General features: G+C 38.8%; 2 protein-coding genes across 2 annotated transcripts; both read right to left on the reverse strand.

The window, feature by feature from the left end:
* Positions 1-18,326: 18,326 nt before the first annotated feature.
* On the reverse strand, positions 18,327-22,095 carry LOC113350057 (ER membrane protein complex subunit 2-A-like). The gene is made up of 9 exons (XM_026594128.1): positions 21,718-22,095; positions 20,629-20,693; positions 19,939-19,987; positions 19,686-19,780; positions 19,469-19,554; positions 19,306-19,365; positions 19,110-19,191; positions 18,881-18,994; positions 18,327-18,788 (listed from the first exon to the last, which is right to left on the reverse strand). Exons 1-9 carry the CDS (start codon positions 21,902-21,904, stop codon positions 18,624-18,626), a joined length of 903 nt encoding a protein of 300 aa, XP_026449913.1. The 5' UTR covers positions 21,905-22,095; the 3' UTR covers positions 18,327-18,623.
* Positions 22,096-22,326: 231 nt separating this feature from the next.
* On the reverse strand, positions 22,327-27,862 carry LOC113350058 (multisubstrate pseudouridine synthase 7-like). Its single transcript, XM_026594129.1, has 19 exons — positions 27,537-27,862; positions 27,238-27,456; positions 26,936-27,147; positions 26,610-26,682; positions 26,303-26,359; positions 26,070-26,149; positions 25,897-25,959; positions 25,692-25,779; positions 25,197-25,299; positions 24,966-25,069; positions 24,736-24,809; positions 24,475-24,539; positions 24,010-24,188; positions 23,646-23,713; positions 23,494-23,554; positions 23,357-23,394; positions 23,193-23,261; positions 22,736-23,066; positions 22,327-22,640 (listed from the first exon to the last, which is right to left on the reverse strand). Exons 1-19 carry the CDS (start codon positions 27,849-27,851, stop codon positions 22,611-22,613), a joined length of 2,229 nt encoding a protein of 742 aa, XP_026449914.1. The 5' UTR covers positions 27,852-27,862; the 3' UTR covers positions 22,327-22,610.
* Positions 27,863-72,089: the final 44,227 nt, after the last annotated feature.

Consider the following 72,089-nt stretch of genomic DNA (forward strand, 5'->3'; position numbering starts at 1 on the left):
AGACTAGGTTCGCGGACTTAAGTTACTGGGCAGAGTTTACAAAGTCCAGTAGAAATTCTCGGGTATGAGAACTTCGCCGGTTCACGGACTGAGTTCCCGGACTTAGCTTCACGCAAGTAGTTTGTCAACTCTAGCAGAAATTCTCGGGTTTGAGAATTTCGGCAGTTCGCGGACTTAGTTCGCGGACTTGGCTCACGCCATTCTTCCGGTTCTCTTGATCAACAAATTTCGCTAACTTTAGTTCAAGAAATAGGACTTATACATAAATGTGTTTCTACAACAGTGCTTATGTCCACCATGGTTATGTAATCTAAACTCTCATTTCAATCATTAAAACATTCTTAGAGGACGTTATATAGTTGCTACACCATTTCTCGTCAAATTAATTTTCAAGATGATTGAAACATATCATGACTTTCGTCACATGGTAAAGATAAACTTGATCGAAGCGAAAAGCTTACCAATACATATTTCGAGAAATAGTTAGGCGAGGTATACTCTGCTCGAAATACAAAATGTATATAATCCAAGTCTATATATATATCATACGACTTCTTGTCTCAAAGAGTAGGAGATAGAGTAGATATACTTTTGAGTGATAGATAAGTTCAACTCTTCACATACCTTTTTGTCGAGAAAGTCCACCGGTTCCTTGAGTAATTATTCTTCTTGTATGATGAGTCGCTATGAATTCCTTGATCTCAACTACACTTTCTATCCTAGTCCGAGACTTAGCTATAATAGACTAGAATTCAAGACATATAATTTTGATCACTAACATTGACAAACATGCTTGAGATAGAAACGCATGCGAGTTCGACCGAGCAATGCTCTAACACCTTTAGTACTTAATGGAGAAGTAAATGGTGTAATGATTCCATTTTGTGGTCATACTGAGAACAATGCAGCAAATACATATGGTTTTACTGGTGCTTTAGATTCTACTCAAGATTTTCCTGGTTTGTCTGTTGAGAAATTGTTGGAAGTGGGTAATAGCATTCCTTCTATACACCCTGTAACTCCAATCACAATTGAAGAATCAGTTGAGGTAATTACTGCTCGAGTGTTATCAAATATTAATGATATCAAGGATAATGGTGAATGGAAAAATGTATCTCGTAAAGCTTCTAAGGCAAGGAAACTTAATACTCATACAGCAGAAACATCTGGGAGTAAGAATTTTGTCTCTCCAAGTAAATTTAATGCTTTAATAGAAGTAGTTGGAAAACAGGAACAAGATTTCTTTAAAGTTGTTGGTAAACCCCGAAAAGGAAAAAAACAGAAAGTTGCTCCAAATGTTGTAACTAGAAAACAAGCAAATAATTCAGTTAACAATAATATTGATGTGCGATGGTCTAATACTTCTCAGCCTTCACATTCTTTATAAGAGTACGCTACTGGAATGTCAGAGTTGCTACGACCCAAAATCGCAGGCTTTGACAATAAACAAATCTGTCTCACACAGACAAGTCTATCAAAGGATCAATCTGTCTCCCATAGATAAACCCTAAAGGTTTTTTTCCGTCTTTTGATAATAATCAAGGTGAACATGAACTAATTGATAATCCGGTCTTATATTCCCGAAGAACATCCAAAAGTTATCAATCACCTCACAACAATCTTAATCGTATGGTAGCGAAACAAGATGTTGTGGAATCACAAACAATGAGACGAAGATGTTTGTGACTACTTTTTATATCTTTCCTATCGGAGATATCAATCTCAAGCCAATCAATCTGATTGTACACGTACGATAGAAGATGCAAGATCAGATCACACAACTACGATAAAAGTAGTATCGGTTTGGCTTCACAATCCCAATGAAGTCGTTAACCTGGTTTTAGAAGAATAAAACCAAAGGTTAAAGGAGAATCGACTCTAGCACACAAACTAGTATCACACATAAGTTGTGGGGATTAGTTTTGCACAATACTATATGTCTCCTTTATATAGTCTTTCAAATCAGGGTTTGCAATCAATATTAGATTAATAACAAAGCATTCAATATTCACCGTTACATGAAAACCTGATTTAGATTCAAGCTAATATTTCTCAACCGTTAGATCGAAAACTTAGCTTGTTACACACACTTGATAATGCACGCTTCTAGGTTTGTTAACCGTACCCAAACGTATGCACTTGTTGGTTCAACAATAGTTAACCAAATGGTTAGCCATATGAGCATTTCATATCAACCATATCCTTCTTCACCACAACTATTTCAAATGACTTCGAATGAACTAGTTAGAGAGTTGTTCAATTGCAAGGAAATCTTATGTACTACACAAGACACAATTGAAGCAAAGATGATTTGATTCACTTGAATCGGTTCATGAACTTTTATAGCCATGGTTTGCAAACTGCATTCCTTAGTCTTTTTAAGTTTAAGTTCAGAAATCATCTTCAGATATATAACCTTCTCAAGTTCGCAGACTAGGTTCGCGGATTTAAGTTACCGGGCAGAGTTTACAAACTCCATTAGAAATCTCGGGTATGAGAACTTCGCCGGTTCGCAGACTGAGTTCGCGGACTTAGCTTCACGCAAGTAGTTTGTCAACTCCAGCAGAAATTCTCGGGTTTGAGAACTTCGGCAGTTCGCGGACTTGGCTCACGCCATTCTTCCGGTTCTCTTGATCAACAAATGTCGCAAACTTTGGTTCAAGGAATAAGACTTATGCATAAATGTGTTTCCACAACAATGCTTATGTCCACCATTGGTTATGTAATCTAAACTCTCATTTCAATCATTGAAATATTCTTAGAGGACGTTATATAGTTGTTACACCATTTCTCGTCAAAGCAATTTTTAAGATGAATAAAACATATCATGACTTTCGTCACATGGTAAAGGTAAACTTGATCGAAGCGAAAAGCTTACCAACACATATTTCGAGAAATAGATAGGCGAGGTATACTCTGCTCGAAATACCAAATGTGTATAATCCACGTCTATATATATAGCATACGACTTCTTGTCTCAAAGAGTAGGAGATAGAGTAGATAGACTTTTGAGTGATAGATAAGTTCAAGTCTTCACATACCTTTTTGTCTAGAAGTTCCACCGGTTCCTTGAGTAATTCTTCTTCTTGTATGATGAGTCCCCATGAAGTCCTTGAGCTCAACTACACTTTCTATCCTAGTCCGAGACTCAGCTATAATAGACTAGAAATCAAGACTTAAAGTTTTGATCACTAACATTGACAAACATGCTTGAGATAGCAACGCATGCGAGTTCGACCGAGCAATGCTCTAACAATCTCCCCCTTTGTCAATTTTAGTGACAAAACTATCAATACATATAGAATAAAAAAGAAGATAAAGAAACTTTAGTAGCTCCTATTCCACATGTCTAATCTTCAACATTCCTCGAAATCTTCGTCACTTCCAAGTACTCCAATGATCCCAAAGGTTGTAAGTTAAGAATCACCGTTATTGAAGGTCCGTAGCTATAACAATGAGAAAACATAGTTCTCGATCATTGTTACACAATGTCACAGTATTATTACACAGCGTCAAAGTTCAATTGTATCATAACTTCAACAATAATACTATGGTGATATGTATCACTCCCCCTTAGTCAATACTCCATCTCACATGGAAACCACTCCCCCTTACACAATGATCCGAAAACCATATGTATTTGTAGTGTGAACTACATATTAATTCTCCCCCTTTTTGTCAATAAAATTGGCAAAGGTACAAGAACGGGATCATAATGAAATTTTTGAGAGAGACATTTCATAACAAAAGGAAAAATACATACCAACTAATTTAGATGCAATCATAAAGCCGAAGCTAAATGCATTCATCAAGGAGTTTAAAGATACAAGATAACCCCTCTAAAATTCTACAGCCGCACACCCCTCAAGATATGACCATTAAGCACAAGTTCAAAAGAACTCTCCCCGATAAAATGTCATTCCCAAAACAACAACAAGAGCGACCTTAATTTCAAAAAGAAGAGAAGGATTTCTTTGGACATAACAAATCACATACACGTATGATATTGAATCCAAAATATTAAATTAATCATAAGAGAACCCATGATTAACTTAATCGGAAATGCTCTACACAAGTAAACTTATGCAGACTTAAAAAAACTCAATTAGATTAATCACAAGAAAACCCATAATTAATATAATCAAAATACACAACCAAACTAATCACAAAAGTAATCAATTTAATTGATCACGCCCAACACAAAGTATCTCATGGAACAATGACTAAGTTAATCATAAGAAAATAATCAACCCAGTCAAAAGTGCTCAAACATAAGAAAACTTACGGAGCCATAACTAAATAACCAAACAAGATGATTAATTTAGTTAATTATGCTCGACATAAAGTACCTTACGGAACAACAACAAAGCTAATCATGAAATAATCAACTTGGTTGTTTAGTGCTCAATATAAGACACATTGCGGAGTCTCACAGTAATACATAAAATATGGATAAGGAAAGATCAATTACTGCGGAATACACAAGGATTCATTCTATTTTCCATCACTATCCGCATAACGATGTTCAATAGACATAATCCTTGAAAACAAAAGATTTTAACCTATCTTTCATCAATAATTGACAATATAGGCTTAACTTTTGTATTTTTCAAAAGTCCATTCATTCTTTTATCAATACATGCATATCGACATACGGAAGACTTTACTTTTGACAAAGTATGGGACAATCATAGTTCACGGACGCAAACACACATATCCCATAGCACAATTGCAATATATAAAACCATAAAGATTAATACTGCAAAAATCATCTTCCAAACAAATTTAGAATTTAAACAAATAAACCTAAAAACATGAAGTGAAAAACGTTGGACATAGCTATGTGTAATCATAATAATTGCTATTCCAAACTCTAGTAATCCTTCTCAAAAACAAGAATAAATTATCATAAGAAGTTTTCTAGGCATCAAGACAAACTCGTAATGCACATATAAGATGATTTGTCCTTAGATGGTAGAATCAATCTTTTTCGCCTGGATTTACACCAAGAATAGTTATCAAAGGTGTATAAAAATATTTTCTTAAGAAAGAATAACATACAAAGTCATTAACGACCATGCACCACAGTTCACATAAGATGGTTGTGAACATTCAATAATCCCATAGTAATGCATACTACTGCCCATTCTTGAACTTCCTTATTTGTGATTCACCAACAACATTCTTGTAAAAGCTACAATGAGCTTAGAAGAGTAGTACTCCAAGAATACAAGTGCCCAAGTCCAAGAGAAGTGAAACAAATGCAACGAAACGGAGAAAAACACTCAAAAACGAGAGACATGACAAATACCAATCTTAACTCATCCAAATACAAGAATTATCGTATCCATTTTTAATATAATTGAAATAGGAAGATAATTCAAAAAGAATGAGGTCATTCCGAGTTCGTACGAAGCAGTTACAGCCAAAACAAGTTTACCGAATATCGACTTCAGATAATACGGGTTTGCAAACGAAATTTTCAAGTCCGCGAACTTAAACCCCTGGATTTTGATTTTAAAAGATGTTATGCATACCTGGTAGGTGTACCATGAAGTCCAAACATCCCGAACTACTATTTTCAAACCTAAACGTTTAAGAACCTTAAACATAGATCAAGTTAGGTAGAAATGAATGATAAGCAAGGTACATGGATCGTTACTCTAAGAAAACACAAAACTTGCTCAAGTTTATAGACATACCTTTTTAGAAGAATCCAATTGAATTCTACAGCCTTACCGAACATGATCTATGCGCACCAATTCTTGTGCTTCCCTCACCGTATACATAGCAGGACATTTCTTGGTGAGGATGCAATTACAACACAATCAAGTTGTGTTGGGGTGAAAAATGTCTTGCTCACCACAAGTGACCTTTGGATTATCATGAAAGAGATCGCTTTTAGAACCTTTCACATCCAATTCCATTTTTCCAAAAAACTTGTTAAGTTCCAACATTATGGATACTGCCTTCTCCATAGTCATGGAATTTTCTGGAAGATCATTCCTTTTCACACTCAAAGAATCATTGGATTTCTTTGGTACCCACTTCTGAGTGCGTTTAGGAACAAACAAAACCTTCTTCCCATTACTCTCTTCAAGATTTCTCAGAAGATAATTGGATTGACTATTCTTTTGCAAGTTAGTCTTTCTCCAATTGGGAGCATCAGATCTTGTCTTAGTCTTTACGAAGTTATCCTTTTGATAACCATTACGATTGTGAAAAGGATTCATATGACGTTTATAGGCAAATCTAGATTTATCACAGCACTGATCATTCGTTTTCCTAAAGGTTGGGCAATTACAACCTGTAGCGTTAATGGGATTAGTCTTAACATATGATCTTGGTTTCACAACTTCTTGTGATGACCAAACAAGAACATCATGAAGTTTTTCGTTCCTTATACGGAAACAACATCTTCTTTCTAGGTGACCTTTATTTCCGCAATAGTGGCAAACATAAGGAATGTTCTTACCTCGATTAGTGTGTGCTGACTTTGGAGGTTGATAAACTTTGCTCTTTTGAACGTTAACTGCAGGTGAAGGTATTTCACTTTTTCCATCAGTGGAAACCTTTTGTTGAGAAGAATCACTAGCCTTGACAAATTTTACCTCTTTTCTAATACTTGGAACATCTATTCCCTTATAGCCCAATCCTCGTGTATCACGATGATTTTTACTTGCTCCTAGCATAGTGGTTAATTTGCTTGAACTAGTATTGAACTTTTTCAAGTCATCTTCCAACATCTTGATTTTATCAAGAGCAGCAGTTAAATCAGCCTCAAGGCGTTTTTTTCGAATGATACAAGCACTTTCTCTGTCATCAAAACTAATTTGTTGAGAATTAAACTTTGCTTCAGATTCTGCAAGTTTCTCTTCCAACAAAAAGTACTTTTGATAAATATTATCACATTCAAGTGACTTCATACGCAGGTTTTCCTCAGAATCCTTGAGGATTGATTCGTTAGAACGATTCGAAAAATAAACACCTGCATAACATCTTCTCAATTTCTTGTTTTCTCGACAGAGAGGAGTCAAAAGAGGTGTGTCATGAGAAGTTGTAATCTTCTTCATATTCCAAGAATCCAAAAACTTAACATACTCTGAGAATTCTTCATCAACATCTCTATCAATATCTGAATCACCTTCATCAGAAAGTTCATCCAACTGTTCTTCTAGGAGAGTTTCCCAATCAACAGTTTTTACATCAAGAGAATGTTTATATATTGACTTAGGTGTGACATTTCTCTCAGGTGAATCCAAGTTTTTAGAATCATCTGGTAATTTCTGAACTGGTACGTTATCAGAGATAACACCTCTGTCCATAGAGTCAGATCGCTACAAACACAGACTTGTAAGGTCTTAAACGATTTTATCACACAAACCATGTAAGATGTTACTCGGCAATTTTCTCATGATATAAGATGAACTTGGTCGAAGCGAAAGCTTACCAACACATATTTCGAGAAATATGTAAGTGAGATATACTGAGCTCGAAATCTCAAATGTGTATAGAGAAAACTATATCGTAACACGACTTATGTCTCAATATATGAGATAGAGTAGAAATAGACTTTCCAAGTGATAGATGAGTTTAAGTATCCACATACCTTTTGTGAAGTTCCATAAGCTCTCCTTAGTAGTTCTTCATCTTCAAGTGATAAGCGCCGTGAAGTCTAAGCTCAACTATACAAACTATGTCCTAGTCCGAGACATCTATAAATAGGCTAGAAATCAAGACTTATAGTTTTGATCACTAACATTGACAAACATGCTTGAGATAGAAACGCATGCGAGTTCGACCGAGCAGTGCTCTAACAATATTGACATATTTTCACTGTAAATCCTTATTCATATTTACATGGATAGGTTATACCACACTTCCAAACAAGTTTAAAATTGGTTCACCTGTATTCCAAGACTACTATGTTATTGATCAAAAATCAAGTCACGTACATGGGTTCAATCGGTTTTACCAATCACTTGGATCGGTTATACCTCAATATGGAAATACTTTTGATCGGTCATACAAGTTACCAGGACCGGTTACATCAGTTACCAGGATCAGTTAGATCAATTACCAGAACCGGTTACCATATACTCATGGTATTGCTTGTGATCGGTCACACCAGTTACCAGGATCGGTTACACCAATTATCAGGACCGGTTACACCAATTATAAGGATCGATTACACAACACTCTTTGATCGGTCACACCAGTTACTATGATCGGTCACACCAATTACAAATATCGATCATACCATCTCATGGTGCTTACTTAGGATCGGTTACACTAATTAATAAAAACTAGTCATACCAAATCATAAGTCAGTCATTGTGATTAGTTATACCAAAATACATAAAAAAGTTGTGATCGGTTCTACCATCTCATACATATTGGTAATCCAAAGATTTGCAATGAATAGCCGTACAAATAAGCCTAGTGATTTCCCTCTCGATTCACAAAACAAGTTCATGAATGTACTTCCTTTAAACGAATGTAAAACATTGTTTCCTAGGATGAAATCTTCATCATAACCCATTCACATAATCATAACAGTATATATACAAGATTATGTCGATGTCATATATATGAAGTTCAAAAGATAAGCGTTATACTTCGTAGTCTAATTCCCTATTACTATGATATACAAATATGACCATGTCACATCACTAGAGTATCATACAATATGTACAGTGTATATAACTTTGCAGTTATGTTTTCAATATAGCACGACTTGAAAGATACGTTAGGAATGAAATAGTTCAAGTCAATATTACTAACCTCAAGAGGAATGATGATGTTGTCGTTGTGGTTCGCTTCTTCTTCACATTCTTCAGGTCTTCGTAGTAATACTTGTATGTCTCAACATTCCTATGCTTTCTAGTATAACCTAAACGAAGTTGACTCTAGTATATAATCAAGCGACTTTAGATGAGTCTTGAGTCACTAAAATATGACAACCAAACTTGACATACCAATGCTTGGTGGGTTCAACCGAGCTATGCTCTAACCTATGTATTCGTATACGTAACGGAGTAGCTATATATCGACTTTCAGATTTGTTTGGTAAGCATACTCGTTCGTATGCATATAATAGAAAATCTAATTGTTTTGTGATCCGTATAGGTATGTATATTCATATACAAACCAATTTTGGAACTTTGGTAAGGGAACAAATTTATTACCCAAACCGGTACGCAAACTTAAATGTTCTGTGAACTCCGAAACCGGTAAAAGTCTTTAGTTTGCAAACCGGTACGTGAACTGAAAAGTTCTGTAGACTCCGGAACTTTGAGTTGATTCAAAGTTTGCAAATCTGTCGTGAACTGAGAAGTTCTGTAGACTCCGGAACTCGGTAATTGATTAAAATTTGCAAACCGTTCCGTGTACTGTGACTCAGACGACTCACGAATGGTTCAAGTATTTGTGCCTTGTATATTATTTCTATGAGATTAAAATAATATGAGATGATTTAACTATGTTTAAACTATGTCGATTAAACTATGTTTAAACTCAGACGACTCACGAATGGTTCAAGTACTGTGACTCAGACGACTCACGAATGATTAAACTATGTCGATTTTGAGTCAACTGAGATTAAAATTATTTCTATGAGATGATTTGCATTTGATCGATTCTCTAATTAAAACTAAACTCATTTGATCAAATAATTGTGACTCAAGATTAATGTCTTTGTGAAGATGAAAATAAGTGTTAAGCTTTTAAGGTCAAATCGGCTAGTTTCAGCTAATCATGTAGAACATAGTCTTTATACACGGTTAGGTTACGGTTTACCTAACCATAGTGTATATCTTGTATATGTGAATAATATTTAAAGCTTTCATCTAACGGTGAATATTGTTTTCTTGGTTCCAAAGATATCTTAGCTTAAATCTAAAGAAACCTAGGCTTTGAAGTCTATATAAGGGGAACTCTTGGCAACTGGGATCTTTGAATCCTGACACTACTTTTTGGTGTATCCTATTTGTATCTAGAGTGGGTTATTTGGTTTTTGGTACTCAAATTTTGACCTAAACCCGGTTTGGTCTAACATTTGTCCAGTCTTTGCGTTTGGTCTAAAGACCAACGTTGACCCCTATTGACTCTGTCTGTTTAACTTTTGACTTAAGTTATTTTTGTTTGCAGCCCTTATATAATTATATATTCACTAAAGGAACCCCGAAAAATAAGTTATTACCCCTTTTCTCTCTTCTCCTTCTCTGCTGCTGCACAAACTCAAACCCATCCGAAAAAATGTTCTTGGCCATTTCAACTCCGACAACAACATCCGTCAAACCCCCTGTCCTATTGTATACTTAAATCCATTATGTTTATATTCTTCTAAACCAAGTTCCAGACCCTAGTCCATGCCGTTTCTGCCAAGATCTCTCCACGCCGGAAAGTTCAGGTGGGTGGACTGGTTCAATGGGTTTAGAGAGATGTTGCCGTTAAATAGAGAGATGAAGATTAATAATGGGTATTTGCAAGATGGGCTCTGAATTGAAGTGAATTCGATATGCATTTGGAATTGATTTATTGATGCTGAGAAGAATTGAGATGCTACTGTTTATTGTTGATGATATAGAGCGAGAAGAAAAATAACTGCTGGTAGATGAATCAGATCGATAATCAAATTCAAACCAAGGAACGATAAGATGATGATTAAATGGCTGATTTTCATGGGTTTTGGGAGAAGATTGAAAGTGGAGAGATGGATCTGAGTTGATGGTTGCTACTTTGTTGTGATGCAGATGCATATTTGAGATGGGTTTACTTGAATTGAATTTGTTACCGAAAGCTAGTGTTTGAGAGAGATTTGATGCGAGAAACGGTATGAAAGTGAGGGTTCAAGACTAATGCAGTTGATATTCTTGGAGTTATCTAGGATTTTGATTGAGAAAATGTCTTGGGTTTCTAGGATTTTAGGCTCTGGTTAATGAAAATTAGGATTTTGAAAATCGTCATCATCAATAGATATTAATGGATTTAGAGTATGTAATTTGCACGATTTGAGGTTTAATTTCTGGTTTGGAGGCATGATTTTGCTTAAGAACCTAGAATCTGAAAAAGCAATTAGGTGAGAATGAATTGGGGTGGAATAAGAAAATGGTTTATAATTCGAGGGCTACAAAAAAAATAATTCAAGTCAAAATTTAAACACATCATCACTTGACGGAGTCAACACAGGTCAACGTCGGTCTTTAGACCAAACTCAAAGGATGGACAAATGTTAGACCAAACCCAACTTTAGGTCAATATCTTAGTACCAAAAACCAAATAACCCATACAGAGTCGTCCTCTCCAGACACCCTTTTAGGGTTTAGCGACTACAAATACTTCATTGGGATTCGTGAAGTCAGGTCCAGTTATCTTTTATCTTGATAACTCGAGTATCCTGATCTTGATTGTTTGTAGAGCCTTGCTCCATCAATCAAGATGATAGTAATCACAAAGTTCTCTTCGTCTCAGACTTTGTGATTCCACAAGTTTTATACTTATGAGGTGAATAATAATCTAGGTTGCACTTCGGGTTACATAAGTCCAGATTTTGAGGATAGCCGGACTTCTGTCTAAGTTGCTATCAATTTCCATCACCTGGATCTTTCGTTTGATTTTATCATCCGTTTAGATCGTAAATCAGGAAATCAATTATAGGCTTAATGTGTGGGAGGCATATTTGGTTTAAAGTTTTCAATTGAGTTGAAGCAATTCTTAGTTGGTAGGACTCCTTCTAAGGGAATCAATTACGCGGAGTCTTGCTGGGATTGAAGAGGCGCAAGGAGCGCGAATGTACCTGAATCAGTGGAAGACTGAGTTCGGGCTCAACTACATTCCAGACCGAAGTTAATTGGTAACAGGATAGTGTTTGTAATGACTTATTACAGTTTGGTGTTCAATCTGGACTAGGTCCCGGGGGTTTTCTGCATTTGCGGTTTCCTCGTTAACAAAATTTCTGGTGTCTGTGTTATTTCTTTTTCCATATTATATTGTTTATCTTTATAATTTAAATATCACAGGTTGTGCGTTGATCAATCAAAGTAGATACGTCCGACCTAGTTTGTTGGATAATACTTGATTGGTCCTTGGACATTGGTCTTTAGGACCGTCCAAGAACTCTCTTTGTAGTTAGGTTCACGGATTCAATTTTGTAAACTTTCTAACAACAGGAGAGAGAGAGAGATATAACTCTAGGCACTTTCCTTGATTGAGTTTTTACTCTCGGAGTTGTGTTGAGTTTGTCCATACAGATTTCCTAAGAAAAAAGTTGGTGGTGTATTTTGGTACCCCCGATACATTCTGAAAGATGGCAGCGTAGAATCGCAAAGCCCGTAAAAAAATTCCAAACCACTTTATATAAAGATTCGGTGTTATGCTGGAGAAAAGCGGTAGCTATCAATCTACTACGGCTATTTGCAATTTGAATTCCAACATACGACTTTCATAGCAGTTTGGTATCTTCACAGTTTGTATACAACTAAATTTGTGAATAACATGAAAGGATCAGTTTGTTGAAAATGAGTTAATTTTGCGCCAAACACATCCTATATATTAGTTGGAATGTCCATAACCTAGAACCTCACTAAACAAATTAAAGAATATTTTTCTTAAAACATTATGACACTCTAAATACAAAATTATCAGAGTTCTTTTCTTTTGGAAAATTCTTGCAAGACGAAGATACAGGGGTACATTAAGCAAACAACCTCTAACAAATATTTTTTATATTTATACTTTTCAAAAAATATATATATATATATATATACAAAAACAAATGTTTTTTTTTTGCCAATCTCACGGTTCTACATGTGTCTTTTAAATCCATCATCGGCTCCTATTGTTCCCAAAATGCAAAAACGTGCACGAGATAAATCATGGCTTAAAATGCTTCTCACTTGTATGCTTTGATCCAACATTCGAAATTCACGGATTTATGGTTTTCCTTCAGCTAATTCTATAACTCAACACTCTAATTTAACTCTGTTGAAATTATTATTCCGTTACACCCGACGAAAAATCCTAATCAAAGTCATTTACTTAAGAAGAGTATGTCTTACCACTTCCTTACTTAAGAAGAGTATGTATTTTTTTTCTTCTTCTGATATTCTCCATTTTCCTCCTTTTATTTTTCTTCTGATGAGCTGTTAATCTTTCCCTTGCTGTTCTCGAGAAAAAGGTAATGATCCGGAAGTAATTCTAAATAATCATGTGAATGATGATTCTTATGTATCAATCATTTGTCAATATTTCCATATCGTTTTATTTGTTAATCTAATAATCATTTACTATATTTCTTCTGTTTCTGATAATCTCAGCTTTACTATCTTTAACGGTTTTCTGACAATTAACCTAACACTATATCTTCTTAAATTTATCTCCATATTCATGTCATGCCATAAAGTAGGAGGATCCATTTTCCCTTTCATCTCACTACCAGAGGATAAAGCAGAAATAATAGATTTCCAATATGAAAATCATTGTAAAACTACTTCTCCTAGCCATTAGATTGACCTGGTATAATCGTTAACAAGCATTAGCTCCAAAAGTCTTTCCACTAGCAACTTAAACGAAATAAAAAAATCCATCAACAAGGAAATGCTTGTCAGTTTGAAAGGATGTCGACAGAATAATAAAGAAATATGAAAGAGACTAGAATCAACTCATCGAAAGGTATACCATCAAAAACAGTTTGGTTAATAATTAACATACACCAAAAATGAAAACAAAACATAATAACAACTCAAAGCAATTGAAGGAAAATTGCACAAAAATTAAAAAATGAGAGCTCATAAAGGAAGAGATTAATAATATATATATATATAAAGACAATGAAAGATAAAAGACTTGCAGAGTTTGCATTAGAAGAAGAAGATGGGGAGTATTGTAATAATCAAATTGACATGTAAAGCAGAAGGGCAGCTAGCCAAGTGACCGATTTAACACCTATTTATTCGCAGAGCCTCTTTATCCTCCCTTAATTTGATGGAAATATAATGATTTCCATGAAAGTTTAGAGGTAATGGGAAGCATTGTTGAAAGTGAGAAGGGGGTGGGACACGGGTCCGGGGTCGTTTGTCAGCCAAGCAAAGTAATTTAGAGTAACAAAAACAATCCCTACACTCTCTTACACTCCCTCAAAATCCCTAAGGTTCAAAATACACTCAACTCCCCCCGACTCACCCGAGGACTAACCCCCTGTTAGAGTAACAAAAACAAGTTCGATCCACAGGGAGGGGTATGGGTTATTAATTATATTTGAAATCTTATGTAACATGGGGTTTTTGTTGTTGTTTGAAAATAAATTAAACTCAAAACTAAAGTTGAAAGTGTTTAAGAAAATATCATAGGAGAAGCTGGTTAAGAAATTTATCGTCCGTAGATACATAATAAAACACCAGTATCATCATCACTCTCTCATGTTACCAATAACCTAAAGTATCCCCAACCGATGTAATACTTCGTTACGCCTCCACATGTCAACACGTATTGCAATCACAATGTACGAATTATTTTCCACCAAGTAAGCAAGTGCTCGCTGCTAAGAGATTCAACTTGAAAAAAGCATTACTATATGTGGGACGAGTTATTCATAGGCAATAATACAAACACAATCATGTCATATTTAACCTATGCCAAGTTTTGATTGTAACTTCCTTCACGATTCGCACCATCAGTGATCACAAAATACTACTAGTTATTAGGTTTCTTGATAGAATGACCTAAGACTCCTAATTAACTATACACAAGTTATTGAGATATTAAATTTGTAACTTAAATATATGAATCAGCTAATCATATTATACAAACACAATCAAACAATTATTGTGCATGGTGAAACTTGAACAATAGGAGAGAGAGTGAATAACGATATTAATGCACCAGTAGAATAACATGTTCATAACTTAGGATCATAAGAAAGTCATAGTTCATCATGGATTTCTTAAAATCCATGAACATATATATAAGAAAGCAAACCCCGGTAATCGTGATGATCAATCGGAATTCCAAGCCCTAACTTCTTGTCCTCCTTGTTGTATGTATTTTAAGCTCCCTTATAAGTGTTTAAATTTTTTCTTATTTAGTGCTCATGAAACTAGGTCTTTAGAATCCTTTTGGGCCCTCAAAGTAGAGGCAAAATGCGTCAAAGGTATCCCAGGAAGTTGTCAGGTTCGGCTGACATGTACACGAACTTCCTTAGCCAAACTTGATAAGTGCTTTTTGCTCCAAGTAAGTGTCATGTTCGGTTCACATGATGTGAGGAGTTTTCAACCGAAATTTTTCCTAAACCCACTTCGTTTTTCGTCGAAATTTTTACTCCAAGTTTGGCTTACTTCATTGTTTTAATTATTAGTCGAACATCTCTATGTAACTTTTATCCAAAACTTGTTCTTAAGTTCGACTAGGAACATTGAATCATCTCCTAGCCGAACATGTCTCTGTAACTTTTTGGAAAACTTGATTTTTAGGCTCCAGGTTCGACTGACTTGAGGTGATGAGTTTCCAACCGAACATCTCTTTGTAGATCCAAGTTTTTCAAGATTGTTTTGCCCATAACTTCTTCATACGAACTCGGAGTAACCCCATTCCTTTTGCGTTGGCTTCATATCTCAATTCTATACAAGATGATGAGAAGAAATTTTATATTTGAATGAGTTCATTCGGTCCTTTTCATTGTCTTTACTTATAATGTTGTACTTCTTTGTTCATTTCATGTCGTAATGAACTCTTTTCTTCTTATTTGGTTGAGATAACTCCAAAACACCAAAGAAACTCAATAACAAACAAAACCAAAGCATATTGATATGAAAACTAACAAGAAAATAATGAATTAGAGTACCAAACTAGTGCAAATAATGCACCCATCAGGTGGCTTGGGGTGCCTCAGCTAATCCCAAATTTCTAAAACCTACCCATATATTTCAATTGTACTTTTTAAGAAAAAATTTGGATCTCCCGATTTAACACTTAGAAAAGAAAAGAAAAAACCAAAAAACCCTTCAATAGCCTCCATTTCTTTGCTCAGATTTAGTCCGTTTTGGATTAGATATGAGCAAAGAATTTGTTTTATTTTCATTGTTACTAGTTTTTGATGTTGTTTGATATTTTTCTTCGCTTTTGGTGCAATTATGTCGTCATCTTTATGGTGATTCTATCTTTTTTTCCAAGGTGATTATTTCTAGGTATTTTGGTTGGTATGTGGTTTGTTATTTTGGATTATTCAAGAACATCGATGATTCAACTCGGCGGCGCTACGATTTCACCTTCAACCCAAGAGATTTAGGGCATCCGGGTGCGTCTCAAACAATGGTTAGAGAAAATTACTTCTTTATTTCAGAAGCATCTCTTTTTGAAGAAGACAACTATCTTAAATGGTCGGATTTTATTGCGGTTTATATCATCCTTACTCCTCCCTACAATAATTGGATACTATCGCAGTTCATCGATCGTTCTCTTCGCGATTTATTCGTAATTTGTATTTTGATTTCATTTTTCTTGTTTAATGATGTTCTTGATTATCTTGTAAACATCCATGTAATCTCTTTTTTACCATGAACTAAAATGTTACATGATATCAAAAATAAAAATAAAATAATAATAATGTGTTTTCAATCATGCCATGCTTCCGCCTAATCAACTTTAATCATACACACCATAAGCGGACGAACAGAATTATGGGAAAATAAGTGCTGGGTATGGGTGTGCAAAAAATTCGGAACCACGAATTTCATCCGTATCCGTCCGTAAAATTGCGGATAAAACCTAGTCCGCAAGATCTATGGATCGGACACGGGTGAGATTCTCAAATCCGTACTTTTAGTGGTTTGGTTGCGGTTGGACTTTCAAATCCGCGGATTCACCCGCATCGTGGGGCTTAGGACTCGGACTGCCATTACATTCATCAAAACTTGGTACACCATTTTTGGTAACACCATTTTAATGTCTTCTGTGTCCTCGGCACCAAGTGAACAAGAAGGGACCTCATCATGGGCTCCAAGAATCTACAGCCTCATGACTTTAACCAGTTGTACTGTAGACGAGCAAACCTCCCCACATGCATATTTGATAAGCTGATGTAAGAACTTGTTTGTTTGCAGCTGACTCGGCGTCTGAATCTGAGTCAACCCCTGACTCGGACCGAGACAGCAGTCAGACCGTTTGTTTTCCATTTTGAGTCAGATCTGACTCGATCTATGACTCAGACATAACCCCTGACTCGGACTCATTTGAGTCAGGTAACAAAATACCCCTGACTCATGGGACCAAACCACTGACTCACTTATTTCCGAGTCAGATGAGTCAGATCTGACTCAAAACAAACATATCGACTCAGATCCAGATGAGTCAGGTGATTTCACTCAGATCCAGATGATTCAGATCCAGACGACTCAGATGAGTCAGGAGTAAACAAACATGGTGTAAGTCTTCATGGACATCTGGACCAAATTAAGTACTCAAAGTCCATATTTGGAATGATAGGTTTTTTTGTTCCCCGCGGCAATAGCAAGAAGTACGTCGTCTTCCTTATACTTCTTCTCATTATATTTTTTCTTTTTGTTTTCTTTTCTTTTTTCGACGAAATCCGCGGTTAATTCTCATCCGGTCCATATCACCTGCTAATCCGTGGATGTCAAATCCGCGAGTAATTGGGTCGGATACGGTTGGATTTTCCAAATCCGCAACTTTGACGAATTGAACGCGGGTGACCCCTAATCCGCATTCGTCCGTCCGTTGCACACCCATAGTGCTGGGAACAAAAGTTGCCTAATGACAAGGATTCAGAACAACTTCAGGTTGAAATTTGTCATTATTTAACTTCCTGAACTTTCGAATAATCAATCAAAAGAAAAGACAGACCGACATTCCTTGTTGTTTATTTTTCATGGATTTCGCATTAATATATTTTATGGATTTTAGGAACGGTCCCCGAGTTATAACCCAAAAGGTGTCACTATCCATTCCCAAAAAATCCGTCAAAACAAAAATAACACAAAAACCCCAAAAAACGAAATTTTGATGAAATTAGATGAAACCTCGTAGAATCCGATCTGCGAAACCTCATAGATTTGACGAAAACCCCAAATTTTAAAAACTTGATACAAAAACCCCAAATTTCAAAATTGGTATCATCAAATTTTATGATGAAACCAAAAATTGGTTTCGTCAAATTCTATGAGGTTTCATCAAATTTTATGATGAAACCAACATCTATGAGGTTTAATGAATCCCAACATTTAAATGGGATTTTTGTACCACAAGTTTGGTCACCTTGAGTTTTTATGACTAGTTTTGTTTTAGGAATTAAAAATTGATAGAATCCGATCAAATGGACTTTCAATTCACCACTTTCTCATTTAAAAATGTCAAATAATCTATTCTTTCACAGAGGAAATTGAAAGGGAAAAAAGATTAAGCTGGAAAAGAACCTTCCATAGTTATCCTAAAATACTATCTGAAAAATTACAGCACAAACTGATATGAATTAGAAGAGAATAAAAGAAAAGAGTAGAATACTCGAAAATTGGTTTCAGTTGATCTACAACCAATTTGGACAACTGCGTGCAGTTTCGCAGATGTTGGTTTACCAAATTATAAATCTGGAAGATGTAACACAATCAAGATGATTAAAGCTTCAAATTTTTTAGGGTGGCAGTAAGCAGAGGAAGCTTGTTGGAAGATCTCTTCTTGTAGTCTTTCTCCAAGGCTGTTGCAGCCAGAGATTGCAGCTCTGTCCCTTCTTTCTCTTCCTTGTTACAGCCTTTTGTCAGCTGCCCAATGGCAGAGCTACTCTGAAGAGCAGAACCAATACAACTAACATAAGCATAGGATAGGGTATCAATAGTCTATACACAACTTCAGGATAGAGAATGAGAAATCTCACCAAGCAGATACCATAAAGTGCTCTGGTGTTCTTTCCTCCGGTCAAGTCTATGGTAGAAGCATAGTATTTTTTAGCATTTTGAAGATTCTCTAGACCCCCAATTGTGTAAAGTACCTGATGAAAGCATAATAAAACAGCGGGTTAGTTGTTTGGCTCATAAAATAAAATGAGTAGTATTTTGAATAAATAAACATAAAAAATCGGTTGATTACGAAGGAACTAAACTCACATCGGCATATGCTAGATGGTACAAAGGAACTGTGGGTTGACATAATATCAACTCCTCGTAACAGAAAGCTGCTTGCTTATACCTGATAGAGAACAAACATATGCTCTTAACTCAGAAGTGAAGGACTAAATAGCGTCTAAAGGGTAAAAAAATTAGCCATGATTTTTATACTCATGAAATTTCACAGGTATCTCACATTTGTAGTGAAACATAGATTTCAGCAAGTTCTCTCCAAGCATCATGATCTGCCATAAATCTGAGACAGAAACCACTGATCTCAGTAATCCAACCAGGTTTCATATAGAACTAAAAGAGATAACATAAACTAAAAACTAAGATACTCCATCTGATTCACTTACATTTCCAGATACTTATTCAGTCGGGTGATAGCTTCTGAGATATTCCCTTGTGCTTTCGACATGGCAATTCTCCTCTTGTGAATCACCTACAAAGAGAGGAGTGAATAATAGAATATCAGTTAACAAATTCTTGAAATTATATCAATGTATAACCAGCTTATTCTAGTGGCAAATATAACGCCAATGATTTATATAATAACGATATAATTCTACTTACTTGATCAAGCGGGTTATCCTCTAGAAGGCCTTCATAAATATTATCTGCATCTTCATATGAACCCTTTGCTTCTACCAACATACCTTCTAGCCTGCCTGTGAGTTATTGTAGAAAAAGTAAACGATTCAAGGACTATCACCATCAATCTTGGAAGCAATTTCAGTAACTCTGAAGCCTGAACTTAAATTATTATAATGTATACACACAAACACTAACTGAAACAGAAAAAAAGGCATAAACACGAAGGACTCACCAACTCTCAAGCTTTCAGGGAATTTCTTTTGTAGAACCTTTACACAATCCTACACATAATTTTTCACAGATTACACCAACATAAATTCAGCAAATTGAGAAATATATGAACAGATAAGTGCACTAGAGCATAAGTGCTCACACCTAAGATGGCACTGATGACTGATGCCAAATTCATATACGTTACAAAATCAAACGTAAGAATATTTGGAAACGATGATTCATAAACTGTCAAAATCAGGTAGGAAACTGTGGCTAAGTCTCTGACAGTATCTCGAGAGGTCATTTAAAAAGTTTAGGGGTGGAAAATGATGTGACCTTCAGAGAGAAAGACAAGGTAGTCCGAAAGTTATTTTTTATTTCCCATGAATTGCTATCCTGCTCGTTTACAGAAGGACTGGGCAAATGGTATTAAATTGAGATATTTCTTATCTACCCTTGACAATAGAGAACATGTCAACCCCAATTAATGCAAAATAATGTACGTTTTAGGAATCGACAACTCTAAAGTTTGTTGCAACTTCAAGTCTTTTAGTCACCCGGAAAGCAGAAATGACAAGTTTACAGTGAAAAGGAAACAATAAACATAAGGGCAGATTCATGATATCAGATGCACAAGAAAAGACTAAAAGGGTAACAACCATTCCATATGGCCACGTATAGCAGATAGTACACAAGAAAAAACTCATACCATTGCAATATCAGTTCTTTGGCAGTCCATAGCTGCGATTGCCACCTGCTCGTAAAGAGTCCACTCTACATTAAACAACACATCTCCATTGGTCAGACGTTCCAAAAAATTAGGAAGGAACCTAATAAAATGCTAAACTTGCTGAATGTCAAACTGACTTAGAAGGACCAATAACAACAAATTTAACCAAATAAATAAAATGTCTAACTGAATTAAGTTCAAAACCTACTTTGACATTCATTAGAAGCTACGTAAAAGTTGCCTTGATTGGCCATGGTAAAGCGGAAGCTACCTCGAATCATCATACATAACAGTAGTTTTTTATGTCTGAATATGGTGGCGGAACCAAAGGTGGGCACCCCTGGCAGTTGCCTCACCCATTTTCCTCCAAAGATACCCCAGTAGATTTTAAAATTTAGTCCACCAGTAGTTGACCAGTGTGACTAGCCATGTACCTAGCGGGAGAGCCTGATTCTTCTGGTGGAAAGTTGACATATGAGTTTCTTTGAAATGCCCAATTGTTTACTATGATGACATATACTACTTCGAGTGTTTGTTTTAATCATGCTTGCTTTTGAGAACTTCTTTTAGTAGAGGTTTAGAGAACATATGAGTTTCTTTTATGTTGCAATTCGAAAGGGAGAGACAAAGGTAAATTTCAGGACTTCAAATATATATGGGTGATTTCAAAGTTTATTTTATCATCCTAATTCTTCCAGTGCCTGAACTACACCTTCCCATTCTATCAATTAGCCATGACTAAATCCATATTCCACATTCTACAATTTGGCACATTACTTTGATTTCAACTCTCTTAAATTGTCGCCTTCCACCATCCACATTGAACAATGGAGTGTGTGCGTTGAAATTGTACGGCTTAACCTATAAGTAGATGACAACTACAAGTTCACTATTCATAGTTCCAATCTTTTACTTTCAATAATCCAACATTTGAATGTCCTGACACTAACTAACCATACTCGAGTAAAGTGACCATAAATAAAGTATCCTACCCAATACCACAATTCCAAAATTTCACATAAAAAAGAAGAAGAAGAGATCGTAATAATCAAATAAAAAGAAGGTTACCTTCTCCACCAAGTTTGGATCGCTTCTTAGAATCATTTAAGATTGATAACCCATGTTTCAAAACCTTATCAGAACGCCTAACCTTGAGTTTTCTAACAAGACAAAGATATTCCCAACCACCACCACCACCATTATCAACTTGATTTTCAAGCCTATTTAACTCCACTTCTTCTGTTGCTCCTACCATCTCTCTCTAAATCGAAATTCAGAAAACCCAAATTCTTGACTGCGAAGAAAGAGAGGATCTAGATGGGAGTCAAGGAATCTTCTATTAATTCTCTCCTTCTCTCTCGAGACGGCTTTGTGATGGATCTCTCTAAGGAAGAAGAAGAAGAAGAAGAAGAAGGGTCGAGATGTGGAATTGACTCGCGGAGTTTTGTTTTAACTTTCTTTTCCAATATTTATTCGGAATGACTATTACGACCTCTGATCCAATATTGTGTTTTTGGTTAGATACGTCACATACCCCTGGGAGTGATGTGATTCATTACTCATTTTTACTGGAAGCAGTGAAAAAAAAAACGGACAGTACTTGGAACTCGATATAGTTTATCAGTCAAACAAATGACGCTAGAAAGTTTCGTATATGCAACCAAATACAAGATCCAATGAATTACCAAATCATGAAAAATATAGATATGCAACCACTGTTAATACAAGATCCAATGAATTAGCAAATCATGAAAAAGCTACATAGGCTCAGGTAAGGTACATGAAACTTGAATCACAAAAAACACAATATATGTGTGCACATATAGCCCATGTCTCTACACTAGAAAATCACTGATTGACTACCATCCCAAGGTATCCTCAAATTCTCAGCTACATAGGAGCTATCCCGGGTTTGAGATAGGAGCGAGCCATTGACATGACCAGATAACATAAGAATTTTCTCATTGGTTTAGTGTTTTATGGAAGGCCACCTGCAATGAAAATTCAGTTTTTCAGCAATAGATAAAAGATTTTCAACCAAAATAACAAGTAAACAAGCAAAAAACCCCAACTTGTGAGGACATACCGAGGTTGATGTTTTTAGCAGCTCCCTTATGGCCATCGTGGCATAACAAGAAGATGGAAGAGTTAAACCTAGCTTAAGAGCAACTTGGGATGGCTGAGAATCACAAATTGAGTCCATACGGGATAATCCTTCTTCTGCCCCATCCTTTATATCATTGTTATACTCTGTTTTGAAATCTTCTGACCGCTTTGTGTTGTTGTCAGCATGATTCTTGCAACTGCTTTCATTGGTAAAGTCTTCTACTCCTATGTTTACTTTTCTTGATTTTGTAATTACATCCAAATCTGTCTCTGCAAGTGGGAGATTAACATCTGTATACCGCAGCAATTCCCTACAGCCCACACAAATGAAAACAAATAAATCGGAAGGAAGAATGTACATGTACACAAAAATCCAGATGGAGGTACAGGCAAATTGCATTACAAGAGGAGATATGTGGAGAATAAAAAAGATGTACCATTCAAAATCAATTGGTTTCTGAAACACCCGCCTATAGCCTCCTATCATACTCGTTATAGAAAACTCCCTAAATGTGAAATACAGACGGGGCATTATTAATATCAGAGCAAGGATATGTGTCGCACAGTGAAAAAAAACAGTTACACTTTTTAAATAACTCACTTGGAACTATGTACACATTCTGTCAAGTTGATATTGTCCTGGGATTATCAAACAAATGAATAGATAAGAACAAATGATTGAAGTTTTTAACCACGTCATAGAGATTAAATGAGAACGGAGATGTATAAAAGGAGCACCTTCTTTGCCAGATCATGATAAATTTCAGCAACATCGTTCATCGGATAGATGACTCTGGAACTGCCATTAGAAAAAAGATATAAAGATCAAGAAATAACAGTGAAGAATAAAAAAATAGAAGAAACAATAACTCTTGCTAGGCCACTCTTACCCAGGGAGAGGGAGTACAATATCCTCAATTGAATATTCTCCCTTGAGAAGATGCTCAGAATTTACAACCTGTAGGCAAATAACAAGTTTTTTCGAAATATTAGCCTTAATAACAGTAAGATGTATTTATTTAAGAATGATAATTTAAGACCACGTCTCTGCTATTTCTTTCATCTTTATTTTTTCTTACCATCATCAGCTAAATCCCATAAAACTAATTACCCGCAGGATAAGAGAAAACACGAGAATCAAACACTGGATTTTTCAATAAGGTGAGAAATAACACTAGTACACATTGCTGGAAAAGTGAATAGATTTATCTCCATAAATTGGAGACACAAATTACAGAAGTGATTTTTTTGCACCTTCACAGAACTGACAATTTCTTCAGGAACTGCTGCTCCAGAGATCTCATCCAAAAGGCCAGAATCCCCTGCCTCAATAGGGTTATCATCTTCACATTCAGTAATAATGGCTTCAGTCACTTTCTCAGTAGAATCTTCTTTACAGAGTACCAAATCTCCTAGTATAACTTGGGAAATCCCTGCAATGGATCGAACTCATCAATAACAACACAGTTGGAGAAGCATGAAATAAAAAGACAAGTATAGAGGTTCCCTGACTCGTCCTTGATCCCTATTCCGAGTGCTTGTTACACTAGATTTATCCTATAAAAGCAAATAGAGGGTGGCACTGTGTTTACGACTTTATGCATCTCTAACAAACCTGTCTTAACTATCTCTTGCAATGGCCTATCAATACAGCATCTCACTTGTTTACCTATATATGACATACCTAAAGGTATGGAAAGAACAGTGACGAACACATACCATGCTTTTGCACTCTAATACTAGCCGCATGGTTCCACAAGTAACTTTGGTAACTGTGCACGTACCTAAAAAACACAAAAGAGTCTATAAATGAGGCATACAAATGTAACACCAACTTGAATGAAAAATAGAAGCAACCTAGGATAGCGAATCTTTCAAGGGAAATGAACAGATGTCACAATAAGAAGTTGGGACTATAAGAAATATGATGACCAGCTAATATCACATTATTATAGTTCTAAGATCCCTAATGTCACTTACATCATCCTCAGAGTCCTCGGTATAGCCTTCAGGGCCTGCAAGTAGTTCCCAGGGCATTTCTTCAAGCACTGGAGCTGGTCGAAGAAAGACCAAATCAGATATTATGTTAACCACAAAATGAAGCAATATGTGCATGCATAAAAATAACATAAATAGGTCCCCGGAAGTTATCAGAAAAGGTCCAGATACATGAAATTACACAAGTAGCAGTAGAATGCCAGGGAACCTACAATAGCTGTTTCGGCAACAAGATAACGGGGTAATTTCCTTAGGGTCCCATCAATATCACCACTTTCCTTGTAATATTCACGAGCCTCTTTGACGATGTCCCGCTGTTTTTCCAGAGTTAAGTAGCCAAAGACGACAATTATGTGGTTCCAAATGATACACTAAAGCTTCTTTTTACTGTTAAAACGAAAGGATCAACTGTTTCACCAAACTACATGACAATAAAAGGATATCCCCTTCTCTTGGATCAAGAATCATGCTAACAACAGTTTTCCACTCCCCTCGAAGTAATGCTGCTCCAACAAGGTGAGTAGGCACCGAACCACTTCCAAAACGCTGAAATACATTAAAATGTAAAATCAACAAACCCTTAGCAACAAAGCCGTATATGAGCTATCACAGTCTCACAAAATGCATAAGATATCTAGGAACATATTGCGCGACAGACTCCAAATTTTTTTTAAAAATGATCCTTTAACTGGGCTGAACAAAGTGGGACCCATGTGCTATCCAAGAGGCTAGCATCAGATAGATCCACTGGGCAGGGGTTATATATCAAAGTGTCTTTAGTGCTGGAGATCTTTGGGATGACCACCCCATACTGATAACAGCAAATGGGGATCCCAGTATGGTGTATGAGTGATAGGTGAACCATTTCATCCTAAAATCATGTCTCTATTAGTATATCATTAAATTACGTGTAACAAAATATAGTATATGGATTATACTTGCAAACCGAAGTAGTTGATGAATCCACTCCTTCCTAATGAATCTGCAGCGGCTTTTATAGTATCCTCGGAATCTGCTGTAACTCCTCTGAGAAGATACGTTAGTGTACCATGGTGGATGTTAAAACACGGGGAATACTTAATAGCTGCTGTGGGAGGTACAATGAAACATTAAAAGCTTAATCATGATGAGAGAAGTCATTACCTCAAAGTAATTGTAAATCGATTTCCTTGGAGCTGCCCAAGAAAAAGTCCTTCCTTGACATAGCTGGAGACATTATGCATTTTTCACATCGGAGCACTTCGGCGTTGTATGATAATCTACAGTTACAGAACTAAATATAAAAAGCAAAAATGAAAGTTTTTACTTCAGCTTACCAAAAGTCTCCAATTTTGATACCGATTAATCTACCATTCAGGCTTGCCAATTTTTTTACTGGCTGCTTGAAAACAGTTACCTTCATAGGGGGAAAAAAATCCAAATGTCAAGATGAATAATCTAAGTCATCAAAGATCATACTGCTTTGGTTCTGTGAGTATTGGATGCAAACACCAGGTCAAGAACTTGTAAATATGAGTTTCCAAATAACACAGAGAGGAGAAAAGTTTACCCTTTGAGTTGTTATAGCACGCTTATCCTTCGTACCTGCAAACCCAAATGCCCGTTGCTGCAGGAAAAAAGAACGAAAATGAAAATAAATCAACTACTGTCACTGATATAAGTGAAGAGTTGTCATAACATTTCATACCGATATAAATACTCGTGGATATAAAAATATGACCACTGTTCTCATCCTTGACTACTGCTTAAACGAGAAACAAATCCTATGCTAATATGCGAAGCAACTGTAAGCAATTTTTCTGTCTATCTAATTTTCAGCAAAACCCACCAACAAACAAACAAACACAGGATGTTACCTGGACGCCAAGCATCTTTCCTATCACTCCCAGTGCCTCTTGTGTGTCCTTATTCTCCTTGAAAAGATTAAATCTGAAGCAGTAAGGCAGACAAACATTTCAACAGAAGGAATAAAGTAAGACACAAATCTTAGTAATATCCCCTTAGAGTGGTTACATAATATCTTAGTAATATCCCCTTAGAGTGGTTATGTAATCCATTACCTCATCTATGCTTTAGAAAAATAACAGCATTTCAATCTCACATTTTCTCTGTGTTGGCTAAGCTTCAAATAAACCAGAAAGACAATAATATGGAATTAAAAGATTAGAGCAGTGTCATTTACCTAAGGAACTTGCCCAAGGTCTCCGGCCAATCATCAGTACCTCTACTATCAAAAGGCTTACCCCCTCTTTCTTTCCTTTTCCTAGAACCCCTACCATTCTCACTTCCACCTGAATGTTGCCTCACTCTAATACATTTTGACGCAGAGTCAGGTCCATCAACTGTATCCGTAACTAGAAATTTCAAATTCGCCTTAAAATAATTATGAACTGCCTGAAAACATTTCAAAAATAAATAATACAATCAAACAACACTTCAAACGCCATAAATTAGCTTTAAATGAAAAAATCGATTAAAACTTGCCGTTCTATGAATTTTATCATAATCAGGAGAAAGAACAATCGGGGATATCTCATCTTTGCCCCCGCCCGAAGTTCTTATTCTATGGATAAAATCTTTCAATAAATCAGCATCAGTATCACCAGCAAGTAATCTAAACGATTCAATTTCAGATGTATACGTTGTTTCCGTTTCCGTTTCCGTTTCCTTCTCTTCTTCTTTTTCCTTCTTTTCTTCAACACTCTGGAAATCAAAATCAAATTATTAATCTAATCTAATCTTGACCATCAAATAATTAAAAAAGGGGATTTGCATTTGATTACCTCTGAAGGAGCATCTAAGGAAGTTAAGCGGACAACATTCCCATCGGTATCAACTTCGTTAACAATAAAATCTGCATATCTTTGTTTAAGGACTCCACGGAATCCAGGGAGTTGAGAGATGTAACAATGGATGCCAACATCTGTTTCATCTAATGGCATGATTAGGGTTTCTGTTTTGGGCGCGGAAGAATTACAATAGAGTTTGAAGGCGCAGGGTTTTAGGAGATTGCAGGATTTAAGGTTTGGGTGGGAGAGGATGCCTATGGAAACTGGGAAGGTTAGTGCTTTGTTAATCCACATTTTACAGGGGCTCATTCTGCTATGCCCATGGGGTGTGGGAAGTTTTTTTTTTTTTTTTTTTGAAGCATGGTGTGGGAAGTTTGTTTAATATGTAATCGAGGGATATCATTTTCAATACACCTTATTACATCCTACCATTTATTTTGTTTTACATCCTACCATTTTTTTGATTTCGGATTTTTTTGGTGGTAAGCCATTGCTCAACTCTGATAACCTTCCGGTTTGAGGCCTGCGCATATTATTTGAGGCCTACCATCACAGGATAAAAATAGACATTTCGAAGAAAAATGGAAAATTTCTTATGCAACTATTTTATTTAATGGTTAAATTATTTCTGATTAATTAATATTACTTTGAGTGATTAAGTGATATTTAATCAAATTAATCCTAAAAATAATTATTGTTAATTCATCATCAAAACTTGAAAAAAATTAATTTTTTATTTTAAGAACTCAACCCAAAATTGGTTGATGTTCGTGCAATAATAGACCGATTCTGGGTACAGTTTTTTCTATTGACGAAGAAAACCCAGAATCGGTCCTTATTAATGTACACATAAACCGACTGTAGGGAACATCGTTTATAAATGTCCACATAACCCAATTAAGCCATATTTTCAGGAACAAAGTATTCATTACATAGTTTAGGAAATTGGGCATTACATATATATGACAATTCAGTACGCAAATTCTTGAATCTCGACGTCAGTACATCGTCAATAAACCTCCGAGCACGACGGTACAACACCACATATTCCTTGTGGTGAATGAACTTCTTTTCCCATTATGAATTCCCCATAGACCGTTGAGTCGTTCTAGCTGCAATTAAATGAATCACACGTTAGTAGAACATCAAACGATGACATGGGTATAAAAATATCGGATTTCTCACTTAGAGGAGCTTGTGGATGATGGTCGTACACCATTCTTCTAACTTTAACATACTCCCGCATTACACTTTTTATGTATGCGAACCGAAAAGTTAAGTCTCTCCATCTACGGTCTTTTGGATTCGTGGTGCCTTCATAGTAGAACTCTTTCACCCTCTTCCAAAACATTGAATATAGTTCGTCGGGACGTTCGTGGAAGGCGGGAATAAACGATTTCACGAGATGCATATCTTCTTCCGGATCTCATTCCATTTTCTAGGTTTAGTGTGTGATGTAGGAGTGGCTCAGAGAGGTTGTCCTTATATAGATAAAAACTCAACAACAATTTTTTTTTAAAATCAATGCACATAATCGGTATTTAGAAACGTCAACATAAACCGATTTTTCCTTGCAAAATCTGCCTCCCCACAATCGGTTTATAATATTGCACATGTAATCCGATTACTGGAAAAAACAATACAGAAAAAGTGCAAATTTTCCATACAAGAATCAGATTACATGTTTCAACACATAAACCGATTTCATAGGTTGTCAAAATTCTGGGCTTTTATGTTTCTTCATAATCGTTCTTTAACAGTATCCATATAAACCAATTCTGAACAAAACAAGTGAATGAAATTCCCAAAATCGGTGTACGTGATGAATTCCTAAAACCCGATTCTGGAATTGTAACCCTGGAGAAAAGGTAGAATCGGTTTTTACATAGGTAAACGTTAACTGATTTTGGCTGAATAAACTGCCAGAATCCAGCATTTTTCACACAGATTGTAGTTCTTTTGTCGCGTCTTAGGCAAACATAAACAATTTTCAAAACAAACCAGATTCATACATTCATAAATTTGAGAACATAACCAATAATATTTCGACAATAAATTTAAGACATAAGTTTTGACTCCGTAATTATCCATAGTTAAAGACATAAGTTTGGAAAACAAAGAAACCATTTATTCATCAACATCCCCACCACGACCACGTCCATGTCCAGTACCACGAGCACCTTATCCTCGTTTAGCAAGTCTTTCCTCGCCGACATCATATTGGGCACTGCTAGATTCACCTTGAGAGTACCCATTTAAAAGGACTTCCCTCATCTTTTACTTTTTTTTCTCCACAACCGCTTCCCCAAACTTTGCACTCCGCATCTACATCTTCCAAACTTTTCAATACATCAATCAATTTTTCATTGGCCTCAACATCTTTTCCTTTCCTAATACATAGCGTTTCTTTATTTATCAAATGCCCGATTCGTCTTCTCTGTTTCCATTTTAAACAACAAACATCCAACAAATCATGTTATTACAATTAACAAAACCATAATTGAGAAACAATATGTTAAAGCATTTCTCGGTTGAACCCACCAAGCGTTGATATGTCAAGTTTGGTTATCATATTTGTATATCAAAACTCAATTTGAGTCGCTTGATTAAATATACTAGAGTCAACTTCGTTTAGATTAGATTAGAAAGTCTAGGAATGTTGAGACATACAAGTATTACCTTGAAGACCTGAAAAGTGTGAAGACGTGTCGGCTACAATGAATACATCATCCTTCCGCTTGAGGTTAGTGATACTGACTTGACTTGTTTACATTCCTATCGTTACTTTCAAGTCGTTTAGCTTTGTCCTCTTGTCCTATGTTTGTCCTACCCATCACTTGCATTGGAGTTTATTGCTCTTATTGGATTCCTAAATTGGTCTAACCCTGGAACACGGGTTTGGAAACTCAATTATTCTTTATAGGTGATCATCACACTTACAAGTTTCAAAAGGCTCAAGCCAATCCTCAGAAAAACCCATTCATAAAACCCACTCAAATTCCCCTATTCCACCCCGGATTTCACAATCCCTGCCTCAGCTATCACATGTATTCCCTCTCAGGTTTTCACTCAATTTCCTCCCTATCCCACAATGAATATCCTAGCATGGAACTTTCAGGGAATTAACCAACCTACAACAATACAACACCTCAGAAATCTAATAGCTCTGCATAAACCCAACATATTGTTCCTCTATGAAACATTAGCAAACGGAAATCATATGATGGGCCTTGTACAATCACTAAAATTCCAAAACCACTATCTTGTTCCTAAAATCGGCAAACGATGAGGATTATGCCTAATGTGGAGTAACAACATTAACACCCAAGTAATTCTACACACCCAAAGCTACATATACGCGATTTTCACCCCACCAGCTCCCGATCAAACTTGGATATTCTCTAGCATTTATGGACCACCACCCCGACATCAAGGACAGATTTCTGGCAAACTTTCCCATTGATATTCGCGAACATAACCCCGACTACTCCTTGACTTTTGATCGGAGATTTCAACGATATAATAGATCAATCAGGAAAAAAAAATGAGGCAGGCAACTAACGTATGCTCAAACCCAACTTTTCCTCATAATGATAGACCAAATGGGATTTATCGACATGAGATTTCGAGGCGACCCATACACCTGGACCAACAATCAAATGGGGCAATATAACATTATGGAGCGCCTAGATAGAGCCTTATCAACTCAATACTGGCGGACAACAAAACCTCATGCTAAAGTTACTCACCTACCAAGAATCGCTTTGGATTATGCACCAATTTTGCTACGAACAAAAGCAGTGGATTGTCAAGGTACAAAAAACTACAAATTTGAGCATTTATGGCTAACTCAATGGTATGATTTTCAAGTTGTTGTAGTAGTAATAGGTTCGTTGAGACTTGTGAAAGCAAAAGATTTTAGATTTAATAAAATTTAAAAACAAACAAAACTTAATTCAAGATTGTTAGGAATAACCAAGACACTGATTCCACTATCACACATGAATAAATTATGACAAATAATCCAAAACTCTAATTATCTTTAAGTCCCTTGTTTCTTAATTCACAAATAATCAGGCAAATTCTCAAATATCAATTGTATTCCCTAAACATAGATTATCAATTGACTAAACAAAGTATAACCTATCAGATTGAATCACAACTAATTAAGAAAATTATGCAAACAATTTAAAACTCTGCAAAAGCAGTGATTGAGTGAATTATAAATTATAAATTAGAGAAAATAAAATAGTTACCAATTATTCATGCGTAAATAGCTTCCTCATTGCCTTGGTTGTGGGAGATTTAGCTCATTATCATGTTGGAAACACGCTCAAAAGTTGATTTCATTGCTCAAATGGTGTTTACAAATGATGAAAAGGGAGAAATAATTCAAAATCGGGTTTGTAACGCTTATAATTGTTGCAAACCAAAGAACGATAGAACAATACTGTCGCTGATTCTGTAGCTCTCGACCCACGCATGTGTGTCGTTTCCACTGTTGAAAAACGACTGTCTTGGATGGTATATTCTTCGTGTTCTTCAGATGAGCAGCAACAGAAGCAGGTTTCTCTGGTGATCGTGTTTCGCCTATGTGATGTTCCCAAACTCTCCGTCCACCTTCTATGATATCCCAGCACCTATTTATAACCCAGCAACAGCAAAATCTCACGTAATAACTTCATATAATTCTCCATTATTCTTCACGGCCAGTTTAGAAAATAATTCAGATTTTTGATCTCTACACGCGTTCTGAAGCTTCCAAATTGCCATATTTAACTCCTTCACACTCCAAATAGTTGTTAGGGTCTTCCAAACACGTGCAAACTCCTCTGCTGCTCGCGCAAATCTCGTGATAACCTCTTCCGAGAATAAGCTCCCCTGTTTTCTTCTCGCGAGTTATCTAGCCAAATTTAGCCGATTCCAAAGCCCATACCAATCCAGTCTCGACCAAAGGAAAATTCCCCTAACAGTTTCAACCATTAAATCTCAAAAAATCACGCCCAAACCACTAACCCTAATTATGTTCTTTCACTGCAAAACTTTCCCGCCAAAACTTGGAATTTGAATGAAGAAGATGACCTACCCCTTATCCACGAAAGGGGTGCGAATAACAGGTGGCGCCCTGGGATGCCCCTTAGTAACTGGGTGCCCCTTATCCAATCTGAGAGTCCGCATAGCAAATATCCTCCGGGGGGTGTTCCGCATAATTTTTCGAGCCGATTTTTCCAAAAATGTTTATTGGCCAAAAATACCTATACACAAATAAAACACTATAATTAGTACAAAAATCGAGCGCTAACAATAGAGACACTGAGGACAATTCAGACACAAAAATGTGTCTATCAAATACCCCCAAACTTATTATTTGCTAGTCCTCGAGCAAAACTAATTTAGAAAAATAAAAATGACTACACTTAGCACGTGCAACAAGCCGTTAAACCACTAGGTGGCCCTAGCGGCGGAGTGTTGTCTCCGGAGGGTTTACCAGAGGTGTACCCACAAAACCTTTACTCCAGACCCTAGATATCTACGCAGAACCTTGAAAGGCACTAAAGAATCTCCTTGGTTGGAATACAAACATTGACTATAGGAGGAAGTACCCTGATGCGAAATTCCAATTGTTATACACGAGTTTGCACTCAAGCATACTAAAATTCATATATAAGTGACAGAGCTCTACTCAGATAGTTTCTGTACATCATAACCGGAGTCAACCAATCACATGGAAAGATTAAGAAGATGGATGTAGAGAAAAATGATGGTTTAAAGTGAACGGTGTTTCCCATATCTATCTGAAGGCCTCTTCCAAGATGAACCTATCCCAATGGACTGAGATACCAGTCTGACTAATATCAACACAACTGGCATATACAAGGGGACCAGTGGTCGATAAACCTAACTCTAGGTCAACACAGCTGACATATACAAGGGCACCAGTGGTCGACTTTATTGAATTTATTCCGGTTGGTCTGATGGTCTGGTCTCAACTTTTTTTTAGGTATCTCAATCACCCTAATTCACCCTAGCAAAGGTATCAAGTTGAATTATGTGCCCCACCAAGTCACGTAAAAAATAAAAACAAAGGGATTAGGATTCAACGAGATACGGCGAAACTACCATTTTTTTTTTAATTCTAACACCTGAGCTCTGTGCTTTTATGAATAGAATCTTTAGATGTTCCCATCTAATCAGATTGGTTCCTCAACTCCTATAACCAAGATGTTCCCATCCCCTTAGATTGGTTAGTGCCAACCTTAATAAGCATAAATTTCTAGGCTCTGGAGTTTATTTATTGCAACTAAAAGCTAACAAAAAGTTTCTTCCCCACCCCAAACTTAAATCTAACATTGTCCTCAATGTTTCTAATGAAAGAGCAATACCAAAAAAGTAACATGAGGAATCAGTAAAGAGAGAAGTCGGAAAGATAGTACCTGGGTGAAGAAAGAAATCAAAAACTAATATACAACATACAATCGCCTCGATGGTCAATCAAGGGTAAACAGGGTCCTCCAGAGGGACCTCCTCAACATCACCTGTAGGAAAGGGCTCTAAAAAGGGTTTCAATCTCTGACCGTTAACCTTCGAAGAACTACTACCATCCGGTGTCTCGATCTCAACAGCTCCATGAGGAAAGACAGTGCGAACAATAAAAGGACCCGTCCACCGAGAACGTAACTTCCCAGGGAAAAGATGCAAGCGGGTATCATACAGAAGAACTTTTTGACCTGGAGAAAATGACTTTCTTAAAATATTCTTATCATGCACAAGTTTCATTTTGTTCTTATACTCCTTAGCACTATCGTATGCATCTCTACGAATCTCTTCCAACTCATTGAGCTGGAGTTTCCTATGGGCTCCTGCCTTGTCTAGTGAAAAATTTAGCTGCTTAACAGCCCAATGCTCTATGTTCTAACTCAACAGGTAAGTGACATGCCTTGCCATACACAAGTCGATAAGGTGACATTCCAATGGGGTCTTAAACGCAGTACGGTAAGCCCATAAGGCATCAGTAAGCCTAGACGACCAGTCTTTCCGATTAGGATTAACTGTTTTCTCTAATATACGTTTTATCTCCCTATTGGAAACCTCTACTGACCACTAGTCTGTGGATGATGGGGTAGCTACCTTATGTGTAATACCATATTTCTTCATCAAAAGCCTAAAAGGTCCATTACAAAAGTGCGACCCTCCATCACTAATTATAGCTCGCGGTGTACCAAAACGTGTAAGTATATTCTTTCAAGAACTCAATCACAACCCTATGATAATTAATCTTACACGCAACCGCCTCAATCCACTTAGATATATAGTCCACGGCGATAAGGATGTATAGGTAACCAAAAGAATCAGGAAACAGACCCATAAAATCAATACCTCACACATCAAAGACCTCAACAACTAAAATAGGGTTCAAGGGCATCATGTTCTTACGGGAAATGGTTCCTAATTTCTGGAAACGCTCACAAGTAACACAGTAACTATGGGAGTCTTTAAACAACGAAGGCCAATAGAATCCACACTGCAATATCTTAGCAGCAGTCTTCTTAGCACTAAATTGACCCCCACAAGCATGATCATGACAAAAGGAAATAATACTGGACTGGTCACTCTCAGGTATACATCTCCTAATAATCTGTTCTGGACAATACTTAAACAAATAAGGATCATCTCAAAAGAAGTGCTTCACCTCGGCTAAAAACCTAGAACGATCTTGTTTACCCCAATGTTGGGGCATTCGACCAGTAACAAGATAGTTCACTATATTTGCATACCAAGGTAATTGGGTAACAAAGAACAGTTTTTCATCAGGAAAGCTATCCCTTATATAAAGGGAAACATCAGGGGAATCAACAACTAGCCTATACAAGTGGTCTGCTACTACATTTTCGGCACCCTTTTTGTCTCTAATGTCTGGAGAAAACTCTTGCAACAAAAGGATCCACCTAATCAATCTAGGTTTCGTATCCTTCTTAGACAAAAGATATTTCAAATCAGCATGATTAATATATATTACGATCTTAGAACCTAAGAGATAGGGTCTAAACTTGTGTAAGGCAAACACAATGGCTAATAGTTCCTTCTCGGTAGTGGTATAGTTCAACTGGGCATCATTCAGAGTTTTGCTAGCATAGTAAATCACATGAAGTAACTTATTTTCTCGCTGACCTAGCACAACACCAATAACATAATCTGAAGCATCACACATGATCTCAAATGGTAAGTTCCAGTTGGGTGCCTGGACTATGGGGGCGGTAGTGAGTAAATTCTTAAGCTTCTCAAAAGCCTCTAAACAAGCATCATTAAAGACAAACTTAACGTCTTTTGCAAGCAAATTGCGAAGAGGTCTAGAAATCAAGCTAAAATCCTTAATGAATCGACGATAAAAACTTGCATGCCCTAAGAATGAACTAATATCTCTTATGATTTTTGGGACCTGTAAAGTTTTAATAAGGTCAACTTTGGCTCTATCTACCTCTATACCCTTCGAAGATACGATATGCCCTAGAACAATTCCTGAACGAACCATGAAGTGACATTTCTCCCAATTAAGCACTAAATTCTTTTCCTTACACCTAGTGAAAACTAATGACAAATGATGCAAGCACTCATCGAAAGACGAACCAAACACTGAAAAATCATCCATAAAGACCTCTAAGAACCGTTCTACCATGTCAGAAAATATGCTCAACATACAACGTTGAAAGGTCGCAGGGGAATTACAAAGCCCGAAAGGCATGCGTCTATACGCAAAGGTACCAAAGGGATAGGTAAAAGTGGTTTTCTCTTGGTCTTCTGGGGCAATAACAACCTGATTATAACCGCAGTATCCATCTAAAAAGCAATAATGGCTACATCCAACTAATCTATCTAGTATTTAGTCGATGAAGGGAAGGGGAAAGTGGTCCTTCCTAGTGACCTTGTTCAATTTTCTATAGTCAATACAGACACGCCAACCTGTGGTCACCCGGGTTGGGATTAACTCATTATTTTCATTCTGGACTACAGTGATACCGGATTCCTTGGGAACAACCTGAACGGGGCTGACCCACTTACTATCTGAAATAGGGTAGATAATGCCTGCATCTAACAGCTTAAGAACCTCAGTTCGAACTACTTCTTTCATATTAGTGTTCAGTCGACGTTGCATCTCCCTAGAAGGTTTGGTGTCACTCTCTAAATAGATATGATGCATACAATCAGTAGGACTTATACCCTTAATATCTGCTATGGTCCACCCTAAAGCTTCCTTGTTGTTTTGAAGGACGGTTATTAGCCTACTTTCCTGATCACTATCCAAGTCGGATGCTACAATCACAGGTAAAGTCTTAAACGGGACTAAAAACACATATTTCAGGGTATCTGGCAATGGTTTTAGGTCCAACTTAGGAGGCTCTTCTAACGAAGGAACTAGGGTAGACTTAGAAACTGGTAGTGGTTCGAACTTAGGTTTCCATCCATTATTAGTGTCTAACAAATGGGTTGAGTCTAACAAATAATTCACCTCATTAATCACATTATCATCACCAAAATCAATCCCAAAGTGAGCTAGGCATTTCTCTAATGGATCTTCTAACAAAGTGTTTGGTAATGACTCCTCGACTAATGTTCCTATCATGTTCACCTCTTCTATGTTCGAGTCATCTAGTTCAGAGGGTATCTTACTAATATTAAAAATGTTCAGCTCAATAGTCATATTACCAAAAGACAAATTCATAATACCGTTTCGACAGTTGATTATCGCATTGGATGTAGCTAAAAACGGGTGACCTAAAATCACTGGTATCTGGTTCTCTGGGTCAGGGACAGGTTGGGTATCTAGGATAACAAAATCCACAGGATATATAAACTTGTCGACCTCTATAAGAACATCCTCGATCACACCACGAGGAATTTTAAAGGACCTATCAGCTAACTGAAGTGTCATCTGGGTAGGTTTCATCTTACCAAGTCCTAGCTTAAGGTACACATGGTATGGAAGTAAATTCACACTGGCTTCTAAGTCAAGCAAAGCTTTCTTGACACGGTATTTACCTATTGTGCAAGAAATAGTAGGGGACCATGGGTCTTTATACTTAGGAGTAGTGGTATTATGAATAATAGAACTCACATGACTAGCTAGGAAGGCTTTCTTCTGGACACTAAGTTTTTGCTTTCGCGTACACATATCCTTAAGAAACTTGGCATAAGCAGGAATCTGCTTAATCGCATCTAACAATGGGAGGTTGATAGTAACCTGCTTAAAAACCTCCAATATATCATTAAAGTTGGACTCCCTATTAGTTGGAACTAGCAGCTGTGGGAATGGGTATCTAGGAACAAAGCCGAGCTCAATACGACCCTCATTGGTCTCTTTAGAGACTCTATCAGTCTCCTCAGTTTCTGGTTCAGAAGGGTGAACTACAACATGTTCACTATCAGGCATGGAAACCTTGTTGTCTATCACTCTACCACTCCTAAGGGTTTTAATAACATTTACATGTTCGGATGGTCTTTCACCTATTTCATTAATTCCTCTAGGGTTGGGTTGAGTTTGACTAGGAAACTTACCTCTTTCTCTTAAAGACTCATTTATCTGAATAACCTGGGTTTTCAACTCGGAAATAGCCTGAGAGTTAGCCTGACCTATTCTCTTATTTTCTTCTAAACCTTGAGCGACAGATTGCTGAAACTGCACAGTGTTACGAGTTAACAAAGCAAGAGACTCTTCTAAACTCATAATCTTCTTATCCGGAAGGTTCTGAAACTGTGCCGGAGCTGAAAGATTCTTAGTATAGCCAAAACCTGGGGGAACCTGAGAGTTACTAGACTGACCTTGATTCTGGCCCTTAGACCAAGAAAGGTTGGGATGGTTTCTCTAGCCAGGGTTATAGGTTTCTGAATATGTGTCAAACTTCTGACGGTTATCGAATCTAGTGTTGTTATAAAGAGCATTGGCTTGCTCCTCAACATTATGGCCTTCCCAATAAGGCTCTATTCTACCACTATTACCACTAGAATGACCTAATTCTAAGGCTTTTAACCTTTTGGATATGGCTGCTATTTTAGCATCTGACTCATAAGATCCTTCTACCCTATTGACATTTCCTCTACTTAGAAGAATTGTTTTATGGAGTTCCCTACTATTTTCCCATTGTTGGGCCTTATCGGCGATTACATTCAAAAATGTCATCGCCTCATCAAAAGTTTTATTCTCAAACTCACCTGTGCCCATGGTTGTTGTTGAATAATCTAAACCCTCATAGAGGATATGAACTAACCTAACCATCTCTAAACCATGATGAGGACATTGATATATTAAGTCATTGAAACTTTCTAAATACCTATATAAAGATTCTCCCTCTTGTTGAGCAAAAGTACAGATTTGTGTCATAATAGATGATGTTTTGTGCCTTGGGAAAAACTTCTGTATAAAGGCAGATGTAAGTTGGTCATAGGTTTCAATTGACTCAGAAGCCAAACTATACAACCAAGATTTGGCTTTATCTTTTAAGGAAAAGGGGAATAACCTAAGTTTCAACGCATCATCACTAAGGTTTTTAATTTTCAGATTACTACAAACTTCCTCAAATTCCCTAACATGAAAATAGGGATTCTCATCCTCTTTTCCTAAAAAGATTGGGAGCATCTGTAAAGTCCCAGGTTTGAGTTCATAATTTGCTTCGGTTTCAGCTAACTTGATACAAGACGGACGAGAGGTCATAGTTGGGTTTAATAAAGCTTTCAAATTTTCCATTTCTGGAACTACCAAAGGACTAGGAGTACTTTCTTCACTAATTGTCAAGTTTTCAAAGCTGAAATTTCCAAAGACAGGGCTCTCAAAAGAAGAGTCTTCGAGCTCCCCGCCTTCACAAGAAGAACTACTAGGTTTATCACTAATCAAACGACCTAGAGTGTTTCTTTTCCAAGCCCGCGCTTTAATAACCTTGGAAGGAAACACAAACAAAAGGAAGGGAAGTTCTATGCAAACATAAACAAGGCTGACTCCACCACAACAAACCTACTGATTTCTAGCAAACAAAAAGCATGATGGATCCACTTAGATTGTTTATAGACCAGCTTCTAATCCTTCGAAAGAGAATTCGTTACAATTTAAGCAAACCCCTCTGGAATCAATCCGAGTTTAAGTAAGTTGAATCGATACGAGGGAAGCTCAGTGGAGCTTTGATACCCAAGGCTTCACCAGCGTTACAAGGCGTCGTATTCAACTCACGGAAACCATCATGAACTTTGAAGCATGCTTAAAAGAGTAACCAATATTTTTCGAATGACTTTCCTATTAAGCTCGTTATCCTATATGTCTCGTTCTAGTCAAATTTTAGGCTTAGGTTCGCGTTTGGTTTCGTTTTCCTAAGGCGGTCAAGAAGGGAACGGTGATGAAATCCGAACCCTTATCTTGTATGTCCATTCCTTTCCCTTTACTAGAAAATTAAAGCAACCGTTTTCAAATCCTCAGCATATATGCAAACGAAGGAATACAGTAACTCGCTGACAGAGGATTCACGAGTGTTTCGACAAACTTACCTCCCGTACCAGACGGGGGATGAACCGCTGAAGTCGACTCGGGCCACGACTCCTATGTCATGTACGAACCCGAGTGGCCGAGGCGATATCGTAATCGCCGTCCTTCTCTGCAAATAATTGATATTTAAACTACCCTTCCGTAGGGTTTAAAAAAAAAATAAAGTCCCAAAGTCCACAGTCCAAAGTCCAAAAATAAAGTGCAAAAGAAAAAGATTAAAAAAAAATTCTAAATTTTTTTGTCTCTCTCTCTCTTTTTTTTAATTAATTAATTTTTATTCTTCTTTTCTTTCGCTCCTTTCGCTTTGCTTTTACCCCAAATCTTTAAGTATTCACCAAAAATTTTGGCAAATTTTTCTTTCGCTCCAAACTCCAAAATCTGTAAGGAAAAGACAAAAACTCAAAAACGTAAAGAAGAACAAATAAAATAAAAATGAAAAACAAATAAAAAATTTTAAAAAAATCTAAAAACTCTAGCCCAAAGACAAGTCCGCGTCGGCGGCACCAAAAATTGGTATGATTTTCAAGTTGTTGTAGTAGTAATAGGTTCGTTGAGACTTGTGAAAGCAAAAGATTTTAGATTTAATGAAATTTAAAAATAAAGAAAACTTAATTCAAGATTATTAGGAATAACCAAGACACTGATTCCACTATCACACATGAATAAATTATGGCAAATAATCCAAAACTCTAATTATATTTTAAGTCCCTTATTTCTTAATTCACAAATAATCAGGCAAATTCTCAAATATCAATTGTATTCCCTAAGCATATATTATCAATTTACTAAACAAAGTATAACCTATCAGATTGAATCACAACTAATTAAGAAAATTATGCAAACAATTTAAAACTCTGCAAAAGCAGTGATTGAGTGAATTTTAAATTATAAATTAGAGAAAATAAAGCAGTTACCAATTATTCATGCGTAAATAGCTTCCTCATTGCCTTGGTTGTGGGAGATTTAGCTCATTATCATGTTGGAAACACGCTCAAAAGTTGATTTCATTGCTCAAATGGTGTTTACAAATAATGAAAAGGGAGAAATAATTCAAAACCGAGTTTGTAACGCTTATAATTGTTGCAAACCAAAGAATGATAGAACAGTACTGTCGCTGATTCTGTAGCTCTCGACCCACGCCTGTGTGTCGTTTCCACTGTTGAAAAACGACTGTCTTGGATGGTATGTTCTTAGTGTTCTTCAGATGAGCAGCAACAGAAGCAGGTTTCTCTGGTGATCGTATTTCTCCTCTGTGGTGTTCCCAAATCCTTCCCAAACTCTTCGTCCACCTTCTATGATATCCCAGCACCTATTTATAACCCAGCAACAGCAAAATCTCACGTAATAACTTCATAAAATTCTCCATTATTCTTCACGGCCAGTTTAGGAAATAATTCAGATTTTTTATCTCTACACGCGTTCTGAAGCTTCTAAATTGCCATATTTAACTCCTTCACACTCCAAATAGTTGTTAGGGTCTTCCAAACATGTGCAAACTTCTCTGCTGCTCGCGCAAATCCTGTGATAACCTCTTCCGAGAATAAACTCCCCTGTTTTCTTCTCGCGAGTTATCTAGCCAAATTTAGCCGATTCCAAAGCCCATACCAATCCAGTCTCGACCAAAGGAAAATTCCCTAACAGTTTCAGCCATTGAATCTCAAGAAATCACGCCCAAACCACTAACCCTAATTCTGTTCTTCCGCTGCAAAACTTTCCCGCCAAAACTTGGAATTTGAATGAAGAAGATGACCTTCCCCTTATCCACGACAGGGGTGCGAATAGCAGGTGGCGCCCTGGGATGCCCCTTATCCAATCTGAGAGTCTGCATAGCAAATATCCTCCCGGGGGTGTTCCGCATAATTTTTCGAGCCGATTTTTCCAAAAATGTTTATTGGCCAAAAATACCTACACACACATAAAACATCATAATTGGTACAAAAATCGAGCACTAACAATAAAGACGCTGAGGACAACTCAGACACAAAAATGTGTCTATCACTCAACCTCAACTCAGACAAGTGGTGGAATCTGCATGGATCCAACAACATGATACTGAACCTTCTCTTGACATTCAACTAAAAGCTTATCACAACCAGTCAAATACTTTCGAATTAGAATAAGAAAACATATGACCACCTCCCCACAATGATAGAAAAATCAACAACACAAATAAAATATGCGCAATGCCAATGCACAATTAGTCAGGGAAATGAGCTTGCATATTGGTTGCAACAAGAAAATCAACTCAGGAATCACCACACAACCCTGCTCCAATGTCATGCAACTTATTGGCAGCAAAGATCCAGAATTCAATGGTTACAATCATGCGACAACAATACAACTTTTTTCCATACTAAAGCAACCATTAATCGGAGTCACAACAACATCCAACAATTGCAAGACTCACAAGATAACTTTATTAACAACAAGGATAAAGTGGTACAACTCATACTAAACCACTAAAAACAGACCTATATACAACTCCTAGCACAATAATCGATGGGGACCTCTTTGCGGCGATCAATCCCAGACTGACATCTAGGCAATGTGACGCTCTTACTACAGAAGTAACTGAAACAAAAATCAAATAGGAACTCTTTTCTATAAATTCGGAAAGCGCCCTTGGACCTGATGGTTATACTACTAAGTTCTTCATAACCTTTTGTGAAACTAAACATACACAATTGATTGCTATGGTCCACAGTTTTTTCAACTCTCTCAACATTCACCCACTCATGAATCATACAAATATTACTTTAATACCAAAAGTATAACACCCTTCAAAACATCACAATTCAGACCTATCGGACTTTGTAACGTCACATATAAGATGATTGCCAAAATTTTAGTCAATCTAATTCGACCGATGCTTCCTTTTTCTATAAGACCATGTCAGAGTGCTTTTATCCCCCAAGGATCGATACACGATAACATTGCAATTGCGGGAGAATTATTTCACCATATCAGAACTTCAACCCGCACAAAGGACCCAATAATAGCACTAAAATTGGATATTCAAAAGGCTTATGATAGCTTAGACCGGGGATTCATCAAAACGGCACTCACAGGCTCGGATTCCCAACAATTTTTGTGGAGTGCATAATGTTATGCATCACCAAAGTCACATACTCAATCAACATCAACGGCACAACACACGACTATAAGAGGCATTAGACAGGGAGGCCCGCTCTCCTCCTATGTTTTCATAATTTGTGCGAAAATTCTTTCCACCAACTTGGGAACCTAGAACTCCGCAAAAGAATAGGGGGACTACGCATTTCTTAAAAAGCACCGCCAATTCTACATTTGATGTATGCAGACAACCTCCTCATTACGTTTAAGGCTTCTACGGAAAGTAGCAATCATCTAAAGAATCTGCTACAATCCTACAGTTCTTCCGCATGGCAAGTGATTAATACTTCAAAATCAATAATTATTCACCATCCAATATTGAGCAACATAAAGTAGACAATCTTCAACAACTTTTCGAAATGCCAACCACATCAGAACCCAAAATTTATCTGGAGTCCAATTCAAGATGGGAAGAGCTTCTCGTCACATTTTGACCCCCTCCTCCAACGGCTAGCGCGAAAAGCGAAAGGATGGATAACCAAATGCCTAACGGGTTCCGGAAGGTTAGTACTCATCAAAAATTCTCTCACTCTAACCGCAAACCATCTTATGAAAACTCAACTTCTCCCCACAAATGCACACCAGCAAATAGACCGGATTACCAGAAACTTCTTTTGGGGGCATGACTCGTCAGTTAGATAACTTCATACTTTGGGTTGTGATAAATTACCCAAAGTAATAGCTGGGGGAGGGTTGGGCATAAAGAAAAGTAGCGAACACAATAAAGCTCTACTCATGAAAAGGATATGGAGTTTACATAATTAGAAATATTCCATATACACAAGCCTATGTAACGAGAAATACCTCAATAATCGGTCAATTCTTCAGGGAACCCTCACCATTGCACCTTCAGCTAGCCCACATTGAAATTAACTAGCTTCACTCATACCGACCTTCCATAAACATACTTTCCACCAAATAAGAAACGGTTTGACAACCCCTACTGAGGCTAACTGTATCCCACACTTCACAACCCTAGATCCGACACAATGCTACCCCATCCAAATGGTAGCATATATCATTGATCATGTCTCTCATAACTGGAACCATGACAAAATAAACAACCTACCTCCCCTTGCTTCACAAAGAATTAGAAACATACACCTCCCTCTCAGCGACACCGAGGATAAGATCATTTGGCCGCACTCCAAATCTGGGAAATACACTACAGCCTCAGGTTATAAATGCTTAACCCAAGGAGTAACTCAACCTCAGCATAACCAACTACCAGCAACCAAATTTCATTGGACATTACCATGTCCACAAAAAATTAAGCTTTTATTGTGGAAAGCAATTAATGAAGGACTACCAACCTTCACTACCCTAAACCGAATCCATCTCGTCAAATCCAATATATGCCATAGTTGTAATTCCAATACAAAATTAGCTGATCACATACTCTTACGCTCCTCGGGAGCGATTACAACCTGGAACACTTTACTCAATCAACTCATAAGCACCCAAAATACCTTCACTGCCATCCGAAATTCAATACACCTAAAACAACCATCTCCCAACTTCTACAACAAAAAGCCCCTTCCACAGTCATCACTTCTTTCTGTTATCTCTTCTGGTCACTCTCGTTGACTAGAAATGAATTTGTCTACCGTCAAAAGCAAACAACATCAAATGAAATTTTAATTTTAGCCATAAAACAACATTATAAGTACATACGGGATCAAGAATCCTTACCCCCTACTCTTCCAGGTGACTTACCGACGTTCACTCCATCCAGAGGAAACAAAACGACGATAAAATTTTTGGTAGGATGGTCATATATATCCTAGCTCGGATTGGATAAAAATCAACACGGACGGAGCTTCCAGAGGACACCCAGGAATCGCAGGGGCAGGCTTCATTTGCAGAGAATCAGAAGAAAAAGTCATCATGGCTCTCGCACAACCTCTTGGAATTACGACTGCTTTAATAGCAGAAACCTGGTCCCTGCTGCTGGCCACAAGAACCATGACAAACATACAAGGATGAAAGTTATTTACGAGACAGATTCTGAAAATCTTCTGCACTTTATTACATCTCCTACAACACCACCTTGGTATTTGAATAGAATGATAAAAGAAATAAAGCACCATATTAATCGGATACCACACAGAGCCATCAAGCACAACTACAGAGTAGGAAACCAAGTAGCGGACGACCTTGCTAATCATGCAGCGGATGGAAGCCAAACAGGGAATCTGGGAACCAAACGTTGGGAGCATACAGTTCCAGGTTTCATAAATCAAAATATACTCAGCGATTACATGGGTACCAGATACCCTCGTGTAATTTACTCATAGTTTCTTTAATATATACATGCTTAAAAAAACATGCAAGGTTATATTTAATTCTCTAGTATTAAACTTGGTCATTTTATTATGATCAAAGTGTCAAGGGAGAATATTTAGTTACGAAGTATAACGTTTATCTTTTGAACTTCGTTATACGATATTTTATGTAACTCGTTACTTGATTGTGTATTAGATATAGGTGTGATTTCATCCTAGGAAACTATGTTTGATTACATATGTTTAAAGGAAGTGCATATACGAGACTTATTTCGTAATCGAAAAGAAATCAATATGTGTTTTGGTCTGGTTTTCTATGAAGATATATTGGATAACAAATTCGAACCTAAGGTGAGAATCCTTGGTAGAACCAATCTTAACATATGTTCAGATTTATGGTAGAACCGATCCCTACCTATTTCGGGATACATGGCAGAACCGATCCTAGCTTTTGTTGGGATTCTTGGTAGAACCGATACTTACCTAAATTGGGAGACTTGGTAGAACCGATCCTAACTTTTGTTGGGAGTCATGGTAGAACCGATCCCTACCTATATTTGGAGACTTGGTAGAAACGATCTTTAGCTATGTTAGGAGTCATGGTAGAAACGGTCCCAAGAGCAAAACTGGTTTTCAACATTCACATATTACTTACGGTTTTGTGTGAGTTTGGAATTAGGGTTTGTTAAATATGAAAGTTCCATATGCCGACATATTCTGAACATGTACATAATTCTTATCTTTAACTGTTCAAAGATATTCCTTGATACTCAAGGTAATCCCAAACCGAAATCTTGAGAATCTTTTAATTAAGTGGAATCAAATTTGTGGGGTACAGTTACAATAGAAGGCAATTGAATATTCGAAGACAAGAAGATTTTCTGATTGGTTTTCGCATCTCGCGATATTTGTGCACACATATTGATCGGGTGGGATCCAACTTAGATATAATTTATCTTTGATATCATATAGTATCGACAACTATCATTTGGTGCGTAAGCCTTTTGGCTCAAACGACCCTTGATTGTGGACATTAGTGGCATGCCTACGTGATTTGTTACTTTCGGGTAGCTATCCCGATACTTCTGTGGGTGAACAAACTTGCTATATAAATGAGATTCTTCAAGTCAGTTTCTTTCAAGGATATGTATCAACAACTACTATATGGTAGTAGGGAGGAGGATTCTTTGACATGGTTATTCTCAAACAGTTGATGGTGGTTTTTAGTTCAGGGCTAAATTTGTAAAACCTTGCATTTAATGTGCCGTCACTCTGCGGAGAAACGGAGCCATGTAAAAGTGATGAGTGTTCAACCTCGCCACTGGCACATTTATTGAGCAACTCATTATCTCCCCATGAAATTTATCCAGAATGGTGCATGTAGCAACAATCCCAGATATTCTGTAAATTTTGGCACCTTGCCTATATTATTCAATTAATATAAGTTTATTTGAATGCTTTCTGTGTCATTTTCCCCGGCTGAACATTTAATACTGATATCGCATGAAATTTGTGTTCACTCGCAGCAGAGTAGCACGATTTCCAAGTATCAAGGTTGAGGTCTTTGCATAAAAGTATTCAATCGGAAAGCATACTGCTCTCTGACAATAAACTTAAAGAACTCTGTGTCAACACATATAATTCAATAAATTTTGTGATAATTCACAAGATTCAGATATTACCCTGACTAATTTGCAAAGATTAGGGTTTTGCACCCTGCACAGTATAATAGATCTTGCCTGTCGAAATTAAGTCTAGGAGAACTAGGCAAATAATCCGCCATGGATTAGTCGGTGCAAAATCCTACCCACAACCAGAAAACAAGGAATAAAAGGAGCGGTGGAATAGGAGCAGCAGCAAAGGGAGGTGTCGACATGCCATAGGCCAGCCGGCGCCACTTGCAAGTGGCCACCCCCATGCTGCTCGAACCGACCCCTATTCCCGCCACACGCACATGAGTTGTGGCTGGGCCCATACTTGCCGGCCCTATTTCCTATCGACCAATCAGGTCGCTTTAAATCCGCCACACGCACACTAGAAGTGTGGCATACTTGGCCGGACCCTCTTTTTATCGACCAATCAGGTCGCTCTAAACCCACCAGAGTATCAAAAGAGGCAAAGTTGCAACAGATGGTCACAATGCCAAATTGGCTTTCCGAAGTTGCGCCAATACGCTAATTGGCATGCCAAACATGCCAAATGTGCCATTTCCGCTCCGGCATATTAGTGGCATGCCGAACATGCCATGCCTTGCCAAAACGTTAATTGGCATGCCAAACGTTCCACTTTTCCACATAAGCATGCCGAACGTGGCAACGTACCATAAATAACACGCCAATGTGCTAACCTACTTCTTGTTAGTGGCCAAACACCATAACATATTCCAATTAGGGTATTCCAAAAACGGCTCTGCCTTAGTGGCATTAGTCGAAACCCTAATTTCCAGTTGTGGCCCAATTACGTTACTTTGGCCCTACAACATTCCATGAGCCATGTGGGACCCTCTAAACCCTAAAAACGGTGCCATTCTATAACCACACGTGGTCATCCTTGCGCCCGTGGTCATTCCCATGTTATGGCTTGCCATAATTCCTTTAATGTGGCCATGGGACCGATTGCATAAGACGCCACCGTGCCGAGGCCATGCCACACGCGCTAATTAGGGTTTCAGTATGCCAAACCCTGATTTAGCTAAAGTTTCCACGCCAATTAAGTCAGGTAATTATCCTAAGGCCTTAAAGTTTGATGTAACAATAGGGCCAATGTTACCAGAGCCATATTTGGGTCTAACCCCAATATACCAAAATAGATGCCATGGATACGCCAGGCGCCACTATGCCATTGGCATGCCGCTATATGCCACTACACCATTGGCATGTCCCAATAACGCCACTGTGCTACCATCAGGCGCTAACAAAATGTGGCCATAATCCATGGCCACCCTTTCTCACGAGTTCCGATTTCAACCGTCCAAATTCGCCAAAGAATTGACAGGCCCGTGAAAAGTTTTGGGCGACCAACTAAGACAAGCCAAATAGCGTCACATGCTCTTATCCTGTGGAAAGTCTCCTGACTTTGATTTGCCACACATAGCAACCTGCTACATGTTTTCCATGAAAACACCTGAGACATCAAACATGTCACAAACTAGGGGATACTCATCTGGGTATTGGTCTGGCGGTTTACAGCGTGCGGCGTTCAACACACCCATTATAAGAAAGTGTCAGAAAGCATGGAAGTTAGTGGCGGTAAGAAGTAGTGGGTGTAAACTAACCAGTTTCCTCCATGGTGGGAACGTGGTCTCTGGAATTTATACATATCCCACTTCTCCATTACTCAATCACTCCCACTTTCTACGAGATCAGGGTGCGTTCAATATGACTTGTATAAATAGGTTTTACCTATTTCCACAAAAAAACAAGTTTGGGTGAGAACAACAACACAGTATCCAGAAAAACGCCAAAGAACTGATAGCTTTCATTCAGCAAGCCAGTTCCAAATTCTGATACAAGTCATAATAAAATAACCAGACCTTCAGAATTAGTCATTCTGGTCCCAACACCTTCTTCGCTTCCCTCCCTAAGACCAACCCTTCTCCTTCACTTTGTGACTGAAGCAATACTGGAATGACCATTTCTTGGTTTAGGCCAGGATTGTACAGATTGATCTCTCGAATCTAAAGTACTCCAGTGCAGTGCATTTGTTTTAGGTTTAGATTTGTTTCTCATCCACACACCCTAATTTACCAAAACCATCAGAAACATTTTTTACTCATAAATAATTGGAGACCACAGTGGGAGATTAATCTCTCGGTTGCAATTCCAATTTCAAAAAGATGGTCGGTCTTAGAACTGATTCCAAAAATCCAAATTCCGTTAAGAACCTGGAGAATGGTGATATCGCTCCTTCCAACGCTATACCTAATGGAGCAATCAATGAAGAAATCCCAAGATTGGTCGAGTTGGCACGAGTCCAGGAGATCCACACAAGGAACATGGACCTGATGAAGGAAACGATAAATAGCATACTCAGTTTTCTTGTAAGATTAATATCAGATTTGAGCGGCTCATATGTCCTAGAAATTCCAACGCTGGGGACTGACGTCCCGGACGATCACCCTCAGATCAACAGTTTCACCACCAACCAGAGGCCAGTGGACCAGGAAGCATCCTCTTTGGTAGAAAATTTATGTGATCTTCTACACTTTTCAAGAGATCAGCGAGCAGAGACATTTGTTGCAATCAATCAAATAGCCTTGGATGCGCGTTTGGCTCCTTCACATCCAGAGACCTCAAGAATGTCAGAGATGTCCGTCAACAATGTTACATTTACCGAAGACGACATGATGGCAGAAGAAGGTCATAATAGAGCCCTACATGTCACAGCACGCATTAAGGATTCAGAATTCAAGAGAGAATCATCGACACGGGAGCATCCTCGAATATTATTACTCCTAGAACACTCAAGACAGCCAAGGTGCGGCCAAATGAAATCGTACGACAGCCTACCCCGATGAAAGATTTCGAAGGAAACCAAACCAACACATATGGACATATCAGTTTGAATATTTCAGTAGGACCAGTCCAGTCGAAGGTAAAATTCGAAGTAATAGAGAAAGAGATGGACTACCACATGATACTGGGAAGACCGTGGCTCCATGACAAAAGGATCATCCTTTCAGCGTATCACCAATGCCTGAAAACCATGTTGAACGAATAAATTGTCTGCATTCCCGCGCCATTGTATCCTTATGCACCAATTTGTGGCGTAGAGCTTTTCGAGCCAAGGTAAAATTCACGAAACTCGTCAGGCAAGGTTTACTACACTCCACTCTCTACATGGCTGTTAATTGAGGAGGAGGACAGACTCGCGTCCCTAAACAAAGGGACCCAGTCTCACGGCACACCTCCACCGACAAGGCACACAATTCCCCCTCATCAAACGGAAGTGTGGTTCATCCTTATACAAAAAGTGAGTGGGATTTTGTTGCAAGTCGTGATGAAAAAGGGAAAACCGTATATCGGCGCCGCTGTTAGAAATTAGCAGGGGAGACTACCATCCAGTCTCTCCGCCCAATGAAATGAAACCATAATGACAAACCACAAGAAGAAGTACCAGACGCTCCGCGACAGTTGCAAGACGGCACGAATTCCACCACAGATGAGCTCGAGATTGTCAACATCGGAAGTGAAGAATCCCCGCGGCCCGTATCTTTCAGCTCAGCTCTATGTAAAGATGAACGCACAAAACTTGTGAACCTTCTTAAGGAATATCAAGATGTATTCGCGTGGACGTACGACGAAATACCTGGCTTGGATGACAAACTGGTCACTCATCATCTACATATAATACCTGGATCCAAACCAGTCAAGCAATCTCCAAGGAAGTTCAGGCACGGCGTTGAGGAACAAATCAAGACCGAGATTCAAAAGTTGCTAGCTGTCGGTTTCATCAAACCCATTCATCATCCTACCTGGTTGGCCAATGAGGTTCCTGTAAAGAAGAAGAGCGGTCAAATCAGGTGCTGTGTCGATTTTAGGGATCTGAACAAATGCTGCCCTAAGGATGATTTTCCTCTTCCCAACATTGATATGCTGGTAGACGTCACCAGTGGACATGGCATGTTATCCTTTATGGACGGGTACAACAGCTACAATCAAATAAAGATGTATGAGCATGACGCAAGTAAGACAACTTTTCGAACCCCCCTCGGAAATATTTATTATACCGTGATGCCTTTCGGTTTGAAAAATGCTGGCGCTACTTGCCAACACTCCATGACTGCATTTTTCCACGACATGATGCATAAGCAAGTTGAGGATTACGTGGATGACATAGTGGTCAAATCAAAAACCCGAGCGGCACACACAGAGGTTCTGCGGCAAGTGTTTGAAAGATATTGCGAGTACAAACTGAAAATAAACCCTTTGAAATGTGCTTTTGGCGTCTCTTCAGGCAAGTTTTATGGGATTCCAAGTGACTGCTGAGGATCAAGGTTGACCCAACCAATACCAAAGCCACCCTCACGATGCCACCTCCTCGAACGGTGAAAGAAATCCAGAGCTTCATGGGCAAGGTGAATTACATTCGACGTTTTATACCTGGTTTAGCCCAGCTTATCGATTCGTTCACCCCCTTACTGAAGAAATGAGCAAGTTTCGTTTGGACCACGCTACAACAAGAGGCGTTTCGGAAGATCCAAAAAATATTGTCATCCCTAGCAGTCATGAAATCTCCTGTACAAGGAAGACCATTGAGTCTCTACACTGCTTTCAGTGATACTGTCGTTGGAGCTCTCCTCGCCCAAGAAGATGATAAAGTAATTGAGCATCCTATATACTATTTCAGTCGAACTTTGAGGGTTGCTGAACTCAGATATCCTAAGGCAGAAAAACCGTGCTTAGCCCTAATTCACTCCATTCAGAAGTTTAGGCATTATTTGTTGTCGAACAAAGTGGTGCTGATATCCAAGGCTGACCCTGTCAAATTTTTGCTTTCAAAACCGGCTTTGATGGGAAGGCCGGCCAAATGGCTCCTCCAAATATCAAAGATAGATACAACATGCGCTTCCCCAAGGGCCATCAAAGGACTAGCAGTTGCGGATTTACTAGCAACTTTCCCGGGAGAAGGAACCACCGCACTGCATGAAGACCTTCCCGGAGAGTTTCCGGAGATCTCTTTTGTCACAGAAGAGGCGTTGCTACTATATTTCGATGACTCTTCCACCCCTAGAAATAATACTGTAGGAGCGGGCGTAGTTCTGGTGTCTCCAACTGGTGAAGTCTTTTCGCATTCCTTCAAGCTGGACTTTCAGAGCACCAATAATTCAGCGGAATATGAAGCTTTTCTCATAGGGCTATCACTGGCCAAACAAGCAGGCGCCACACATCTGGAAGTAAGAGGTAACTCTAAGTTACTGGTTAACCAGATGAATGAAGTATACGCACTAAAAGAGATAACACTGGCTCTATGTAGATCTGAGGCGCAAAAGTTATTGAATTACTTCGCTGATGCAACCATAACTCATGTCGGTCGAAGTAACAACAAACACGCTGATTGCCTATCCACATTGGCCTCGAAGCTGCAATTTGAAGGTTTAGAAGAAACCTTGACAGTGAGGAGACGAAATGTAGCGTCGACATGGCTATTACAGTCCAATCATGCTGAAGCCAACGATTGGAGGACACCGATTATCCAAGAGCTCAACGGTTCACTTTCCCAAGGAAAGGTTAGTCTCAAATCCCTACAAAATTTCTTCATGCTTCACTGAGTGTTATATCATCGAAACCCAGATGGCTCCCTGTCGAGATGTCTCGGTGATGAAGAAGCACGGCTACAGCTTAACCATGTTCATGGCGAAATTTGTGGAAAAACGTTGGTGGTAACTCTTTACCACCGTGTTCAATGCCTTGGCTACTGGACGGATATGGAGGCTCAATCTTGATTGCTCCAAGGGTCTTGCTCCAACTTTCAAGCACTGCCATATCAATTGGTGATATTTCACATCAACCACGTTGGGGACTGTCAATTACTTCCGCGAAGGTATACTCCCTGCCAATAAAAAGGACGCAACCAAGATGAAGCAAAGATCCAAAAGATTCGTATTTCATGAAGGAACCATGTACAGTAAGAGATTTGGAGGTGATCTACTACGATTCCTGGAAAAGGCGGAAATCCCAATTATGCTAAAGAAGACGCATGAAGGTGAACACCAAGGGAAGAAGAAACTATTCCTCTAGATACACGAGAAATACTACTGGCCGACTATGGAAGACGATGCAACAACGTTTGTTCAAAGGTGCCACGAATTCCAAATTCTCGGGAGCCTCATCCACGCACCTTCCACTCCCCTGCACTCGTTGACTAGTCCGTGGCCATTTTACAGCTGGGGACTTGACATCATTGGGAATATTAACCCGTCATCGTCAAAGCAGCATGAGTATATCATAACCGCAACGGAGTACTTTACTAAATGGGTTGAATCCATTCCTCTACGAGGGACTACTGGAGCAACAATTGCAGCCTTTATTAAGGAGTACATCATTTGTCGGTTTGGCATGTCTAAGCACATCATTACTGATAAAGGCACTCCCTTCGCCAATAAACAAGTACAAGAGTTACTCGAGGAATACATAATTAAGCAAGTCTTCCCCACCCCTTACTATCCTCAAGGGAATGGGAAAGCCGAGAGCATCAACAAGACTTTAATTCAGATTCTCAGCCGGATAGTACACGATGAACATGGCACGAGAAACTACCCATGTGATCGAATTTTATATAGTGGTAAGAAGGTTGTCGTTCACTCGGACTTTGTTGAATTGATTCTAGGCTTAAATATAAAAATACTAAAAATAAGAAATTATATACAAAATATGCCACGGGATGAAGAATTTACTGGGACCCGGGATTCCACTGCTTTTCATGTTCATGGGGTTCATAAATTAATCCTAAACATTTATAGCTCAAAAAGAAGAAACAATAACTCTATTCTTTGCCAAAGTAGATTTCATAAAACATTAGTTGTAAGTTGTGAGCATGACGCATCAAAAGTAATTAAAACCAAGCATGCGACATCAAACAAAATAACAAATAATTAATAGAAATCATAAAACAATTAAATTCTATGCAAATAGTTATTAAAGAATTATTTTAATTACCACATGAACGAAACACAACCTCCGCCGTCGTCCCAGTGATGGGTCTAGTTCCTCATTATTATAAAGAAAACTAAATAGAAGAAATAAAAGAAAATTGTGAAACTGGCTATCGGCTCACCGGCTCTCCAATAACTCCCCTGGTTTCCTGTTCTCGACATCGATATATATTTCAACAAAATCTAACCTTCCTTTTTTAATTCTCTTCCACATGTCATGTCTAATGGGAGTGTGCCACTTGTCTAAGAATACACAATATCATCTAATAAAGACTCGCCACATGTCCGACCACTTGCTTTTATTTTCATGGGTAAGAAAATATTATATGAGCACATACTGATCTTATGCTCAAAATCAATCTTCTTTAGTTGCAAAAGATATTTAGTTTCCTTTCTTCCTCCACCATGTCGACATACCTCGTACATTAATTATTGAGTAGGATTTTTCATTTTACGTAATACCTCCTAAATCCTTCGAGAACTAATCACCAAGTCCTTCATCCTAAAATCCACGAGACCAAAATGCCCGAGCATGTTAATTTATTAAACCAACTTCAGCCCATCATATCCTTCACTAACTTAAATTGGGCCTATCCCATTTAGATCCAAAAGTATCCACGACCCATGTACTCCGTAGTCCATATTTTCTTCTTGGAATCCTAGGTTTAGACGATTTTCTTGGAAGAGCCCATTTTATTCATTTACCTATAAAAACACAATAAATACCAAAATAAGCACCAACAATATATATTTTGGGTAGTAAATATGTAAGAATTAATCGCTCATCACACCCCCAAACTTATATTTTGCTAGTCCTCGAGCAAATTTATTCTAGAAAAATAAAAACTCACTAGGTGGCCCTAGTGACCGAGTATAATATCGGGAGGGTTTACCAGAGGTGTACCCACAAAACCTTTACTCCAGACCCTAGCTATCTACGCAGAACCTTGAAAGGCACTAACGAATCTCCTTGGTTGGCATACAAACATGAAGTACCCTGATGCGAAATTCCAATTGTTGTACACGAGTTTGCACTCATCATACTATAATTCATATATAAGTGACAGAGCTCTACTCAGATAGTTTCTAGACATCATAACCGGAGTCAACCAATCACATGGAAAGATTAAGAAGATGGATAAAGAGAAAAATAGATGGTTTAAAGTGAACGGTGTTTCCCATATCTGTCTGAAGGCCTCTGCCAAGATGAACCTATTCTAATGGACTGAGATACCGGTATGACTGATATCAACACAACTGGAAAATACAAGGGAACCAGTGGTCGATAAACCTAACTCTAGGTCAACGCAAATGGCATATACAAGGGCACCAGTGGTCGACTTTATTGAATTTATTCCGGTTGGTTTGATGGTCTGGTCTCATTTTTTTTTTGGTATCTCAGTCACTCTATTTCACCCTAGCAATGGTAACAACTTGAATCGTGTGCCCCACCAAATCACTTAAAAAAATAAAAACAGAAGGATTAGGATACAACGAGATATGGCGAAACTACCATGTTTTTTTTAATTCTAACACATGAGCTCTGTGATTTTATGAATAGACTCTTTAGATTTTTCCATCTAATCAGATTGGTTCCTCAACTCCTAAAACCAAGATGTTCCCATCCACTTAGATTGGTTAGTGCTATCCTTAATAAACATAAATTTCTAGGCTTTGGAGTTTATTTATTGCAACTAAAAAGTTTCTCCCATACCCCCAAACTTAAATCTAACATTGTCCTCAATGTTCGAAAGATAAAATTAAAATCATAAACAAGGAGAAACTGTTACCACTCGAAGCAAAAGAGTTAAGGAAAGATATTACCGTGTTGCATGAGATTGGGTTACCTCCCAAGAAATGCTAAGTTTAAAGTCTTCAGCCATACATCGGAAAGAATTAATCACCTCATAGAATCATAAAGCAGTAGACGGAATAACTGTGGGTCATTTGGATCAAAAAGTGCTAACCACAAGAAGAGGAAACTACAACATACCAAGAAGACATCGAACATACCCTTGTTTAAGACAACTACATCTAGTTGTGGTTCAGGTTCAGGCTCTATAAAAGGGTCTAAATAAAAAGATTTCATCGGTTGGATTTCCTCAAAGGCATTCTGAAGATAAGGCTGAAGAGTATGGAAATACTCAACTAAGAACTTAAAAGCGCATAACAAAAGCCTGAATAATTGGGGATCCTCTAAGTCAATCAGATTTGACTCACACAGCTGACCACAATGAAAGAGGTGGTCTTCCTTAAGAAAATGTGTCGACCCTATTTTCCTAAAGTAATTTGGTTTAGTCTCAAAACTTAATAACCGACACATCTGAAAATCATATGTTCCCATAATTGGAAGAAAAGTTTTTGGTGGGAAAACAAAGTCAATCTTGGTATCATAGCATGGGTTAACCACATCAACCAGAGGATGGGTTTCTAACAACTGAGCTCTCTTAGGTTCAGGAAAAAGTGTATTAAGATAATCTTGTAAGATGGTTGCGGCACAAATGTCAAGTCCTACACGAGGGAACTTTCTAAGAGTTAAAGGTAAGGCACCAGGAAAGTGATAATCACCCTCAAACTTAGAGTTTTCAGTGTCTCTAGGTAGACTAGTCACAATTTCCCTAATTTCTAAATCATTAGATTCCTGAAATTGGTCAATTGATTCTTCTAAGTTGTAATCAGGTGCATCCTCACTCATTTTTACGAGTTCACATTCTTTGTCTAAGACTGTTGTTTCTAAATCGCTAGACTCTAAATAAACTCGTTCCTCTAAACCATCATCACAATCATATAAAGGATTATCAGAGAAAGTTTCTAATAAAGGCTCATTAACTAAGGTGTTAATCAAAGTTACTTCCTCCGATTCACTGATAGGCACATCTAATAATGGATTATCCAACACAATGCAGGTTAAAGGATCATGAACTACATCGTCTAAAACGGTGGTATCCCTAGTCAAATCCTCATCCTTTTGAATAGGTGAATAATTATTATTATTTGGATTTTTACTAGAAACAAAACTATCATTATAAAGCTCAATCGGAGTAACAAATTCCTGATCACTATGCCTACATATTTCATGTTCTTCATCAATAATATCCTCATCATAATCATCATTATAATAACATGAAAATGATCGAACCTCATCTAAACAAGTAGTGTTACCAATTCTAACCTCTTCATCTTGATTATTATAAAAATTATCCTCATTTTCACGGGTGATATAGGAAAGAATGTATTGGCAATCACGAGTAATTCGAGCTTCTCTTTCTTTCGTCTTTAATTCAAGCCTGTTGACTCCGCAAAATCACGTGTTGACTCGGTTAACTTACATGTTGACTCAGCTAACTTCCTGAGGGTATCTTCTAAAGAAGTTTCACTCATTTTTACCGTTCTTTCGTCCATAACTAAGTCATTTGTGTCCGCTAACTTATGTGTCGACTCAAGTAACTTACACGTTGACTCAAGTATCTTAGTGCTTCATCTAGAGGAGAGGAATTATAAGAATCTTGCTCGTATGACCGGCGGGCATGTGGATAGTAATTGGGCTCACCATGGTATGACCCATAACCTTCAAAAGTTTGGTGTTCCCAACCACTATTCACACTATGGTCATAAAAAGAATAATGTTCATGTTTCTCAGTCGAATAATCATTGTATTGGCTATACCAGTTCGACATCCTAACTGCAAGGGAATTCTAAACAAACACAAACAAGGCTGACTCGACCACAACAAGCCTATTTTATCAAGCAAACAAAAAGCATGATGGATCCCTTAGATTGTTTCTAGACCAGCCTTTATACTTACGAAAAGGAATTCGTTACAATCTGAGCCAACCTCTCTAGAATCAATCCGAGTTAAAGTAAGTTGAATAGAGACGAGGGAAGCTCAGTGGAGCTTTGATACCCAAGGCCTCACCGGCTTTACAAGACGGCGTATTCAACTCACAGAAACCATCATGAACTTCAAAGTATGCTCAAGAAGAGTAACCAATATTTTCCGAACGACTTTCCTAATAAGCTCGTTACCCTATCGGTCTCGTTCTAGTCCAAATTTTAAGGCTTAGGTTCGCGTAGGTTACATGTTCCTAAGGCGGGAAAGAAGGAAACGGTGATGAAATCCGAGTCCTTATCTTGATTTGGCCAGGCCTTGCCCTTTACTAGAAAATTAAACCCGATTGCAGGTCCTCAACATATATGCATATGAAATCATCCAGTAAACCCGCTGACAGGGGATTCACGGGTGTTTAGAATTCTTACCTCCCGTTCCAGACGGGGGATGAACCGTTGAAGTCGACTCGGGCCACGACTCCTATGTCATGTACGAACTCGAGGAGCCGAGGCGATATCGTAATCATCGTCCTTCTCTGCAAACAGTTTATTTAAAACTACCCTTCTGTAGGGTTTAAAAATAAAGTCCAATGTTCAATGTCCAAAAGAAAATAAGAAAAAAATGTCCAAAAATAAAATATTACAAAAATAATAACCTTAATTACAGTTTATAAAAAAATAAAAATAAAATTAGTTACAAAATCTTCTTCTTCACTCCTTTTGGATTTCTCTTTTCTTTCCTTTTTGGGGTTTTCCTTTCTTTTCAGCACTTTCTCTTTTCCTTTAGCTTAGCTCCAAATCTGAAAGCAAACAAAAATACCAAAACGCGTAAAAAAGAACAAATAAAATAAAACCTAAAAACAAATCCGCGTCGGCGGCGCCAAAAATTTATCGAATTTTATATAGTGGTAAGAAGGTTGTCGTTCACTCAGAATTTGTTGAATTGATTCTAAGCTTAAATATAAAAATATTAAAAATAATAAATCATATACAAAATATGTCACGGGATGAAGAATTTACTGGGAATCGGGATTCCACTGCTTTTCATGTTCATGGGGTTCATAAATTAATCCTAGACATTTATAGCTCAAAACAAAAAAAACAATAACTATATTCTTTGCCAAAGTAGATTTCATAAATCATTAGTTGTAAGTTGTGAGCATGACGCATCAAAAGTAATTAAAACCAAGTATGCGACATCAAACAAAATAACAAATAATTGATAAAAATCATAAAACAATTAAATTCTATGCAAATAGTTATTAAAGAATTATTTTAATTACCACATGAACGAAACACAACCTCCTCCATCGTCCCAGTGATGGGTCTAATTCCTCATTATTATAAAGAAAACTAAATAGAAGAAATAAAAGAAAATTGTGAAACTGGCTACCGACTCACCGTCTCTCCAATAACTCCCCTGGTTTCCTGTTCTCGACATCAATATATAGATTTCAACAAAATCTAACCTTCCTCTTTTAATTCTCTTCCACATGTCATGTCCAATGGGAGTGTGCCACTTGTCTAAGAATACACAATATCATCTAATAAAGACTCGCCACATGCCCGACCACTTGCTTTTATTTTCATGGGAAATAAAATATTATATGAGCACATACTGATCTTATGCTCAAAATCAATCTTCTTTAGTTGCAAAAGATATTTAGTTTCCTTTCTTCCTCCACCATGTCGACATACCTCGTACATTAATTATTGAGTAGGATTTTTCATTTTACGTGATACCTCCTAAATCCTTCGAGAACTAATCACCAAGTCCTTCATCCTAAAATCCACGAGACCAAAATGCCCGAGCATGTTAATTTCTGAAACCAACTTCAGCCCATCATCTCCTTCACTAACTTAAATTGGGCCTATCCCATTTAGATCCAAAAGTATCCACGACCCATGTACTCCGTATTCCATATTTTCTTCTTGGAATCCAAGTTTAGCCGATTTTCTTGGAAGAGCCCATTTTATTCATTTACCTACAAAAACACAATAAATACCAAAATAAGCACCAACAATATATATTTTGGGTAGTAAATACGTAAGAATTAATCGCTCATCACCATGGCACTATGGGCATATCGGGCGGCACCTAGAATCTCTACTGGCGTTTCTCCCTAGTCGCTCGTCTATGGTGCAGATGCAATCCTCGCAACAGAGATCAAAATTCCGTCGGTTAGGATTGCGGCAACAAGTGGAGTCCAATGGAATGAGGCTGAGGCATCGAATGCCAGAATAGCGGATCTAGATATTCTAGACTCCAAGAGAACTAAGGCGGAAGAACATGATCAGACGTACAAGAATAGGGTCTCCAGAGCATATGATAAAGCCGTAAAACCTCGAATATTTCAAGCAGGAGATCTGGTGTTGAAGACTGCCAATCACATTCAGCAAGACATATCCGCACCAAAATTTTCTCCAAAATGGGAGGGACCTTATGTGGTCACCAAAGCCTACAACAGTGGGTACTACAAGATTGTAAAAGAAGATGGAGGCAAGTTGGAAGCGGTTATCAATGGAAAACGGCTCAAGGCATACTACGCCTGACCATTGCTCCACCTCTCTCTGTTTCATAACACGGCCAGCCATGCATTTTTTTTCCTTCCTCCCTCACGTATGAGTTGTCAAAATTTCATTTAGTCGAGACGTATTAATGAAAATTCCATTTATTCAATTTTTTTTCTTCAGAACCCAAAAGAAAAATCAGACGTTCTCATGGCTGCATATTCAAAATAACAACTCAGAAAAGGCCATCCAACAAGTTGTAGTTTCTTGAAAGCATCATCTTCAACCTGTTTTGGTACCTTTCAGTCCTACTCTTCAAATCCCGGATTGCCTGTTCCACCTTTTGAGATTCAGGAGTCAGAGCCTTCTCCTCTTCCAAAATGGCCTTTGTAGCAGGAACAACGTTGGCAAGGAGGATGACTCGATCAACTTTGACAATGTCAAGACGGTGCCGCATCCAGCTAATGTTAAACTCCAGGGATTCCCAGGTAGATACCATAGTCTCCCACTTTTTAATTGATTCAGTGACGTAGCGAATGGATGTGCCTTCCATTTCGACAATCATAGGCAGAAGGCAGTTCACTGTGGTGACTAACGCAGACGCAATGCTGCACCACGTTCCTGGTTGCGATGTGGCCGTATCCTCTGCATATTTTCGTGTACAAATCCACGAACTCCTTCCACACTAAGAACCACCCCTACACTTTGGTAGCTAGAAGATAAACACTTCATGTGGATATCGAACGAAAAACCTGCATTGGGATATTCGTAGCAGAAAATACCCAAATCAGCATTTTCCAGGTCTGCAACAGTTGGTGTACTCGAGTTTGAAGGAAGAGGTGTGGCCAGATCATCATCATCAACCACGGTCACGCAAGTTCCAACCGGGTACCTCTGCACAAAAGAAAATCTCTCTTTGTTACCTATTGATGGTGGCAAGCAAATATCCATTCGTCAGTAAAAAGCATACCGGTATGATCTTCTTGAATCGGATGATCCGGACGGGGGAGTTGTCACAAGACTCAGAAGTTTTCCCACTCTAAAAAAAAAGAAGCAGCAACATTATGAGGAAAAGAAGAATTATCACTTCAAAATTAGGAGGTAATTAGAGTCGTACTCTGGAAGCAAGCCACCTGCGTTTGGCCGAGGAATTTGACTGGCTCGAGGATGATTCACTTCTGTTCGACATGATAAAGAGATATGAATTCAACAAGAAGAGTCTCTATTCTAAACTGAGAGGGAAAATCTAGTTTCACCTGCGTATATGTCATTGCAACCCTAAGAAGTAACAGATGCTGAACAATCGCAACGGGCTTATCTGATATCCAAGGATTCAAATTCAACCGAGAAATGTTTCTTCGAAACCCTAATAAAGACCGGGAGAAAACGACCACGTAGTCAAAGGAATGATGCGTTTTCCTAGCTTGGAGCTTTGACGTCAACACATCCTAAAGATATGAAGCAGCCACTTTGCTGGTAATGTTTGCTTACTCTGGATCGACCATTTTTCCACTTGAATGTCACCATCTGATGTTTACCCCGCAACAATGCCACTGTTACGTGCTAAGCAGGGGACTTAATGTTGATGGTGGTTTTTCGTTCAGGGCTAAATTTGTAAAACCTTGCATATGTGCCGACACTCTGCGAAGAAACAGATCCATGTGAAAATGATTAGTGTTCAACCTCGCCACTTGCACATTTATTGAGCAACTCAATATCTCCCCATGAAATTTATCCAGAATGGTGCATATAGCAACAATCCCAGATATTCTGTAAATTTTGGCACATTGCCTGTATTATTCAATTAATATAAGTTTATTTGAATACTTTCTGTGTTATGTTCCCCGGCTGAACCCTTAATATTGATATGGCATGAAAATTTCTGTTCACTCGCAGCAGAGTAGCACGAATTTCCAAGTATCAAGGTTGAGGTATTTACATAATAAACTTAAAGAACTCTGTGTCAACACATAGAATTCAATCAATTTTGTGATAATTTACAAGATTCAGATATTACACTGACTAATTTGCAAAAATTAGGGTTTTGCGCCCTACGTAGTATAATAGACCTTGCCTGTCGAAATTAAGTCTAGGCGAACTAGGAAAATAATCCGCCATGGATTAGTAGGTGCAAAATCCTACCCACAATCAGAAAACAAGGAATAAAAGGAGCCGCGGAATAGGAGCAGCAGTAAAGGGAGGTGTGGCCATGCCATAGGCCAGCCGGCGCCACTTGCAAGTGGTCACACCCTATGCTTCTCGAACCGGCCCCCCTATTCCCGCCACACGCACATGAGTTGTGGCTGGGCCCATACTTGCCGGCCCTATTTCCCATAGACCAATCAGGTCGCTTTAAATTCGCCACACACACACTAGAAGTGTGGCATACTTGGCCGGCCCCTCTTTTTATCGACCAATCAGGTCGCTCTAAACCTGCCAGAGTATCAAAATAGGCAAAATTACACCAGATGGTCACAATGCCAAATTAGCTTTCCGAAGTTGCGCCAATATGCTAATTGGCATGCCAAACGTGCCATTTCTGCTCTGGCATATTAGTGGCATGCAGAACATGCCATGCCTCACCAAAACGTTAATTGGCATGCCAAATGTGCCACTTTGCCACAGAAGCATGTCGAACGTGGAAACGTACCATAAATAGCGCGCCCATGTGCTAACCTACTTCTTGTTCGTGGCTAAACGCCATAACATATTCCAATTTGGGTATTCTAAACACGGCTCTTCCTTAGTGGCATTAGTCGAAACCCTAATTTCCAGTCGTGGCCCAATTACGTTGCTTTGGCCCTACAACATGCCAGGAGCCATGTGGGTCCCGCCAAACCCTAAAAACGGCGTCATTCCATAACTACCTGTGGTCATCCTTGCGCATGTGGTTATTACCATGTTATGGCTTGCCATAATTCTTTTAATGTGGCCATGGCACCGATTGCATAAGACGCCATCGTGCCGCGGCCATGCCACACGCGCTAATTAGGGTTTCGGTATGCCAAACCCTAATTTAGCTAAAGTTGCCACGCCAACTAAGTCAGGTAATTCTCCTTAGGCCTTAAAGTTTGATGTAACAACAGTGCCAATGTCACCGGATCCATATTTGGGTCTAACACCAATATGTCAAAATAGTTGCCATGGCTACGCCAGGCGCCACTATGCCATTGACATGTGCCAATAACGCCACTACGCTACCATCAGGCGCTAACAAAATGTGGCCATAATCCATGGCCACTCTTTCTCATGAGTTACGATCTCATCCATCCAAATTCACCACAAAATTGACAGGCCCGTGGCAAGTTTTGGGAGACCAACTAAGACAAGCCAAATAACGTCATATACTATTCTCATGTGGCAAGTCTCCTGACTTTGACTTGCCACACATAGAAACCTGCTACATGTTTTCCATGAAAACACTCGAGACATCAAATATTTCACAAATCGGGGGATACTCATCAGGGTATTGGTCTGGCGGTTTACACCGTGCGGCATGTAACACGCCCATTATAAGAAAGTGTCAGAAAGCAGGGCAGTTAGTGGCGGTAAGAAGTAGTCCCACTTCTCCATTACTCAATCACTCCCACTTTCTACGAGATCAGGGTGCGTTCAATATGACTTGTATAAATAGGTTTTACCTATTTCCACAAAACAACAAGTTTGGGTGAGAACAACAACACAATATCCAGAAAAATACCAAAGATCTGATAGCTTTTATTCCGCAAGCCAGTTCCAAATTCTGATACAAGTCATAAAATAATCACACCTTCAGAATTAGCCATTCTGGTCTCAACACCTTCTTCGCTTCCCTCCCTAAGACCAACCCTTCTCCTTCACTTTGTGACCGAAGTAAGACTGGAACGACCATTTCTTGGTTTAGGCCATGATTGTACAGATTGATCTCTCGAATCTAAAGTACTCCAGTGCAGTGCATTTTTTTTAGGCTTAGATTTGTTTCTCATCCACACACCCAAATTTACCCAAACCAGCGGAAACAATTTTTACCTATAAACACAAATTTACCAAAACCAGCAGAAACATTTCGACTATTCAACAGATGTATTAAGCTGTCTCTAAAGTAGCAGACTTCTTTCCCTAACACCATGGACAAACAATCAATTTACCATCATATCAATTCACTCTCTACATGATATAACAAATCAGGTCCAAAATTTCAAGGGGTTTCGAAAAAAAGAACTACACATACTTAAGTTTGCAAATAATTCTACATCCACAGATTCTTAATCCCAAAGGTGTCAAATGACCAAAAATCTGTAGTTAAGATATATGGTTTTATAAGGTTAGTATCTGAAAGGAGAAATAGTTTTCTTTTCAAGAAGATGGACTAAATCATGATCTTGACAAAACATATCAAATTCAGCGAGAAAACCTTAATTAGTTGTCATAATTGTGTCTTCAATTCTAAAATAAACAAACAATTAACTATAAGCACGGTGCAGATGATTTTGCATATCACCAACTAGACTATGTAGTAATTTATTATTTTTAGAATTGAAATAACTATGAAAAACCCATGGAACCACTTTATTAAGTAAAAATAAGTTTAAAGAGGAAGATTTTACCAGTTATGAAGCTTTTACCAGTGCCGAAAGGCCAAAACCCTGGACACAGTAAAAGCAAAAGTTATTTCAAACACCCAAATTCGTTGAAATTATTCGAGTTGCGGTGAAGGTAGGGATCGAATTTAGCTTACGTTTAATGAACTTGATCGGTGAAAGTAATAGTGTGGGTATATTTTGCACCAAAAGAACTAGGGTTTGAAGGAGACGAAGGGAGATACTCTCCCAATATCTCAAGAGAGAGAAATGGTATGGTAAAATGCAATACTTTTCTGATATATATATGGCATAGTTCCAACCACGACATAGTTGCGACCAATTTTTTGGGATAAATCAGGAATTTGCTAATTAGATGATACATGGCTCCGGTATATTTGAAAGCTCATGGTAGTTTATGCAACTATGTCCAAGCCATGGTATTGGGCATAAGTATACCTCTGGATGTGCCTTGCAAACATAATTTAACCTATTTCGGATTTGGATTGATCTTACCCGACAAAGGAGTTTACTAGTTTAAACGGAAGAGCCTTTGTCAAAACTCAACGAATCTTTTCTTAAAAGATTATTGGAAAGGTGGTGCGGCTGGCATGGTTTGCCATTGGCATGGTGGTGTAAGAATTTAGGGTTTGGTGTACGAAGGTGATGTCGGTTAATACTAAGGGTTCTACCGTGGAACATGACACATATATATGTAAAAAAAGGTACCCTGGTAATTCTTACGTAGGCGTGTTTAATGATTCAATAAATGCGCTAGTGGTCCTAGTGACGTCATGTCAGATGTAAGGTTTTACGATTTTAACCCTAAGCTAAAAACCACCATCAACATTAAGTCCCCTGCTTAGCTCGGAACAGGTGCATTGTTGCGAGGTAAGCATAAGATGGTGACAGGCGAGGACAAAATCGAAATGACAAGTCGTGAAAAGATGGTCAAGAAGACCCGACTAACTTTTTTCGAGAGGTAAGGAGAGTTCTTGATTCTCGTGTTGGCGACCTTGCATAGATTCTACCTGTGGTGTTGCTGGCTAGACCGTGAAGTGGTGAGATGTAGATTTTCGGCTTGGAATAGGAGACGCAGGCGTTGGTCGGCTTGGAATGGGAGCCTCGGGCGTTGGTCGGCTTGGAATGGGAGTCGCAGGCGTTGTTCGGCTTGGAATGGAGGAAACTGGCTTCGGTCAGCGGAATGGTGAAAACTGTTTTCAGTCCGCAGAATGGTGTAAACTGGTTTCAGAACTTCGGCTACCAAACGATGGTGATGAGCTAGAACTTCGGTTATCAAATGGTAGTGATGGCGTCTGGCAACTTTGTCGAAATCAGGGTTTGGGATGCCGAAACCCTAATTAGCGCTCTTTACTAAAATCGTTGTAGAATTCTCGTACAAACTCGAATTTTGACGGTCCGCCCCTCCATCTGACCGGAAAAGAATTTCCTATCTCCCTACGCGAGAATATTTAGGTTTTGCGCTCGTTTAGGAAGAATTCAGGAGGGATGTTACGGGCCCGAGGTAGCATAGTCGCGCCGAGTCATCTGTTCCCGCTCATGGAGCAAGAAGGGAACTTTATGCTGTGCAAAACTCTAGAAACTCCGTCCGTATGAAAAGAGGTATTGACCTTCTTCTGTTTTCTGTTGCTCGTTTCTATACACGCTTTCGTGTGCAGTGTCTCTCTAGTGGATTCCAAAATTTACCAAAATCCATTGCATTCTTGGGACGGATGGATGGAATATATGCTCGGCAACGATCGTGTCAGGGTTAATCTTGGAGATTGTGGTTGCGATGTCGGTCCATCCTAGGCTTTAGGTTATTCAGTGCCTGGACCTTCTGATCGTGATGATGATGTGTTGCGAATGCTTGTATGGTCGGAAGCTTCTGGCACCCTCAGATGAAATAGGGAGACGTTTCGTTGCCGATGTGCTTCTATCAAGTCTTCCAGGACTTTGTTCCAAGCGACATCCTTCGAACCATCTTATGAATCTTGGACTATCGTATGGAATGATATGTGGTAAGAAGTCCCCAGTTATACTTTGGTTTGATCCGATGGCATGGATGAATATGTGAATGTATCTTTGTGGCGTGCTCTTGAAGTCTTGGGTGTACATGTACGGCTTCGTGTTGAGAAATTCCTGCGGCTCGTGAAACTTCGACAGTGATGATGTTGAAATCAGAAATAACCTGGTTGAGTGGAGTGAAAGCGTCTCATGCTGGTAGTCCCCATGTGTATCCTATTTTCACTGCATCGCCTTGAATCCACGTCCACGTGATTTGATACAAGCTTATCATACTCTTCTGGATGTGACGCTTAGATGCTCAGGATATCGCATGGACGAAATATTCTGGATAACGAAGATGTAGGAATGAGAGAGTTATGTTGTTTATCATGACTCCCTCTGTTTATTCATGAAAATGTTTCAGCCGCGTCTCTGGAGTTATCTCATGAGTCTTTGATGGTCGCCGATGGACTGCGAGAGAAGTCCCCAGTCGTATTTTTCTTCAGTTTCTGGAGTTGTTTTCCGCTGAGCAGGCTTGGGATCCTCCGCGGCCTCGTAAAGTGTTGAAGGCGTCTTCTAGACAGAGAGGTGATGATATTCTTGCGCTGCACCCTTGAAGAGTAGATAACCTTGTTGCGGCTATGGACTTTTGGTTGACTGTGTCTTCTGAGCTTTGACAGTGAAGGGATTTCGTATATATCCTCAGTCCTCAAGTATGGTTTACATGTTTCCATCTTTGTAGTGATTGCTGCTGTGGTGAAGCTCTGGATGGTAGCAACAAATGAGCGGCAACAATTCTTGGTAGCAGATGTAATCAGAAGAGACTACATTGTCTTGGTAACAAAGTAGGTACGGAATTTTATGGGCATCCGTGGAAGTAAAAGGATTGGTTGGAGTTGTACGGGAATCCCTGGAAGTAAAAGGATTGGTTGGATGCGTAAGCGAGCAAACTGTCCATGAATACGAAGATTGGTTGGTTGTGATCATGATCCTTGACATGGGGAGCGTGGTGGTACGACCCTTTGCAGGAAGAAGCATCGTTGAAGCAGCTTCGGCTCTTGGAGAAGATGTTGAAACTTAAGAAGCCGAACGCTGAAGCCTCGTCTTCGAATCCTGGAGAATCTTATGGAGAGAACGCTGAAACGGATCGACTGCTGGAGCAAGCGTTGAAGCGGAGCGGCTGGCGGAGTGATCGTTAAAGCGGAGTCGCTGCTGGAGGATGTTGAAGCGGAGCGGCTGCGTTAATCAGTGTGCTGTCAAACTGGACACCCTTCAAGCGAACAATGGTTAGGAGTACCCAGTTCCATCTATCAATCGTGCTTTCTAGGAGAGGTTAGGGTTTGGGAACGGCTTCTCTGGTTGGAAAAAACTGCTTCCCTGATGCAGTGCGGTTGAGGGATGCAAATATGCCTTGACGTTGAGCCTTGGGGAAATATAGAATCTCACATAAATGTTTCATCATAGACTGCATGATTTTGCGGGCGAAGTCCCCAAAAATCATGCATCTCCTGATAGGGAAAAGAGTCTATGTGAACTCAGGGGTGCTGATTTTTCTTTGCTTCGATTTTGGAGAAGTCGTTCCTGATATTTTCGTATAATGAAATTAGATTATTGATTCCCTTCTACTGGGCATTCAAGAGCAATGCTGGAAGGATGAAAGCTGCTGGCACAGGGAAGATGCATGCTGCTGTAAAGATGCAAGCTGTTAGCGCTGGAAAGGATGCAAGTTGCTGGCGCTGGAAAGATGCAAGCTGCTGTAAAGATGCAAGCTGTTAGTGCTGGAAGGATGCAAGCTGCTGGCGCTGGAAAGATGCAAGTTGTTAGCGCTGGATCGGCTTGGAATGGGCGCTGGCTTGGCATGGACGCTGGTTTGGATTTGGTATGGCGCGGACTGTCGGCTGGGTATGGTGCGGACTGTTGGCTTGGCGCGGCGCTGGCTCGGCATGGCACGGACTTGTTCTTGCGTGCCCAGTTGCCTTTTTCCATACGTAGCTCAAATAGGAAATCATTTCCTTATTCAAAATCCAAAAGTGTTATGCGTATGAAATGGGTTGGCTCTCCTTTTTATCTCGTATCTTTGTTCTCACATCCTGGTGTTAGCGGTAGCACGGTAGCAATAAAGTGGGCAAGCATATTCCAGCTATGTACTCCAGCGTTTCTCTTTCAATTTGTTTTCTTGTTTTCTTGTGTTGGTGCAAACCCTATCCATAGGTATGCCTTCCATAAATCTGTAGAAATATTGTTCTTCTAAACCGGTGTAAACCCTAGCCGTGGGTATGCGTTTCATAAAATTTTAGAAACACTTCGTCATAAACAATTCCTCTTCGAATATCACCGTAGTAACGTCGGCTACCTCACGAATAGTGACGGGTAATCATTATTATGCAAAGTAGGCACGTACGGGTAGGTGACTGTTTTTTTTAAAGACAAACAAAGCGCTTGGTCTATGGTTTTGATTTTCTGGATTTTCGGGTTGATAGACAAGTATTACCCCTGAGGGTTTTGGATTATTATTTGGAATGAACTGTTTTAGAATATTGATGTTTTTGGTTATGAATATAAGTGGCATGAGTACCCCAGGGAAGTCATGTAATTGTGAATGTTGTGCGATAGTAGAAAGCATGAAACACAGGAAAAATATGGCTATCGGTTTTTTATCTCCCCTGTGAAGATTTGAAGTAGTAGACCATGTATTTTGTCTAGCAAGACTTACTCGGTTTCTCGGATCTCCTGATGAAAAGGAATATCCCGGGTGTAAGACCGAGTTTCGTGGGTAGCACCGTCGTGACTGTGGAAAGTCCCCAGTCATCCCTTGTCATGTCATGACTGGTAACCGGGGCGTCTGGTAACTAAGCCGTCGATCCCTGGGCGGGTCGTTTGGATTCTACCGTCTTGACGTCTGGGTCGAAATATGAGATCGAGGATTGAAAGTTGACATTGTAACCGAAAGATCAATCTCCCACTGTGGTCGCCAATTGTTTGAGGGTGAAAACGGTTTCTGCTGATTTCAGTAACTTCGGGTGTGTGGGTGAGAAACGAGTCTAAACCCTAAACAATGTACTGCAAGGGAGTACTTTAGATTCAAGAGATCAATCTGTACAAATCCGGCCTAAACCAAGAAATGGCCGTTCCAGCCTTGTTTCGGTTACAAAGAGGAGGGGAAGGGTTGCTTTTGGGGAGGGAAGCGAAGAGAGTGTTGAGACCAGAATAGTTGATCCTAGAAGAGTAGTTGTTTTTTGACTTGCATCAGAAAGTGGGAAGCTAACAGATGGGAAAGCTAGCAAACGTTTTCTGAGTGTTGTATGCTCCTGACCAAAACTTGTTGTTCGGTGGAAATAGGTAAGACCTATTTATACAAGTCGAAGTGAAACGTATTCTGGTCTCGTAAGAAATGGAAAACAGATGAGTAAATGGGAAAAGGTGGTAACTGATAAAGCTTGAAATTGATGTTCCATAAAAGAAATTTTTTTACCATTATTCCCTGTATTTACTAACCGCCTCATCCTTATGACACTGTCTTGTAACGGGCGTAGTGTACGCCGCACGCTGTAAACCGCCAAACCAATACCCAATGAGCATCCCCCAGTTTGTGACATGTGCTGATGTCTCGAGTTTTTTCATGGAAAACATGTAGCATGTTGCTGTTGTTTAGCAAGTTGAGCTTGGGAGACTTGCCGGATCGGTGGTGACCTTCGACGATCGAGATTTTGCATCTTAAGAGGAAGGGTAGCCGTTGATTATTACAACCCTTCGTTTGGTATCCAGTGGCATGAAAGCATGGACGACATGTCTTTAATATGTCCTAGTTTAGGCGCGGCCAAAAGCTAGGGTTTTGGCATTGTTTGGGCACGACCAAAACTAGGGCTTGGCGTCGAGCCAAAAGGTTGCCCTGCGTTAGCTGGTAACCTTGGACGGATAAGATCTGTGTCTTAAATGGAAATGTGGACGTCGATTGTTGCAAGCCTTCATTTTGGAAGCCGTGAAGGGAAGTCCGACATGGTATGGTTTAGGCGCAGCAAGGTGGCTGGCACGGCATGCCATTGGCACATGTGTCATGGTCGGCATGCCTTGGCGCGGTTTAGGCGTGGCCAAAACCAGAGTTTTGGCGTTGGGCAAAAGGCTACCATGCGTTGGTTGGTGACCTTGGACGGCTAAGATTTGCATCTAAGATGGAAGGGTGGCCGTTGATTGTCGCACTCCTTCGTTTTGGCAGCCATGAGGGGAAGGACGACATGGTATGGTTTAGGCAAGGTAAGGTGGATGGCACGGAATGCCATTGGCACAGTCGGCATGCCTTGGCGCGGTTTAGTCATGGCCAAAACTAGGGTTTTGGCATTGGGACAAAGGTTACCATGCATTGGTTGGTGACCTTGGACGGTTAAGATTTTCATCTAAGATGGAAGGGTGGCCATTGATTGTCACACGCCTTCGTTTTGGCAGCCGTGAGGGGAAGGCCCGCATGGTATGGTTTAGGCGCGGCAAGGTGGCTGGCACGGCATGCCATTTGCACATGTGGCATGGTCGGCATGCCTTGGCGTAGTTTAGGCGTGGCCAAAACTAGGGTTTTGGCATTGGGACAAAAGTTACCATGCGTTGGTTGGTGACCTTGGACGGTTAAGATTTGCATCTAAGATGGAAGGGTGGTCGTTGGTTGTCGCACGCCTTCGTTTTGGAAGCCGTGAGAGGAAGGCCGGCATGGTATGGTTTAGGCACGACAAGGTGGCTGACACAGCATGCCATTGGCTCATGTGGCATGGTCGGCATGCCTTGGCGCGGTTTAGGTGTATCCAAAACTAGGGTTTTGGCGTTGGGCCAAAAGTTACCATGCATTGGTTGGTGACCTTGGACGGCTAACATTTGCATCTAAGATGGAAGGGTGGCCGTTGATTGTCGCACGCCTTCGTTTTGGAAGCCTTAAAGCGAAGGCCGACATGGTATGGTTTAGGCACGACAAGGTGGCTGGAACGGCATGCCATTGGCACATGTGGCATGGTCGGCATGCCTTGGCGCGTTTTACGCGTGGCCAAATCTAGGGTTTTGGCGTTGGTC

This window comes from Papaver somniferum, chromosome 2 (genome assembly GCF_003573695.1).
Source record: "Papaver somniferum cultivar HN1 chromosome 2, ASM357369v1, whole genome shotgun sequence".
NCBI classification, from domain to species: domain Eukaryota; kingdom Viridiplantae; phylum Streptophyta; class Magnoliopsida; order Ranunculales; family Papaveraceae; genus Papaver; species Papaver somniferum.

Coding starts and splice junctions, on each gene's coding strand:
- LOC113350058 (XM_026594129.1), bottom strand. CDS start 27,851: ATGAGCCCCTGTAAAATGTGGATTAACAAAGCACTAACCTTCCCAGTT. Junction 27,148..27,237: donor ATGATAAAATTCATAGAACG/GCAAGTTTTAAT, acceptor AAATGTTTTCAG/GCAGTTCATAATTATTTTAA. Junction 24,540..24,735: donor CCGAGGACTCTGAGGATGAT/GTAAGTGACATT, acceptor TGTGTTTTTTAG/GTACGTGCACAGTTACCAAA.
- LOC113350057 (XM_026594128.1), bottom strand. CDS start 21,904: ATGGTAGGAGCAACAGAAGAAGTGGAGTTAAATAGGCTTGAAAATCAA. Junction 19,366..19,468: donor CTGAATAAGTATCTGGAAAT/GTAAGTGAATCA, acceptor TTTCTGTCTCAG/ATTTATGGCAGATCATGATG. Junction 18,995..19,109: donor ACCATCTAGCATATGCCGAT/GTGAGTTTAGTT, acceptor TGCTTTCATCAG/GTACTTTACACAATTGGGGG.